This window comes from Cetorhinus maximus, chromosome 9 (genome assembly GCF_964194155.1).
Source record: "Cetorhinus maximus chromosome 9, sCetMax3.hap1.1, whole genome shotgun sequence".
In the NCBI taxonomy this organism is placed as follows: domain Eukaryota; kingdom Metazoa; phylum Chordata; class Chondrichthyes; order Lamniformes; family Cetorhinidae; genus Cetorhinus; species Cetorhinus maximus.
In genome coordinates, this window is record NC_135887.1 from 15,550,281 (window position 1) to 15,617,538 (window position 67,258).

General features: G+C 43.9%; 2 protein-coding genes across 3 annotated transcripts; one reads left to right on the top strand and one right to left on the bottom strand.

Annotated features, from left to right (window-relative positions):
* The first annotated feature begins 1,489 nt into the window (after positions 1–1,489).
* Positions 1,490–21,013, top strand: nos2b (nitric oxide synthase 2b, inducible). Its single transcript, XM_078548120.1, has 26 exons — positions 1,490–1,751; positions 2,257–2,308; positions 3,303–3,416; positions 3,782–3,930; positions 4,376–4,538; positions 4,664–4,755; positions 5,646–5,787; positions 7,010–7,149; positions 7,333–7,507; positions 7,934–8,035; positions 8,897–9,091; positions 9,702–9,784; positions 10,156–10,300; positions 11,023–11,127; positions 11,691–11,743; positions 12,710–12,884; positions 13,899–14,031; positions 14,164–14,242; positions 14,352–14,542; positions 14,906–15,063; positions 15,923–16,133; positions 16,622–16,709; positions 16,827–16,948; positions 17,560–17,708; positions 18,771–18,965; positions 19,891–21,013. Exons 1-26 carry the CDS (start codon positions 1,636–1,638, stop codon positions 19,939–19,941), a joined length of 3,378 nt encoding a protein of 1,125 aa, XP_078404246.1. The 5' UTR covers positions 1,490–1,635; the 3' UTR covers positions 19,942–21,013.
* Positions 21,014–24,447: 3,434 nt separating this feature from the next.
* Positions 24,448–55,698, bottom strand: LOC144684402 (galectin-4-like). Of its 2 annotated transcripts, XM_078548132.1 has the most exons (8): positions 55,594–55,698; positions 43,872–43,960; positions 41,191–41,398; positions 37,409–37,528; positions 34,616–34,654; positions 30,596–30,684; positions 29,996–30,164; positions 24,448–25,391 (listed from the first exon to the last, which is right to left on the bottom strand). In XM_078548132.1, exons 1-8 carry the CDS (start codon positions 55,630–55,632, stop codon positions 25,245–25,247), a joined length of 900 nt encoding a protein of 299 aa, XP_078404258.1. In that variant the 5' UTR covers positions 55,633–55,698; the 3' UTR covers positions 24,448–25,244. The 2 variants fall into 2 exon arrangements, with proteins under 2 accessions (XP_078404258.1, XP_078404259.1); XM_078548133.1 differs by lacking the exons at positions 34,616–34,654; positions 55,594–55,698 and having other exon boundaries at positions 43,872–43,955.
* Positions 55,699–67,258: the final 11,560 nt, after the last annotated feature.

Genomic DNA, 67,258 nt, shown 5'->3' on the forward strand with positions numbered 1-67,258 from the left:
GTGCGCCCCACAGGCCAGCTTGGGTCCCCTGAAGAATCTGATCTCCAGTGAGGGATAGAGGGTGACCACGACTGACCTCAAACTGGGAAGGTATAAAATCACCCTGAGTTGGTGCTGAGCTATCCCACCAGGGGATGCCTGTCTGGGCATACTCTGTGCACACTGCCCACAGCCCCACTTAAAGGATGACCAAGGCTTGTGGAACCATACTTCAGTTACTGTCTTCAGCAAAGAAGGGGAGGAAAAGGGAGAAGGGGGAGAAAATATTTTTGCTTAAACCATTGGCCAATGAATATCAAATTGATTAACACAATATTTAATTTATTTAGTGACTTATCACCGCAAGTACATAATAAAGTGCTTCATTCAAGTCAATTCCTCGTAAAAGTGCAATGATTTTCAATGAATGTGTTTGTTCTCTTACATTATTAATCGCATCTAATGACGCAAGATGTTGCATTGAATAGGCTGCTTTCTGCAATGATACAAGTAGAAATGCAGCCCATTATTAACCCACACGATGAGTCCCTGATCTCAGCCTGGCTGTCAACTGAAGGGAAGAGTTCAGATGAGATGTTTCCCCAGGGAGAGGATGAAGGGGGTTCACCCATGCTCCACTTTAAGCGTCCTTTAAATGGCTAGTTCACAGGTTACTATTGGGTATTAGTCACACACACACAGTCAATTAGGTAAGTTGAGGAAGACGTGACTCCACGTAGCATGTTATCTCATCTCTCAATGTCCCGAAGCATCTCAGTGACAACAAATTGCATTCAAGGGACATGACTGCTGTTATGCAAACATTGGGTGCACAGCAAGAGCCCACAAACAGAAATTCAATGAATGATCAGTCACTCTGCTTTAAGTGGCATGAATTGGGGGTTGAATGCTGGCCAGGAATCCGGGAGCACTCCCCTGCTCCTCCAAGTAGTTTCAGGGAAACCTTTCACCTTTAGCAGGCTCACCTGAAGGGCAAGAGCAGCGCTCCCTCAGGCCCCGCCCTGGGCTCAGACCAGGGGAGTTGACCTTGAACCCACAAGCTCTCTGGTCCAGTGTTGTCATGTGTGGCAGCAGCTTTGAATAAAGCTACTTTTCAACGTCCAAGCAAATGAGGCTGCCTGCTTTAAATTCCAAGCCAGTTGTGTCAATGGTGTCAAGGGAGTGTCAGGAATCGAGAACAATGCGACCCGGGGAACGTACCAGCTCAAGTCTGAAAACTGAAGTGGGAATGTTGCTGTGACGCCGGCAGGGCGGACGAAGACACATGTTGCAACCGGTGACGTCCTCGTTAAAGCTCCACAGCAAGGAAGATAAGAGCAAAAAAAAATGGGGCTTTCCTGAATTTCAGTAATTTGGCTTTGCCGTATTTTGCATAAAAGGTGTCACTCTCGGAAGCCTACTGTGTATAAATAAGGCGGACCGGTTGGCAATCGAAGCAGTTGAGACAGTGGCACATTCGCAACCACTTCTTTTGCTTGACTTTACCGAGTTGGAACCGGGTGCAGTTTTCTTTTATTTTAACTTTTTGTTGCAGATTTCGTTTGTTTTCTTTTTGTTCTTGATCGCTGAGAAAACAAAAGCCTCTTCTGTTCTCCGCGGGGAAAATTAAAGACAGGGAAGAGAAACCCAGGCAAGATGCTGTGTCCATGGAATTTCCTCCAGAGACCCAGGTACAAAGGCAAGTTCGAGCCTGGAGCCAGTCCAGCGACGGATCTTAACAACAATGAAAAGGACATCGGCAAAGGAGAGAGGTACAGTCAATTTCATGGGGAATTTAACCCCAGCCGCAAAGTGCATGTGGGTTGCGTTCAGATAGCGACCCTCCTTCGCCCCCACACACACACTATAGTGCAAACTGAGAACAAAAAACAAAACTACCTGGGGGAAAAAAAGCTCCCGTTTCTAAAACAAATGCTTGGAGGGATCGGGAAAGTTAACTTTAGCATTTGAATCAGAAATATTTCCGCTTGATCAATTACAGAGTTTTTTTTTAAAATTAATCATTTAATAATTGGTCGACACCCAGTGAACAAAATTGTCGGTTTAAAAAAAAAACCCCAGATATTTAGCGAATTTTTTTAAACCTTAGATAAAGCTGAACTTCTAAAAACGATTGGTTTTAAATCGCTGCTTCTGCAGGTTTGATGGGGTTATTTTTTTTTTCCCAATCTCATTCTCAAAATCCCAAAAGGGTGCTCGGAATTGGGAAGAAACAGTAGTTCGGGATAATGATTTTCCATCTGATTCTCTCTCCAGCCTCGTCAATGGACACATTCCGAACTTTAAGAGCGTTAATGCTGGCTCTGAGGTGAGTGACAACTCGTTGCTAGTCTGATGCATTTCGACCATTAAAAACAAATAGTTCGTTACTAATTAGCGCCCAGTTCGGGGCTAACTTCACATGGACTTAATTGGCATTTACACTTTTTCCATATTGGATAATTGAAATAATACTTAATAACATTGCAAAGTTCAAATGACTTGAAATAAGAATGAAGATAAGTTTGAAAAATAGACTAAATTTTTAGGTATATCTCTGTAATACTCTTACAGTTTATTGATAGGAAGAAATTCCTATCAGTGATGCTATTGCACTGTGAGTTAATGGGGAGCGAGGGGATTTAGTGTTTACACACACAAACTGGTCCATATCCCACACTATTACAGTCCGGGATTCAGGTTGATTTTCGAGGAGGGGCAAAATAATTAGGCTAGAGAAATTGCAATGCAGCCCCCGTTTTAAAAGTTAGGCATTGAGTTTTACAGCAAAAACAAAAACACCTGGAAAAACTCAGCAGGTCTGACAGCATCTGGCGGAGAGGGATACAGTTTTACAACAGTCTATTTTTGTTACAAACATGAGTGCAGGAATTTATAATGGAAAGTTGACAGCAAGTTCGTGCAGGTTCCGTTTTTCCTTCGTGTTATAGATTTGTATATTTGATTTTATACCGAAAGGAGAAATATTAAGAAGTAAACAGTTCGTTTCTAATTATTTCAACGACAAATGCCCTGTTCTGTTCATTTTTTTAAAAAAAAAATCAGATTTGTGGTCGGAAGCTGATTATTTCTACAAACTGAATGATTTTATCTATTGGAAAAGCTCAGCAGGTCTAACAGCATCTGTGGAGAGAAAGACAGAGTTAACTCCGTATGGACTCGAAACGATTTCTCTGTCTTTCTCACCACAGATGCTGTTAGACCTGCTGAGTTTTTCCAGCAATTTCTGTTTTTGTTTCAGATTTCCAGCATCCGCAGTATTTTGCTTTTATCTAATGATTTTATCTATTCTTTGCCAATAGCCACTTCCCGCAAGGGGACCCATGCGTTGTCCTTACGCCCCGAAGTTTGTTAAGTTGATCAATGTGGAAAACGGGGCTATTATGCAGGATACATTGCATCAAAAAGCAGTCAAGGTAAGATTGTTAAAACCTCCTTCACCGTACAGAGCCGAGAGACTAACTGTGATTCCTCCTTCTCAACAAATCCGACATTTGTCCTAAAGAAGTTTAGACAGCGGGGTGGGGTGGGGAGTGTGGAGGGGGGTTTTGGGGGTGCGGGGGTAACCTGGGCGGAGCCCGCCCAATTTTCACTAATTTCAATTGAATTAAAGTTGGGTGTTTATATATATATATATATATATATCTAGATCCATTCCACCTGAAAATGAAAATAGACCTCAATATCCGTAGAATAAAAATCTCAATATTTCTAAAAGGCTTTTTTTTCACCCCATTAAAATGATGGATTGATCTTACCTTTCTCTCTCACTCCCATTTAGAACATGCCATGTCAGTCTGCAGCCTGCAAGGGCTCTCTAATGACTCCAAAAGCAATGACCAGAGAAACTCGAGATCAACCTGTTCCACCAGAGGAAATTCTTACTCAGGCTATAGATTTCATCAAGCAATATTATGAATCCTTCAAAAGGTAAGGGAAACGTTATTGTGAATATACGGGGATAGCAGGTCTTTTAAGTGTTGGCAATTTCTCCTCCTATTTTCTGCGATGACCCTTGGTTGATAGGATTACCAGTTGGAGACCAGTTGCAGGTAGCAGAAATTCCTGTATTGTCACAATGGACAATATGGCACCAAGTGACAGAGGGTTAGGCTCAGTTGCCTACTCAGCTGCACTGGGGGGATAGTTATAATTACGGTATGACCAATTTACAAAGGCAACTTTCATCATATACGTGGAGGTTTTAAATTAGGTTGTTAGGTTAACAGGAAGGGCATGTGGTGTGAGATGACATAGAAATTTGCTGTAGGTTGTTAATAGGAACAAATTATTAGCATTAAATAAATGACCAGGGAGCCAGGATTGGGCCAAGCTTCTGAGTTAACCATATTGATCTTCCTCTTCCCAATCCCAGCCCCAGAACTGAGGAGCATCTGGCCCGAATTGAGGAGGTTAGCAAAAGCATCACAGACACGGGCACATATGAGCTGACCTATGAGGAGCTGGTATTCGCATCAAAGCAAGCCTGGCGCAACGCCCCTCGGTGCATTGGCCGCATCCAGTGGTCCAACCTCCATGTAGGTACCCCTTTCCCTTCTCACTGTCACTCCAAGGCTTTCAACTTTGCTTTGTTTTCTTTCCCCCTTTGGAATGGCAAATGAACCCCGTCCACCTCCCTGTAACTATGTCTGTGTCTCTGCAGGTGTTTGACGCTCGGAAATGCACCACCGCAAAGGAGATGTTCGAGCACATGTGCACCCACTTGAAGTATGCAACCAACGATGGAAACTTGAGGTAGGGGTCGGGGTGCATTCACATTAAGATTGCTTAGAACACGTAGTGTTGGCCTTGAAATGACACTGTGTAAATATTAGCGATTGAACATGACCATTATTATTTATACAGCATCATTTGAAGGCCAAAGCTTTGAACACATCTGCACGCAATTCTTGTGTCTGCTGTCTTAATGAAGGCAACAACCAACAGATTATAAATAGGTTAATTAATGCCTATGGTAAAGGAATGATTTTAAATGTTCAGCACCAATACGTGCCAAGTTTAGTACAAAGTTTTGATTTTTTTTTTTGCACCTTAGAATGGGAGGAACGAAAACGTAATATAATAATTTACCAACAGTATAAATTGAATTTAAATTCCTTACTCTATTTACAAAGCAAGAATTTTATTGCGGTATATATTTATGTGTAAGAGAGAGGAGGAGACACAGGGAGAGGCTGTTTTCATCAGTTTCCTTTCAATTAATCCTTTTAATGTTTACTGATGTGTAATGTAAACATGTCGTATCTATATGTACTTTCATGAAAATGCAGTTCAGCTTTTCTCCTGCCTACCAACCAAAAACAGTTTTCCAAATCATTTTTTTCTTCAGTACAGTGCCCCTTTAATTAAAAGGCTTCATTCAAATTGTGTTCTTTTTTAATTATATGGTTGACCGTAGCAAGCTTTTGCATTATGTCCAAAAAAAATTGAAACAGACATTACAAGATACTAACACCATTAATCACGAGAAATACTTGCATATAATTAGCACCTTTAACAATCACAGGATGCCCCAAAATGCTGTACAGGCAATGCAGGATTGTTAGAATGCAGCCATTGTTGTAATGTAGGAAAAAGTTAATTTATCTTCTGTAACTTACCCACCGGATAATTTTCCTCTGCAGATCTACCATCACTATCTTCCCTCAGAGGACTGATGGGAAACATGACTTCAGAATATGGAATAGCCAGATGATCCGTTATGCAGGGTATCAGCTGCCTGATGGCTCCATCATTGGAGATCCAGCTGGAGTTGCATTCACACAGGTAAGCCATGAGGCTCACTGCAGGTGCTGCCCTGGAGTTCAATGGATGAAGTGATCTCTATATCACTGCAACAGAGTGCTAAGGCGTTAAGAAAGAAGGCCACACCGTTTACAATCAGTTGCTTCCTAAGGAACTTAAAGTTATCTTCAACTGTTAGAAATCTGTTCTGATTAATTCCTATCTACAGCAGCAAATCACACACAGCACTAGAAATAATAATCAGTAAGAGTTAACTTAGTTCATAAGCAGAGGGAGTCAAACCAAGCATTCACTTTGGCAAATGGGGTGGGAGGGGAACACAAATTAAAAATGAGGATGTTAAAAAATAAGAAAAGAAGTAAAGCAGAGCTTTTTATACAAGAAACATTCGAGTTGTGGAATAAGTTTCCAGGAAAGCCCATTGAAATAGACACACAGACAACATGGGACAGTAAGGTACTTTTCCAGTGAGTGACCTGGGTGCAGTAGATGGTTTGAGATGGTAGAGGGAGTTGAGATCTATCAGAAAAGAAGACAGGCTTTTTTTTTTTAGGCCTTTTCCTATTCCTAAATTTCAAATATTGTTATCTACTCTCGAAGAATAAATGCTCTCCAGATCCCCCAGGCAGCTACTTTAAAGAAGGGAATTGGATAAATACTTGAAAGGGAAAATATTGCAGGGCTACAAGGAATCAGCAGGCATGTGGGACTAATCAAATGGTTCTTTCAAAGGGCTGACACAGGCACAATGACCTCCTTCTGTGCTGCATGATTCTATGATTCTTATATCAGTTTCCCAAATATTCTCATTGATAAGGATTTCCCCGCAGAATGCCCCACAATCCCTGTTTCTCCTCTAATGCAGCAAAGGTGACATGTTTAAGCACTACTGAACTGTCTGCTTTTTGTTGTTAGTTACATTGTGATCACTTTGTTCTCAGATTGATTACATAGGAACAAGAGCAGGTCATTCAGCCCTTCAATCCACTATTCAATTAGTTTGTGGTTGATCTGTAACTCAACTCATTTCATTGATCTTTGTCCTTTATTCCTTGCTAACCAAACTGTACAATTTCTCTCTCTGTCTCTACTGCCCATTTTGGTCAAGTGCCTTAAAGAAAGAATGATCACCAGTGGACCTGATATATAATGTGAATATTATGTGGCTACATCCTACTGTTCTTTGTAGCCTACTGTAAGATGTTGCATTGTGTTAACAGGGTTGTACCTGTCTTATTTTCAGGTATGCATTGACCTTGGCTGGACACCCCTCTTTGGACGCTATGATGTGCTTCCATTAATCATTCAGGCCAATGGTCAGGATCCAGAAATATTTGAATATCCACCAGAGCTTATTCTCGAAATAGAAATTGAGCATCCAAAGTAAGTTCAAACTTCAAATGTCCAATCACTTATGTGTAACATGGTCTCAAATGCACAATTCCAACCTAGCTGCCGTATACCTATCTGCCTGCAGACCAGGAGACTAAAGACCATTACAAACACTGGTTTTATATGCTGGAATGCAATGACCCACATAACTAATAGACCTGCTTGTACTTGCAGGTTTGACTGGTTCAAAGAATTAGATCTCAGATGGTATGCCCTGCCTGCTGTTGCTAACATGCTACTGGAAGTTGGAGGCCTGGAGTTTCCTGGATGCCCCTTCAATGGCTGGTACATGAGCTCTGAGATTGGTGTTCGAGACTTCTGTGATGTTCAGCGATACAATGTGCTAGAGGTACAGCCAATTTGCACTGATGCATTAGCTACATAAGAACATTCTCTGATAGTCAGCCTAAAGGGGTACTTTTTCTGGTTAAATCTCCGTAAACTACATTAATGATAAAGAAACCTGGAATGAAACAGTTAAGAAACAATTTACTATCGTTGAGTGCTTTCCCTCCATACCCCCACTATGGCCTCGCTAAAATCAAGATTGTGCATTTTAGGGAACACTACAGATTGTGAATTGAGACCCCCTAACAGTTTTCAGTACGCCAAGACAGAGTGGCACAGCTGTTAAAATAAATTAACAAATGTGATTTTTTTTCTCTCATTGGTTAAATGATCAATGTAAAAAGTAGAAGTAGAAACTTCCAGAGTTTTCCTCTAATTTTTAAGTTTGGTTGAAATTAATTTATTGTTCATTTTTTTTGCAACCCAGGAAGTGGGGAAGAAAATGGGATTAGAAACAAATAATCTGGCGTCTCTGTGGAAAGACCAAGTAGTGGTGGAGATCAACATTGCTGTATTGCACAGTTTCCAGGTGAGGGAAACAACTTGATGCTGAGCTTCAAGACATTTTTCTTTAAAAATAGCATCACACAGTCATTTTGGACACAAGCAAACTTATTACATTCAGAAGGTGATCCCAGACCATCCTCCTGTTAAATAAATGATTCAATAACCTATTAGAAGATTTAGGAGGATATTCATTACTATTTAGCAAAGCTATTAGTGTGAAGAGGATCATGAGCACCTCAAGAACAAACTTGCAATGAGATTTCTCTTTCACTTAGGCTGAACCAGAAGCAAAACTGACGCAAAAGTAGAATTCCGGTCACTTTAGTTAGGATACACTCCACTGTTTTCTCCTGATTGGAGATCCGGACTCACAAAACTTTGGAATTCTGCACTGGAATTCACCATTAGCTCTTCTGATAGAAGATAACAGAGGAGCCCATGAAAATTGGGAAAACTAATCACATAATGTCACTTGATATCATTGACATTGTGAGTGGAAGAGGAGTTCACGATACCCTGTAAAAGCATAAACTCTTCCTAGGGAAGCAACTGAATTGCCACCCTCCCCCTCACCCTGTAAACCCCAAACCCAGGACATTTAACATTTGCCCTCGGAGATGATGTTTTATGTCTTGGAAGCAGACATTTAAAGTTCAATTTCCCCAAAGCACTATTGATAAAATAACACATGGTAGCTCTTCACTGTTCTGGGAATTAGTGTACGAAATAAACCATGCTGTCTTAAAGGTAGTTCCCAGGATTTGGGATCATTACCACCAACACAGCCTGTAGGTTTGTCCACATGACATCAGATTTTCCGTCCTTTCAATAAAGTTCCCACAGCCTCAAGCTTTGATTACATGATGTAATTTTCTTGTTGCAGAAAAAGAATGTGACAATTATGGACCACCACACTGCCGCAGAGTCCTTCATGAAGCACATGGAGAATGAGTTCCGGCTGAGAGGAGGCTGCCCTGGGGACTGGGTCTGGCTTGTCCCACCAATCTCTGGAAGCATCACACGAGTGTTCCATCAGGAGATATTGAACTACATCCTCAGCCCTTTCTTTTATTACCAGGTAATTGCCTTCATGTAATAAAGTTCAAAGCTCAAGGACCCAGTTGTTAAGTGTTGGTAAATAGCTTTGTAAAATAGAGCCAAGAAGATCATGAATTTCCCAAACTCCTGACCTGAGATAACCGATCTTAGTTGTAGTGTCAGTAGGAGTGCTACCTAGTTGTTCTCAGTACCTCTAGGGTAAGGAGGAAAATAATAAGCCATGATTCCCACTCTCAGTCACCACTCCTGCCAGAAATTGGATGTCAGTGCACATTGGATCAGGGATTGGAGCACTGTTGTGCATTAATCCAATGTTGTCACACAGACTGCCAAGAATGAATCCAATCTCTACCCCAGGGGGCTGCAGATGCTGAGGTGTTGTGTATATTTAAGACTAAGATTGTTGTATTTTTGGACACAAAGGGAATTAAGGGATATAGGAGTGGAGTGCGAAAGTGCAGTTGATGTAGAAAATCAACTATGGTCCTACTGACTATTGGTGCGAGTTTGAGGGGCTCCTCCTGCTCCTTGTCCACTATCTGCAAGTTGTTCTGAAACTGAAAGGGAACATTGTTCAGCATTGAGGCAATAATGTAATGTAACCTCCTATCAATGTTCTGTGATCACAGGTTGATGCTTGGAAAACACACATCTGGCACGATGAAAGCCGGAGACCGAAGAAGAATGAGATCAAATTCAAACATTTGGCGTTGTAAGTGTGTCAAAATCATTAGTTCTTCTTAAAATTAATTTTCCTTTCCCTAGCTTTTCCTTGCTCACACTGTGTTCCAATCAAAGCACCCTGCAGAGTATTTCACTCTAACTTAGTCATTCCTAGGACCTCAAGACTTGCCTCTTTATGTTCTTCTCTCCTCTCCTTTAGCCTTTCCTTCCTCCTACAGGATACAGGCCTCTAAAATTCAATGTTGCTTCAATACCTCGTCTACTCTTTTCAGCTTTGGTATTGTCTTCACAGACTTTTTAAATGTAGAACAAATATACAAGCTTGTACCAGAGCTAAATCCGCTCATTTAGAGACTCGAACTGATTGTTAAATATTAAATAATGTTGCTTTTCTTCCAGAGCAACATTATTCAGCTCTGTTCTGATGAGGAAGACCATGGCCAAAAGAACAAAGGCAACGATTCTGTACGCCACAGAAACAGGAAAGTCAGAAACCTTTGCCAAAAAGCTGCGCACTTTGTTCAACGGTGCCTTCAATTGCAAGGTAAATCAAAGGAAGAAAAACAGGTTTACATTTTTATAGTGCATTTCACGATGTCAGGGTGTCCCAACGCGCTTTACAGCCAGTGAATTATTTTTTAAAGCAAGGTCACTTTTGTGTCGGAATGTAGGAATAGCAGTAGTCAATGTACGCACATGGTATTCCTGTAGAAACTTGGCAGTTCACCTCAGCTCCCAACACCTCTTGTTATTATATCAAAGTCCATTTTGGGAATTCCTAAAACTGAGTTTTACTTCAGGTTATCGGGGGTAGGCAGGAATGTGGGGTTGAGGTTACAATCAGATCAGCCATGATCTTATTGAATGGCCAAGTAGGCTCGAGGGGCCGAGTGGCCTACTCCTGCTCCTAGTTCATATGTTCGTAACGCGCCCATTATTCACCAGTGATTGGCAAGGCCCATAAAGATGCCTGTTGTGGGGAATGAAAATGCTCTTCTGAGACTGTGATGAGGTAGAATTGAGGGAACTTAATCCTCTCCGAGCTATACCTGACCTGCTGTTGGGCAGCAAATATAGGAAAGTATTCCATTCCCTAGTTCGCACTTTGTTGAGGCACTATTGCTCTTATATGTCTATATATATATGCTTGACCTCTTTTGATACATTTCATAATAAGGGGCTTTAAAGGACAGATTCAATTTAAAGTCATCCTTTTCATCCATCATGACCCTAATATTGTTTGGGTGTGATGTTCTTCACTAACAGATTGTCTGCATGGATGATTATGATCTGAATGACCTGAATATGGAGTCGCTGGTCTTGGTGGTGACAAGTACCTTTGGAAATGGAGATTCACCTGGAAATGGAGAGGTAAGCAGTGTGTTATTGGAAGAATAGCCCAATCTCTTCGCAATTCCCAGCATGAGAGGAGCAGGTTTAGTTAGATTGAGTCAAATTAGTTCATGGGCTTTGGAATAAACAGCGTGCATCAGAATCAAAGTCATCAGGCTAAGAGTATGGTGGTTTTGTGACAGTGCCAAAGTCAAACTGGAGACAGGGCGATTATGTGCGAAGGAGGTGGATTTAGGAGGTAAAACCTTAGTCATTAAAATATCAGGAGAATTGAGCAGACAGGTACGCCCAAGGTTGAGTGGATGGGTCGGAAATTGTGCGACAGGGATTATTTCGAGAATTCTTTGTGAATAGCATGAAGAACACAGTGAGGGAGAGGCAGGAAAGATCAGTGAAGTCTTTTGCACCACAAAACATACAACAGGGAAAGTGCCTGAAATAGGATTTCATGGCGAATTGGAAGTGAACAGTGGTAACGAAACTCCTGGGAGAATGTTATAAATTCTCTTTTTTTTAAAAAAAGATCTTTGTTAATGGTGCAGAATCTATTTTTCTATTAAAAATATCTATTTTTGTTACAGGTGTTTAAGAAATCTTTGTTTACCAAGAAGCCATTGAAACCATATAAATTCAGGTAAGCACGGTTTGTATGTTCAATTTTGCAGCTCCATTTATTACATGTATCAGCTTGGTTTGGTAACTGGCACTCTCAATGTTAACTCTGAAGATCTCATACACAATCCGGCTAATGCTTCAGTGCAGTACAGCACGAGAGTTTCTCCTGTGTCCTGGCCAACACTTATCTCTTAACCAACATTTGCTCACATATTTAATTGCTGTTCCAGGGACATTGCGGTATGGCAAATTGGATGTTGCATTTCCTACATAACAGCTGTGACCACCCATCAGACAGGAATCCATTAGCTAGTGAAACATTTACAGTTGCTGTGAGGCCCTTTGAGAGGCGCTATATAAACGCACATTCACTCTTTCAAGAAAGAGAGTGCCAGCAATTAAGAGAAAATCAGGAATCCTTTTTGGCCTTAGTGTGCCAGTTTATATTAAAGAGTAACACTAAAACATATATGACTCCACAATTCGAAGTTCTCACAGCATTAAATTACAGTTCATCTGCTCCTAATTATGCCAGAATTTGTTGTAATGCATTGTTAAAAGGAGTTCAGGATAAGCGGCCCCACAGCATTAGTCATCACAGGCTCATTAGTGTACCCGCGATCTCCCTAATTATGAGATGTAAGCATCTGCCCACGATTTCCTAGTATGGTAAGTTAGGATTGTCTGCTATATACTTGCTAGAGTCCATCAGGATGGATAAAGAAAAGAGCAGGCAAGACAGTCCTGCTATAGCATAGTCACATCAAGAGCAGCAAACAAGTGTATATAATGCATATATTTCTTGTACATAAATAAATAGACAAGAACCTGGGAGCACAGGTGATTCAGTTGGGATGTGTATCATGCCGCTAGGGGATGGCAAAGGAGGCCTACAACTTATAACATGGGCAGCTTTACATTTTAAAAAAGAACCTGCTTTTTCTAAACTAAAAGTTGATTTGGCTTATGCGATTTTGTTTTGCAGTTATGCCATCTTTGGACTTGGCTCCCGCATGTACCCACAATTCTGTGCTTTCGCCCATACGCTCGATAAGAAGCTGGAACAGCTCGGGGCAACTCGGTTGTCCGAAACAGGAGAGGGAGATGAGCTTGGTGGACAGGAAGAATCCTTTGTAGACTGGGCTATCACCACTTTCAAGGTGGGTTGCCGTTGGGTTTGGCAAAGTGACGACTCAGTGTCAAGAAAACCTCCTGGCTAACTTCAGCTAACTTGGGATGAGGTGGTGTGGGGAAGATATGTTGCACGGCAAATAGTGCAAGTACCAAGTTTCCCTGCTTCTTCATTGCGAGTGAATGTAGACAGAGGGTGGGACGGGCTAATTGATACAATTGTCTTGGAAAGGAGAAAATAATTGGAAAACATTTTAATGCATTTTAAGGCACTTGAGAGCCTCTTTCATTGAAAATTTTGATTAGGTGACCATCATTAAGTCTTCTCTCACTCTTGTTATTTGCCCCTTCTTTGAAGGAACCAATACCTTAGAAGAGGTCAAGTATGGTCTGGGGTGACTGTCAATGTGATTTGTTATTATATCCAACTTTGGGGATGTCAGCATCCCTGCAAAGCTTGGCATTTATTGTCCATCCCTAGTCACCCTGAAAAGGCGGTGGGTGATAAAACAGAGAAACTTGCTAAGCCCATTCAGAGAGCAGTCAAGAGTCAGCCACATTGGTGTGGGACTGGAATCACATACAGGCCAGACTAGATAAGGTCAGCAGTTTTCCTTCCATAGAAGGCATTACAGAATCAGTTAGATCCTTTAAGGCAATCTGACAGTTTCATGGCCACTTTTGCTGATTTTTGGAAACTGAATACAGATTGTCCAACTGCCTTGGTAGGGATTTGAACTCACATTCTCTCGAGTACAAATCCAGTAACATCGCCACTACATTTAGCATAGTTCTTCCCTCCTTTGCTTCCTGGGACGCAACCTGGCCTCCTGTTAAGTGTCACTGTAAACAGAAAGTGTGGCATAGCCATTACTACAAACTTACATTCCGCCCACTTTGTGACACGGTGCTCTTGGTGATCGCTCCTCTGCTTTGTACACAGAACTCTGATATTAGTCGTGCCTTTGAAGACCACTGGTCAAAAGTATTGCAATTTGTGCAGCTTTTAAAAATGGTTTCCTTCTATCCGCTTCTTTAAACAGAAAGCCTGCAAAGACTTCAATGTGCGAGGGAAGGTGGAGCTGGGTCAGTTCAAGACAGCGACCAAAAGTGACGTGTGGGACCCCAGCAGATACAGGTTCGCGACTGAGACCAGGCCGCTGGACTTGTGTGCAGGTACCCATTCACTTACAGACTTTGAATTGCAATCATCACCCATCCAACATCACTTTGTTTAGATTTTTCTTCGACTAAAACACGACCATTCTATGGACAAATTGATAATAATTGATTTTCTAATTTTCTCAGCTCTCGCGAAAACGCAAGGGAAGAAAATTCTGCCGATGACGTTCAAGTTGAAGAAGAATCTGCAGAGCCCGAAATCCAGGTACGCTGGCCCATTAATTTTTTTTTTGAAAAGAAGAGCGAAATGATCAATTACAACTCTTTTCACACCCTTCATGATCACATACTTACCTGGATCTCTCTGATCACAGTCGCTCCACCATCCTGGTCGAGCTGTCCTGCAGGGACTCCAAGGAACTCCAGTATCTGCCCGGGGAGCACGTTGGAGTTTTCCCTCAGAATCAGGAGGCCCTCGTCAACGCGCTGATCAAGAGGCTCAAAGGGACGCCAAGTTCTCATCACTGTGTCCAAGTGGAGGTTAACAACGGCAATAGCGTGAGAGGTAAGTAGAGCTTTGCAAGTGTTTGCATTGTCTTGCTAGTGGATTAAACAGATGCAATTAAAAGAACCCAATGCATGCCTCTGTCTTAGACATTACACAGTGTAATCCTCATCTTCGGTCACAAGGCTAGGGTTAAATTTGGACTCTGGGTCTCCTAAAGTTGTTGAGATGAGCACCAGTAACCCTCCTGCACCCCCTACCCCTGCCCCCAACCCCTCATCTACATGGCATTTGGCATTTTGGTCCCTTTGCTCTTTCAGTTATTGAAATTCTCATACAATTCTGAAATAAGAGGAGATTTCAAATCTGTTTCTGTCCCGGGTGTTTTAGGCTAATTGACAGGATGTTCTTTGCTCTCCACAGACTGGAAGGTAGATGAGCGAATACCAGCTTGCAGTCTCTCGCAGGCTTTTACTCATTTCCTGGACATCACCACCCCACCCAGTCAATACCTCCTGAAGAAGTTTGCCCACCTGGCGACGGACGAATCGGAGAAGAATCGACTGCTGGAACTAGGCCAGGTGAGCGTCCGCCCTGATGTTACCTGCCTCATACACACCAGTCAGTTTAAATTGGGCACAGGCAAACAGATTGTGGATCGGCCGCCCTGTCATACATCCCAGCTCACAAGCATTGAAATTACTTGCGAAGTGCAGTCATTGCCGGGAGACACAATAGCAAGTTTGAGCACAGCAAGATCCCACGCGCAGCAATAAGACAAATGGTCAAGTGTAGGTCAGACCGGGTAAGTTGTGGCAGGACTCCTTCTTTGAAAGACACGAGTGAACGAGTCGGGGTTTCTATGACAAGTTTGTTGTTTTTGGGAGCATTGTTAACATAACTCACACATTGAGAAACTGACAGAATTGGGTACAATGCTGGTGTTACACCCCGGCTGATTTCACTCTCCATTGTGGGTGAGGGGCAGTGGGGGGGGAGGAGGTTGTGAAACCAGCATCAATCCTACTGGATTCCTGCTTGGCAAGTCCAGTTAAAATTGACCGTTAATTGTTCCTGGTTCCGATCCACAAATTGCCGAGTTTGTTGAATTCAGTTTCACGCTTTGCCCACAGTGAGGTCTGAAACCTGTAGAATTAGAATTGTATTTGGAGGGAGTATAATTGAGGGAGAAGGCAAGGACAGATGGATGAATAGATCATGCATCGGTACAGAAGGAACAGGCTAGTTGGGCCTAATGAGCCCAAGTGAGGTAAAATTTCCTGGAACATATTTTGCCCATGGGTATACTCTACAGAGTCTGAACTTTGTGAAGGCAGCAGCTAAAGATTCATTATATACAAATAGTGCAGGTAAATATTTTATATCAGGCTATGCTTTAAACCATTTAATATTTAATCCTGCTTTGTTGTGCCTCTACAGAATTCCAAGGAGTATGAGAAGTGGAAATCTTTCCACAGCCCCACCATCCTGGAAGTCCTGGAGGAATTTCCATCCATCCAATGCCCTGCTCTGTTCCTCTACACTCAGCTGATGCTGCTGAAGCCCAGATATTACTCCATCAGTTCATCCTTAGATATGAAGCCGGGAGAAATCCACCTGACGATCGCAGTGGTGAACTACAAGACGAAAGGTAGAGAGAGTCAGATTTCACGTGGAGGGTCTGCTCCTCTTAAAAGGGGCCGGGTTATTGGGCCGGGAGGCGGGCGGAGGGGGTTCAGGATGTATCTTTACATTAGGATGGGACTACTGTTCAAACCTTAAGAGTCGAGTTTCCATCCAGGAGACCTCCTGGAGGGGCACAAATTTGATTCAGGGGAACGGCAATGTGTAGAACAATTTCCTCCTCCTCGAGGAACATGGAGAAACAGCACCACCGTTCAGGCATTTGAACTCCGCATATGAAAAAGCTCTTTCACTCATTCTAAGTGAATCGGACCTAACCTCATTTAAATGGGAGAGTAAGCCCTTGCATTGGTTATCAGGGGTCACAACATAATGTATGACACACCAAGGTTTCAAGGAGCTATGCTGCTGTATCAGCATTTCTGACTTATTTTGGTTATGGGCACACGTTGCTGAAATGTGCCAACAGGAACTGATATTTATCTTTGTATTTAGATGGCCAAGGCCCCATGCATCATGGCGTCTGCAGTACCTGGTTCAACACCATGGAAACAGGAGAACTGGTTCCCTGTTATGTGCGCAGGTAGGTCACTTGGATCCCACCCTTTCAAATTAAGCCTTGCACACTCACAAACAGCGACAAACACGCCCGCACCCGAATGGCTCAAAATTAATCACCAGTTTCACGTCTCAATTCCAGCACTGCAGGATTCCATCTTCCAAAGAACCAATCAAAACCCTGCATACTGGTCGGCCCAGGAACAGGAATTGCTCCATATAGAAGCTTCTGGCAACAGCGGCAGCATGACATTGAGAAACGAGGTATGTTCGAACTCCTGGTATTCCTTCCTCAGTTCCCTGCTTATAATGGTCTGCACCAGTCGACATGTAGTAGAGTGCTGCTGAGGTCTGACCCCACTACCCAGTCACGTTTACCAACTGCATTAACGCAGAAAGAGCAAGTGGTTGATGTTGCCTCACTCAAGACAGGTTGTGAGTTGTGTCTGGTGAACAGATAATGATGCATCATAGTCCTGTCTTAAAAATATGGAAGAATTGCATAAACGTTTGAAGAAAATAGCTATGAAAGGGAAAAGGATGGGGAAATGAGAGGAAACAACACTGCACAGGATAGTGCAATGCTGTGCTAATTCCCAGACTTCTGATAACTGTTTCATAAGTGTCTATTTACTCCCCATATTCTGTGAGGCAACCATTAAAGAATTACTGCTCAAGACCTCACTACCATCTCAGTCTGGCCCATTCACACCATTCCAACAGTAACAATAATCATGGCCAACTCTCACTCCCCTCAGTGATCTGTCAGATGTTTAAACCGCCTCCCCATGCCTCAGATTCTCAAATGTTGTCGTCAATATGCTCGAGACTGGATTTCCATTCAATTTGGGTGTTTGTTTTTGTGACATTTATAGGAGTCAAAGCCGGTCCCATGACTTTGGTGTTTGGCTGTCGGAACTCAGAAATGGATCATATTTACAAAGAAGAAACACTCGCACTTAAAGACAAAGACATTCTGAAGGGTGTTTACACAGCCTACTCCAGAGAGCCAGGCAAAAAAAAGGTAATTTAAACCACTTATCAATCAATAGCGCAACTATGTTTTACTTATTTACCGTTTAAAAATAAAGGGTCACTCATTTAAGGCAGGGATGAGGAGAATTTTTTTTCTCTCAGAGGGTCGTGAGTCTGTGGAACTCTCTTTCTCAAAAGGGGGTGGAAGCAGAGTCTTTGAATATTTTTAAGGCAGAGCTAGAAAGATTTTTGATTAACACGGAGGTGAAAGGTTATCGGGGGTAGGCAGGAATGTGGAGTTGAGGTCACAATCAGGTCAGCCATGGTATTATTGAATGGCGGAGAAGGCTTGAGGGGCCAAGTGGCCTACTCCTGCTCCTAATTCGTATGTTCATGTTTTTATACCATTGGGGGCTCCCCAGCAATTCTGTGCACAATGTGGTGCATTACTGAGCCGTACTGACCTGCTCGGACCCAATTAGCTAACCTACTTGGCTGAGGTACTGGGGGATATCTAATGCCATACCCCAGGAATGATCAGTCCCTTTGCGAGTGGGGATAAGGTTCTTTTTAACCTCAAAATATTTTAACACCGGCATTATAAAAAAGGAGAATTCTCCCGGTTTCCTAGCCCAACATTTATCCTTCAACCAGAACCTTCACAAACAAATTCATTGGTTATTCGTCTTATAGCTAAGTGTGGAATCTTGCTGTGCCCAAATTGGCTACCTCACTTGCCTACGAGACAACAATGGCTGCACATCAAAAGCAGAGTACTTAGGGACATCATGATATCTTTGGAATTCTCTACCGCAACGGGTTGTAGATGCTCAGTTGTTGCGTATATTCAAGACCGAGATCGATAGATTTTGGACACTAAAGAAATCAAACGATAGGAAGGGAAAGTGGAGTTGAAGTAAAAGATCAGCCAATGATCTTATTGAATGGCAAAGCAGGCTTGAGGAACTATGCGGCCCACTCCTGCTTCTATTTCTTATGCTCTGAAGGGGGATGAGCAAGGCACTATGTAAATACAAGGTCTTATTTTCACTGCACTTTAAAGCTAGGTTGATGTATCCTTATATTCCCATGTCTGCTTCCATCCCACCAGACTTACGTACAAGATATTCTTCGGGAACAGCTGGCGTCTGAAGTCTACAATATGTTGCATGAAGGGAATGGGCACATCTACATCTGTGGCGAAATCAAGATGGCGCAAGATGTCACTGACACCCTAAAAGGCATCATCACTAAGCAAGGTGGCATGAGTGTTGAGGATGCCGAAGAGTTCCTCACAATGCTGAAGGTAGGTCTGAGACAAGAAATCTCTCCTGAATAGATCCAGCAACTGTTCTCCTATGCATTCTCCACCCACATATTCTATACCATTACATAGGGCAGAAACTTTGGCTTGGCGGACGGGCGCCGCTTGACCCGTTCGAGCATGAAACGACATGCGATGACGCCCGCCGAGCGTGTCAACGTCAAAGCGCAGTCGCACAATAGTTCGGTCAGTGGGCACGCGCCAGAGTCAGCAGCACGCCCGCCGACAATTAAAAGGCCTGTTAGGGCTTTAATCAATTCATTAATTAGGGCCTTAATCAAACAATTAACTTACATTTTTCGCTGCCCGTGCAACCTAATGGCTGGGCGGGCAAGCAAAAAGGCCAAGCGGCCTTTGCACATTTTTGGAAACCTCATCCACGGGTGGAATGAGGTTTCCAAAAGCAAATAAAAGTTTTTAAATTTAATTAATTTAAAATCCTGCCCATACAGTAAGAGTCCAAGAAGCTTTTTCAGTTTGGTTAATCTTGTGTCTGATGGAAACCCACGACCATCTTAACCCCTGTAAATTGAGCGACTGAGAAATGCATACAGGTAGAATTTGTCTTTGCCTGACTGGGGCACACATGCCCCACTTACCAAGGTCCAGGAAGCTTATATGGACAAGAAAGCTTTGAGATCCCTCAGGAATAGGAGCAGGAATCAATAAATGAAAATAAGACCTTCTCATGGACTTCGTTGCATTTGTTACAAGGATGAACTGGGGGTTCAAATGTTTGTAAAGTACTCTTACAGAACAGGATGTGATGCAAGTCATTCACTCTCACTCCTGTTCCCTATAAATTTTTTTTTTAAATCACATTTCTTCGCAACATCATTAAATTTTATTGCCCTATATTGTCTCCTTTTTTTTTTGCATTAACTCCAATCTCTCCTTTGCTTAACAGAACCAGAAGCGATATCATGAAGACATCTTCGGAGCAACGTTTCAGAAATAACGGTGTTTCCTGATGACAGGATCAAGTGGCGCCAAAGAGACAATTGTGCCAACAGATATTAAGAATGACAGAAACATTTCATTAACAAGGCTTGAATGCTGCTCTGCTTTCACCATGTATCTGCTGGCCAACGTATGGACCAAAATGGACAAACTTTTTATCGTAACTTAAAGCATTCAATTTCATACTCGCTTTTATAGACACAAGTGGAAATCCAAAGAGTTTAAGAACAAGTTTTTCTTTGCATTTCAGTGAAGTCTGTTGCGTTAGCTTTTGTTTTTTTCCTTTTTGTGTGCAGTTATTAATTTTGGGATAAATTCGGTAAATCTATATTCTTGCAGAAGATTAATTATGACTTAATTATGTCAGAAACTGGTTTGTGCAGGGAAGCATGACATCATTGGAGCGCGTCAATCAGTAATATCGGACATTTTGAGCATCAATATTAATAATGTGCAACACCCGCAGCCCATGATGGAATCATGACAACTGGGTTCATTTTTCACTCCTCGCAATTTACCCTCGAAAGAGAGAAAAAAAAAAAATCTGCATTTCTAGCCAGAAATAAATTATTTCCTGTTCCTCTTTGGTACTTACATTGACGTTTCAAAATGGGAAATGAAGCTTCCAGTGATGGTTGCAAATGTGCTTGAGGGTGATAAGGATTGTGATTGTGATTCAGAAGCAAATATAACAAACAGATGCGTCTTCATATTGATGTCCCAATATCTGTGCCTTAACAATATCACAGCATTCCTTAACATGAGCTTTGGGCAAAGCTTAAGGGCATAAAATTAGGCTCACGAATCAATATTAAGCCAGTGGAAGGCAGGTTAGTCTGAAAATTATTTATAACGGCCAGGACATTGCAAGAAACGGCTGGTAAAGTCAAGATTCACCGTGCACTTTAATAAAAGAATACAGTCTGGTTAAGAGTGCAATAGCCAGTATCGACTGACAGATTGAGACTGGTAAAGGTTTAGAATGTGTTTGAGTGGCAGCTGGCTGCTATCTGTGTAACTAGCATATGATAAATTATGAATTTTAATAAAATTGTATGATTTGTAACTTTCGATTTGTGTTTCTGTCACCGCTTTGTTAAACCAGCCTGGTGTCCCTCACCTGCACCTATATCATCAGTTTTAAGGGCCAAGCTTTTCCTGGGAGGGAGAGGAAGGGGAAGGGGAACTCCTCCTGAGATTTTGGTCATGAGGAAATAAGTCAACGCCAAAATCAAAAATGGAGGTCATCGGGTTGAGTCAGACACGTCTCAGTGAGTGGCACTCCTCTCTCTCAAGTCAGAAGGTTGTGGGTTCAAGTCCTACCACAGAGACTCGAGCATCTAATTTGAACTGATGCGCCCAGTGCGTAGAGGGAGTGCTGCACGTTGGAGGTGCCATCTTTCAGATGAGACTTTTAAGACCTCTACCCTCATCAGGCGGATGTAAAAGACCCCATTTCATTATTTCGAAGAGGAGCAGGGGAGTTCTCCCCGGTGTCCTGGTCAACACTTGAGTCTGAACCAAAATTATCAAGATAGATGATTTGGTCAGTATCTCAGTCCTGCTTGTGGGATCTTGCTGTGCAAATCATTGACTGTCACATTTCCTACAATGCAACAGTGACCACACCTCAAAAGTACTTAACTGGCTGTAAAGTGCTTTGGGATACTCTGAGGTTGTGAAAGGTGCTGTATAAATGCGTTTTCCCTGTTACAATGTCCTATTACTACAGCAACTCATCCATGCAGTGTTTTGAGATGGGTTGTGCCACAGTGAGCTATAATCACTTGCTACTCTGTGCACCAACGTCAGCATCAAGTGCTGCTCGGGAGCAGTATGGGTTTGATGAAGAATAAAGCTCCCTCTAATTTTCCGACTGTAGGCCTTAAAACCCAGCCTCAGCACAGCACTCTCTATAGCACCACCAGGGCTTGGGTTTCACACTTGGCATGCAGGCCAAGTCAGCGGGCCCAGGAACGGACACAAAACGCACTCTCCCCCCCCTCCCCCACCCCGGCGATCGGCCCCCGAACACAATTTCATGCTGGCCGGCTGGCCAATCAACGGGCAGCGAGCGTGAAACGCGCTGAGAAAGCCTCAGCGCTGCCGAAGGGGGACGGACGCCGACCAGAGTGAGGGTGCAGGTGGGCGGGCGCTTCCAGTGAGCTCCCTGAAGGCAGGCACAGCTGCTGTGGATCTGCCTCAGGGAGCCGCAGACCTAGGCAGATTAAAAGGCAGGAAGAAAATGCACCAAACTGCGTCCGTGCAGCACATTCAAGCTCCTGACAGCGGAATTCAAAGAAACATCAGCCCCCAGATATCGTTTTTTTTATTATATTTCACCCCGGCCATTTCATCCCACTCTTGGATGAGGCTTCGTTTAAATCGGGCTGCCCGCCTGCCCATTTTGCCCGTGTGACGAGCGTGAAATCACACGGGCAACATAAAATCGTGGGCAATAGGGTTTTCTAATGGCCTCAATCGGCCCTTTAATTGTCGGCAGGTGTGGCTCTGACTCCCACGCGTGCCCGCCAACCTCAATATTGCTCGTGTGCGCAATGACGTCGGGACGCACTCCCCAACGTCACTTCGCACGCGTTCAGGTCGGGCACGCGCCCACCCGATCAGCATAAAATTCAGGCCCGGGACTTTGTGTCTCCCACCTGAACAGTCAGAGCAAACCTTCGGCTGGTGGTGGTGTTCCCACCTTAGAATCAGAGGTATTTGAACCTCAATCGACAACACAAAGACCGACTTATCTGGTCATTAAGGGCTGGATTTTGAGCTTGCCTTGCGGGCACGCTCCCGACACGCACGAGCGTGAAATAGCGCGCGATGGCATCGAACGAGCGTCCCGACGCCATCGCGCACTGGCGCGATGTTTCCATCGGTGGGCACGCATTGGCAGCCAACAATTAAGGGGGCTGTTAAGCCCATTAATAAATTAATTAAAGTGAATTTTTCCCTGCCCATCCAACCTTACGGTTGGCGGGCAGGTGAAAAGGCCAAGCGGCCTTTGGACTTTTGAGGAAACCTCAGCCACGGGTGGGGTGAGGCTTCCGATGTTAATTAAAAATAAAATTAAAAAACTTTTAATCTCATTCTTAACACGTCCCTGTTTATGTGACAGAGTCACATGGTTGGGGGGGTGGGGGGCATGTTTACCTTAATTTGAAAATCTTTATTTTTAAATGTTAGAAATCTTCAGCTCCCTGAGGCAGCTCTCTGCCTTCAGGGAGTGTTCACTGCACGCTCCCCCAACCCCCGCGCTGACTTCCGTGCTCACCCTACCCCCCCCACCCCCCAACCCACCCGGGCAGCGCTGAGTGTTTTAGCGCGTGACTCGCGCTGGCTGGCCGATTGTTGTGCGGCCGCTCCCGGGCCCACCCGCTGAGCCCACCCAGCGAGGGTAAAATCCTCCCCTGTTTGTGGGAGCTTGCTGTGTGCAGATTGGCCACCGTGTTTCCCACATTCAACAGTTCAAAGTGCTTCATTGGCTGTGAAGCACTGAGACATCTGGTTGTCATGAAAAGTGCTATCTATATAAATGCAAGAAGTTTTTCTTTTTCACTGCTGTTAATTGGATCTTGGCTGCTCCAATTCCCTTTGTTGGATCTGAAATACTTTTGAGAAATGTGATAAGGCAATAAATATGCCTTTACCTTTAATTTATCCTTAATCCCACCCTTCCCTCCATTTGTCTTTTCAAATCGACCTTCCAGAATGATCCTTCCCCATTCTTTTTCTTTGAAAGCAATTCCTATTGCTGTCGCTTCTGTCCCATTTAGACTCCACTTCAGAGAAGTAACATCTGTCATGGCATCACAAGGAGGAGGGGAAGGGGAAAGGGAAGGTGGGGAGAGGACAAGGCAGCTGTCAGCTTAGATCCATGAATGAGAGAGACACTGGCATCAAAGCAAAGAACATAAGGAACAGAGTTAAGCTGAGAGGGTCACCAGTAAGATGCAAAGAGCTCAAACTCCAATAGTTAGGAGTCGAAGGGGAATTTTAACCGAATTACCAGTCATTGATAGAGTGAAGATGATGGATAAAGTTGATGGGAACTGTTTTGTTTAGAGGCGGGCTCTAGAAAGGAATTTGCACATCAGGGGTAGGTAGGGACATGTATTCCTGTTTTCGATTGCACATCAGTATTACGACAATAGCCATTGATTTTTAGTATGGGATAGGTTTCTGGAAAGAGGAAAGATTGAATGCAATGGTGAAGAAGCTAGAAGGTGGGGATTAAGGGCAATAGAGAAAGTAGAGAGACGTCTGTTGGGTCTCAAAGCTCTTTCCAGAGTCTGAAAAAGTTAGGTTCTTACAACATCAGCTTAACATCTGAACTAAATAAAAAATAAAAATCGAACTTGTTCATTGCATTACTACCCATTACATTAGTGAAGTCTGGTGCTCTGGCCATTTTGCGGACAGATACAGCTGTTAACTATGAAAAGGTAACCAGTTAAAATACACTGAAATACAGAAAAACACAATTAACATCTGCCATTTCCCGAAAGGTTTATTGACACAGTTACAATTCAGCAGTGAATCAGACTAATCACACAGTCTGCAGCAGTCACCGGCAGTAGGTGAAATTTAAATTTTAATAACAAGATGCCCCTCTGGAACACGGAGGGAATTTGTAGCATGCTATACAGTCAAAAAAAGGGATGGCATGGCTGGAACCGAGAGTGTGAAAATCTCCGGGAAATGCAGCCAAAGACAAGGCTGGAGGGAGAGAGTGCACAGTTAAACCAGCGCCATTCAATCCCGCATCAACACAAATTGCGAAAGGAGTGAACTTAGCAATGATTTATCGCCACAAGTAATGATTTGATCACGTAACTAATGAGTATGCAATCTTGAAATATACAACTCATTAATTATTGAAATATAAGCATCGCCTTTACTCATTAAAAAAAGGAATTTCACCCCAAGGAACAGAACCTGGATTTTCCAAAATGGTACTTACGCTTCATTATTTTTTTTTAGAGGGGCATTAATTCCATAAAGATCTGGTATGAAGAAAAGCCCACCAAAAATGACTCAAACATAAGCTTCTAGTGCACGTATCACTCCGTGTGCAATCCTCTCCGAACTTTCCCATTTAGGTGGCTCTGAACCCTGAATCACTGGAGAGGCCTTGCCTGCTCCGAATCTCGCTGCGATTGCATTTCCCCCATCAAGCTCTCCCCCCTCCCCACAACCGACCCCATCAGCACCACCGCCATCCAGCACTACAACAACAAGCATGATTTGACAAACACCGAAGGCGAGTGGGTTTCGGAGGCTGGGCTTTTAAAAGCGGACAGCGGTGAGGGTCACGTCCCCTCCAATTTCCAGTTCGTTGATCAGCTGGATCGGTTGGTAGCGATGATTGAAGTCAAAGGCGTGACGTCCATTTACAGAAACCTTGAAGGAAGAGGGCTCACACAGAATGGTAAGCTGACAGAGTAAGAAGGACACACGAATGGTCAGATTGGTGACTGCCAGTCCTGCCACTACCCACCCACATCCCAGAACATAATGAGAACGACCACACAGCAAGGAAAGCAACCTTGGCCGTCTATTCCTTTCCTATACAATGGCAAATGGTGGGGTGGGGTGGGGTGAGGGGAGGGGTAGCAAGCTGTAACCACCAATTTATAATGTTGACGGATCAGGTTTTTATTAGCGGATGATGGCACCTGGGCTCCAAGGGTCAAACTGCAAAGACGATTTATCAAATTAGGGTGCATTCCCTGGGTTTTACAAGGCTAAGGGTTGATTTAATTGAGTATTCCAGATACCAAGAGGAACTGAGAAGGTCGATGGTAAATGTTTCCACTGGTTGGGGAGTCGAGGACTAGGTGCACAGCCTAAAAATTAAAACCAGGTCTTTCAAGAAGTTAGGAAAAATGTGGTACAAAATGCGGTAGGAGTTAGGAACTCTCCTCCGCAATGGCAGTTTATGCTAGGTAAGTTATTAATTTAAAACTGGGATTTGTGGATTTTTTGTTAGTTCAGGTGTTAAGGGATATGGGGCAAAGGCAGGTTTATGGAGTTAGGTCACAGATCAATCACAATCGCATTGAATGAAGGAACAGACTCAAGGGGCCGGATGACCTACTCCTGTTCTGATGTTCCAATGATGGGGGGGGAGGGGTCCACTTCACACAGGCAATGCCAAGACCTCTGGGACGGAGTTACAAAGGGTCCTTTCAACAGTTACCCAGCCAAAAGGTTAAGATGGAAAATCAAGGCTCAGCCTCATTCTTTCGGTTTTTATTCTTTTCTCGTGTCTGATAATTGGGATATTGTTTTATAACTCGCCAATAACTCTAGGACATGTTGTGTTGATGCTGATGTCCTCCTGGGAATGGATTTCAAATTCAGGGCTGGTACAGGAGGCCAACGGGGGCTGTTGTATTGGAGGTTTTTTTTGGAGTCGTTTGCACTGCGCTGTTCATCATGACATTTCACTATGCTGAAGGCATATATAAATGCAAGCTCTTTAAGCTGTTACAGAATGTTGAACACACCTACACGTCCAAAATGAGCAGTGAGAATAGATTTCAGGCGATCCTTCAATTAGGAAGCAGAAGATCCTGAGAGAGGACGACATTCCCAGTTATGGAAAACAAGCTGGGATGAGAGGATTGTTGGGTCACTTGTCACCTCTGGGAGCTTTATGCAACTGCATTGACGAGTCGGAGATGAATTTGCAAAACATTTTCCTAATTAGGCTTAATCCTTTTAATGCTCTTTCCAGGGTACTGGGGGACCAGGAGGGCAAAGCAAACGGCATTATTGATTGCGGCAGATTTGATGGGCTTTTGCCATTCTATTGGGTATTCTTGGACAACACGCTGTGGAACACTTGTTAATGTAGCTGAGTGTATGCCATCTGGTTGACAACACATTGGGATTTTTTTAGAATGGTACAGCAAAGAAAGAGGTCATTTAGCCTATCATACCTGTGTCAGCTCCTCGTAGAGTTATCCAATTATCCAACAATATCCCAAATATCAGACACTGTGACTGTGAACTAGTGATAGGTGTGCACCATGTGTACTGTGAACGAGGGATAGATGTGCACCATGTGTACTGTGAACGAGTTATAGCTGTGCACCATGTGTACTGTGAACTAGTGATAGGTGTGCACCATGTGTACTGTGAACGAGTGATAGGTGTGCACCATGTGTACTGTGAACGAGGGATAGGTGTGCACCATGTGTACTGTGAACGAGGGATAGGTGTGCACCATGTGTACTGTGAACGAGGGATAGGTGTGCACCATGTGTACTGTGAACGAAGGATAGGTGTGCACCATGTGTACTGTGAACGAGGGACAGGTGTGCACCATGTGTACTGTGAACGAGGGATAGATGTGCACCATGTGTACTGTGAACTAGTGATAGGTGTGCACCATGTGTACTGTGAACGAGTGATAAGTGTGCACTATGTGTGCCGTGAACTAGTGATAGGTGTGCACCATGTGTACTGTGAACTAGTGATAAGTGTGCACTATGTGTGCTGTGAACTAGTGATAGGTGTGCACCATGTGTACTGTGAACTAGTGACAGGTGTGCACCATGTGTACTGTGAATGAGTGATAGGTGTGCACCATGTGTACTGTGAACTAGTGATAGGTGTGCACCATGTGTACTGTGAACTAGTGATAGGTGTGCACTATGTGTGCCGTGAACTAGTGATAGGTGTGCACCATGTGTACTGTGAACTAGTGATAAGTGTTCACTATGTGTGCTGTGAACTAGTGATAGGTGTGCACCATGTGTGCTGTGAACTAGTGATAGGTGTGCACCATGTGTGCTGTGAACTAGTGATAGGTGTGCACCATGTGTACTGTGAACTAGTGACAGGTGTGCACCATGTGTACTGTGAATGAGTGATAGGTGTGCACCATGTGTACTGTGAATGAGTGATAGCTGTGCACCATGTGTACTGTGAATGAGTGATAGGTGTGCACCATGCGTACTGTGAACTAGTGATAAGTGTGCACCATGTGTACTGTGAACGAGTGATAGGTGTGCACTATGTGTACTGTGAACTAGTGATAGGTGTGCACCATGTGTACTGTGAACGAGTGATAGGTGTGCACTATGTGTGCTGTGAATGAGTGATAGGTGTGCACCATGTGTACTGTGAACGAGTGATAGGTGTGCACTATGTGTACTGTGAACTAGTGATAGGTGTGCACCATGTGTACTGTGAACAAGTGATAGGTGTGCACTATGTGTACTGTGAACTAGTGATAGGTGTGCACCATGTGCACTGTGAACGAGGGCTAGCTGTGCACCATGTGTACTGTGAACGAGTGATAGGTGTGCACCATGTGTACTGTGAACGAGGGATAGCTGTGCACCATGTGTACTGTGAACGAGTGATAGGTGTGCACCATGTGCACTGTGAACGAGTGATAGGTGTGCACCATGTGTACTGTGAACGAGTGATAGGTGTGCACCATGTGCACTGTGAACGAGTGATAGGTGTGCACCATGTGTACTGTGAACAAGTGATAGGTGTGCACCATGTGCACTGTGAACGAGGGCTAGCTGTGCACCATGTGCACTGTGAACGAGTTATAGCTGTGCACCATGCGTACTGTGAACTAGTGATAGGTGTGCACCATGTGTACTGTGAACCAGTGATAGGTGTGCACCATGTGTACTGTGAACTAGTGACAGGTGTGCACCATGTGTACTGTGAATGAGTGATAGGTGTGCACCATGTGTACTGTGAACTAGTGATAGGTGTGCACCATGTGTACTGTGAACTAGTGATAGGTGTGCACTATGTGTGCCGTGAACTAGTGATAGGTGTGCACCATGTGTACTGTGAACTAGTGATAAGTGTTCACTATGTGTGCTGTGAACTAGTGATAGGTGTGCACCATGTGTGCTGTGAACTAGTGATAGGTGTGCACCATGTGTGCTGTGAACTAGTGATAGGTGTGCACCATGTGTACTGTGAACTAGTGACAGGTGTGCACCATGTGTACTGTGAATGAGTGATAGGTGTGCACCATGTGTACTGTGAACTAGTGATAGGTGTGCACCATGTGTACTGTGAACTAGTGATAGGTGTGCACCATGTGTACTGTGAATGAGTGATAGCTGTGCACCATGTGTACTGTGAATGAGTGATAGGTGTGCACCATGCGTACTGTGAACTAGTGATAAGTGTGCACCATGTGTACTGTGAACGAGTGATAGGTGTGCACTATGTGTACTGTGAACTAGTGATAGGTGTGCACCATGTGTACTGTGAACGAGTGATAGGTGTGCACTATGTGTGCTGTGAATGAGTGATAGGTGTGCACCATGTGTACTGTGAACGAGTGATAGGTGTGCACTATGTGTACTGTGAACTAGTGATAGGTGTGCACCATGTGTACTGTGAACAAGTGATAGGTGTGCACTATGTGTACTGTGAACTAGTGATAGGTGTGCACCATGTGCACTGTGAACGAGGGCTAGCTGTGCACCATGTGTACTGTGAACGAGTGATAGGTGTGCACCATGTGTACTGTGAACGAGGGATAGCTGTGCACCATGTGTACTGTGAACGAGTGATAGGTGTGCACCATGTGCACTGTGAACGAGTGATAGGTGTGCACCATGTGTACTGTGAACGAGTGATAGGTGTGCACCATGTGCACTGTGAACGAGTGATAGGTGTGCACCATGTGTACTGTGAACAAGTGATAGGTGTGCACCATGTGCACTGTGAACGAGGGCTAGCTGTGCACCATGTGCACTGTGAACGAGTTATAGCTGTGCACCATGCGTACTGTGAACTAGTGATAGGTGTGCACCATGTGTACTGTGAACCAGTGATAGGTGTGCACCATGCGTACTATGAACGAGTGACAGCTGTGCACCATGTGTACTGTGAACTAGTGATAAGTGTGCACTATGTGTGCTGTGAACTAGTGATAGGTGTGCACCATGTGTACTGTGAACTAGTGATAGGTGTATGAGTAATGCTTCCCCTCTGCTGTGCCTTAGCTGCAAGCTGGTTCAGGGACACACTGGAATGGCACTCACCTCGAACGGCTGTCCAGGAGAAAATGGATTTTCAGGCAAACTCCTCTCCTCAGTGCCCCAGGAATTCTGCTTGCGGTCGTTGCGGATAACAAGTTTCTCGGTGGCGAATCGAGGGCTGATGTGAAAAGCGATGTCAAGCGAATTGCTTGGCTTCAGATTAATGAAAAAACTGGCAGAGAGGAAGAAAACGCAGAGTATAAGAGCAGGCAGCAATGGGGCCTTCCTATGGCGCTATGCAACAGAGGAGATTTGACATCATTATTGAATCATGAATCGGATCTAGTTTTTTCCCCTCATGGTCACCCTAACTCCACATCCCCCTCCCCCTGCCCCCAAACTGAAGCAACAAGGAAAATGTTTGACCTCCTACAACATTCCGGGTCCAGTCCAGTCTGGTAATGGATCCTGCATGGAGCAACACAGGGCCGGACAATGCTGGGGACTAACTCCAAAAGGGTCCTCCGTTAAAACCACCAAGTTCAAGGATCCAAAGGTGCTCTCTGGGAAAATCCAGGTCGTGGAATCACCCTCAACATTCCCACACTGAATGCTGGTCTGACCCCTGCCCAATTAAACGGAGAATGTCAGGAGGTCACCTACTTGTCACAATTTGGTTTGACAATCCCCTGAATGAAAATAGTTCGCAAGACAGCGAGTCCTCCGGGGATCAGAGCCTGGTACGGAACTTGCTGCAAGGAAACATATTTTTGAGAATTAAGAAATCAACTATTCATATCGTCACCACAATCCTTCCCAGACTGGGCAGCTGAAACGTGAAGAAGCGTTACAAAGGCACACAACAGCAGGAGGTTGCACGGGAAGGGTTGATCAGAAGCACTGCCGCATGTCAAACAATGACGTTAGGGCAAAGGGACACAAGTTTAAACGAGTAGAAGGCAAATGTTAGAACTGATGTCAGGGAAGGTGTCCTTCCACACCTTGGACTGGGCTGCTGGGCATTCACTAAGGCAAGGTGAAAGGCCCTGGGGGCTCATCTCCCATGAGGGAGAACTGAAGGTTGTGACAGAGAAGGGGGCAGGGACTTGAAACCTTCTGAAAAGGGATGGAGAAGGGATGAGCAAAGATGAGCCATCCTCACCCACTATTAACCTGTGAGAGGGGCAGCACAGCAATGCAAGGCTGGCACTGCCATCTGCATAGCCAATGGATTAGAAACTGGATTGAAATGTTGATTATTTGAGCTACTGTGCAGCCTGGCATCACTTAAAACTAGTCCCCTCCAAAAATTCAGAGCCAATTCTGTCCAGTCTCCCCCATGCCTCCAGCCAACGCCACCACACCCTTGGGTAGGGAAAATGGCAAAGCCATTCTCCTCAGCAGCTCCTGGTTCCACTTTCAAATGCTCATTATCAGAGAGATTGTTATAACTAGGTGTCCCTTGTATTTTCTTCCCAGGTTTCCAGAACACGGCCCACGTGTCTCTCATGCTAGGTGGGCGAGGGAGGTACGGGCAAGGACCCTCTCAAGGCTCAGAGTCCCAAATGAGGCAGCCTGTTGAAGGTCCCGCGTTGTCTCCCCGATTCGGGTTTGACAAACATGAAGCAATCTAGTATAAAGCTAACCGAGAGGTCACCCCAATAAAATTAATGGTTCTTTTTCCTTTACAGAACGTGTGCTATGCATTCCAGCATATTTCTTTTTAATTCCAGATCTCTAACATTTGCTGCTTTCACTTTTTATGGAATAAGAACAAATAAGTCTTGATTTATTTGATTTCTCTCGCTATCCTGAATGTATTAGGACTTGACCCCAGCACAGCCCTGACGCAGTCCATGAAGCAGTGTGTGAGGCTGAGCCTTCACCCTATCTAGAAAATGATGCAAAGGTCTGAGAGAGTAGACAGAGAGACGTTCCCACTTACGGGGATAATCCCAAACTGGGGGCTATAAATGTAAGATGGTCACTAATAAATCGATTAAGAAATTCAGGAGAAACGTCTTTACCCTCAGAGGGGAAATCGCGACCAGAAGTGGCTTAGGCAGACTGTAGAGCTGCCTTTAAGGGGGAACTAGATAAACACGAGGAATAGAAGTATATGCTGATAGGGTGAGATGAAGTAGAGCAGGAGGAGGCTCATGTGGATCAAAACTCCCGATGTGTCCAAATGACCTGTTTCTCTGCTGCCTGTATATTCCATATAATCCTACATTAATTGTTTGAACTCTCAGGCCCTTGCCCTCTTTCTCCAGTAGAGGGCGGCAGCAGCCAGTTAGCTGTCTGGTCTTTTTCGGAGGAACCTCTATTCCACAGTGACTTATCAGGATGTCTCTGCAGGGCTCGGTGACTGCTGAACGTCACTGGAGGGAGAATTTATTTACACCTAAACAGCAATGGAACAAAAGAGGATCCCTAGTGACACTTAGTAAATGACTCTGCATGCTGTGAGGAAGGGGAAAGTAGCTCTATCCCGGGTGTGCCAGGCTATTAGATTTCACCAGGCACTGTGACGGAAGGAGTGAGATCAGCTGGTCTCCCAGTCCTGACTGCTATCCTGACTGGTTACAAGTGCAGTTGGAGGAAACTGATGGACTAGCTGGTGATGCACCTGTAGTCGAATAGCCTGACACCGTTCTGTTTTTTTGTGTGGGAGCATTGCCACTTGGGTCAAGTACCAAAGGGCTGCCTGCCCCAAAAGGGGTCAGCACCTTCAGAAGATATGGGCTGAAAATGATGGGGAGAAACAGAGAGGGGGAAAGAGGGAGAGAGAGGAAAATAACAGTGTGAGGAGTGCTGTGTCCAAAATAAAAATGTTATGAAAGATTCAAAAAGTCCCTCATCGGAGGCTTCAATAAGTAAAGATTCATAGTTAACAAAACATTGATTTGATACATAGTGGAGTGATCATTCTCAAGAAAAATGCTGGAATGGAGAATAGAGACCTTGGCTGCAATTAGAGAAGCCTTAGCAGCCTCCAGAGGGGGTGGGGGGGGGGAATAGGATCTGAGTTCCTGATGATTGGAATCGCTAACAATTTGGCCATTAGTTTAAACTCAGTTCTGGTGCTTGATCCTGCACTCCAACAGCCACATTGATACACCTCAGGGACCAGTGACTGCCGCAATGGAGATAAAAACAATTCCAAGAAATTTTAACAAAGTGCAATGTTTCAACACAAGGAATTCAATCTTTTATTTCTAGTGAGGTAACCAATTGGTCCAAGGCATCAACTTTATTAAGTCAACTCATTAACTCATTTCCATGTGACTCTCGGGCTTAAACCAAGCGAAATTCTAAAAAGGGAATGTGCATTCTACTGAAAGAACAAATAAGCTGTTAAAAAAAATTATAGCATTTGTTTTGCAATTTCTATATCCTCAGTTGGTTGAAAGCATTGCCTAGCCAGTGAATTAATTTTTAAGTGTGGGGACTGTTATCGCACAGGTGAATGTGGGGGACAACTTGCCAATTTGCAACAGAGCAAGATCCCACAAGCAGGGTTGGGTACCACCTTGGAGCTCTCCTCAGCACAAACAGCCTGGCAACAATTATAGGTCTAGCTCACAAGTGGCCTCTTGGGCATTGGTGGTGAGGCTACACAAGGAATTGCTCCCCACTCTGAATCATTAAAAGTGGGAGAAGATGGGAGAGAACATATGCAATAGAAGAGTTATAACAACAACTTACATTTATATAGTGCCTTTAATGTAATAAAATGTCCCACGCCTCTTTGCAGAAGCATTATCAGTCAAAATTTGACACCGAGCCACATGTTAGGACGGATGACCAAAAGCTCGGTCTGAATGGTAAGTTTTAAGGAGCATCTTAGAGGAAGAGAGAGAGAGGTGGGAAGGTGAAAAGTTTTAAGGAGAGAATTTCAGAGCTTAGGGCCTAGGTAGTTGAAGGCATGGCTGCCAATGGCAGAGCGATTAAAATAGAGGATGTGCAAGAGGCCAGATTTGGAGGATTGTAGAGATCTTAGAAAGTTGTAGGGCTGGAGAAGGTTTCTGAAGGTAGGGAGGGAGAAGGCCATGGTCAGATTTGAAAACAAAGATGGGAGTTTTACAATTGAGACATTGTTGGACCAGGAGCCAATATAGATCAGAGAACACATGGGGGATGGATGAATGGGTCTTGGGTGCAATTTAGGATATGAGCAGCTGCGACAGAGCTTTGATTGAGCTCACGTTTATGGAGGGTGGAAGATAGGAGACTGGCCAGGAGAGCATTGCAACAGTCGTAGCTTGAGGTAGCAAAAGCATGGACAAGGGTGCCAGCAGCAGATGAACTGAACAGGAGCAAAGACAGGCGAAATTATGGAGGCATAGAGGATATGGGGTTAGAAGCTCATCCGATGGCCAAATGGGACCCAGGAGGTTGGGATGGGGTGAAATCAATGGGATGTGGTGAAATCAATGGGATGTGGTGAAATCAATGGGATGTGGTGAAATCAATGGGATGCGGTGAAATCAATGGCCAGAGAACGGAATTTGCAACAGGGGCTTCTTTATTCCCAATACTTAACTGAAGGAAATTGTTGCTCATCCAATGCTGGATGACAGACAAGCAGTGTGACAAATTAGAGACCGTGGAGGGGTCAGGAAAGGTGACGTTAATTGATTGGACTGGTCTATAATCCACTAGCAATAAGTTGAAACTTACCAAATTGGTAAAGGCAGTTTGGGCAAACACGGAACCAGCCTAGAATTAAACAGAGAGAGATTGTCACAATCATGAAAATGGCTAAATAATTAAAAATTCCAACGTTTGATTTGTGTATTCACTGACTAGAGGTTGAAACTTCGTCTCATCCAACGCCTCAACAAGAAACTTTGTCTAATCACCACCTTCAACACCTCTTTGTCCTTTTGTCTATGACATCTTTTGGTTATCTCCACCTATCACTGGCCCTCTATCCAGCTCTACTTGTCCCACCCTCTCCCTTAAACCAGCTTATATTTCATCTCTTTTCTATTTTTACTTAGTTCTGCTGAAGGGTCATTCGGACTCAAAACGTTAACTGTGCTCCTCTCCGTAGATGCTGCCGGACCTGCTGAGTTTTTCCAGGTATTTTTGTTTTTGCAAGGTTTATGTTACTGGTTTAAAAATCCAGGGGACACAAGTTCAAAGTGCACTGTGCAAGCTGGAGCAGGGGAACTCAGTTCAAAATGAAAGCTGGAAATTAGAAAAGGCTGTGATCAGTAACAGTGGTCATGAAGGTTTTGGATTGCTTCATAAACACAACTGGTTTGCCCACATGCTTCAGGGAAGGAAATCTGCCATGTTTACTCAGTGTTAACAGGACTAACAACGGAGAGAGAATAATCTCTGAGTAGGGGGCGGGTTGGAAGGCAAATTGTTTGTAAATCTCCCTGAATATCATTTTTCCCTTCTGGAAGGATCATGGAGAAGTGGGATCTTTTGGAAACCACCAGGTTGGCCACTGCCCCAGATGACATAAGTATAGGTACTGAATTGGCATCAGAGCATAATCCAATCCTGTGCACACCTCTCATCCTTTCCTGCAGGTGTCAACAATAGTATCAGGAGCACGAAGTCGGAGTGATCTTCTCCCCCTCCCCTGCTCCCACCCCCACGGTCCTTGCCTCAACTAAAGCAAACTGACTGTGACTGGTCAACTCAGCAAAAAGGCCCACATGGAGTTCCGTCGAACTCTATGCTTTCCCCACTAACACCCGAATTGCCACATCCAATAAAAATGCCAGTTGGAAAGAACAAACTTTATATGTGATCACTTGTCTTAGATAACATAGAATTACATGGAGCATGCAGCACAGAAACAGGCCATTTGGCCCGATTAGCCTGTTCTGGTTTTTAAACTTCAGGTGAGTTTCTTCCCATTTCACCTATCGCATCTCAGCCTTTCAGCATACCTCTTCTCTCATGTGCCCGTCCAGTTTCGTTTTGAAAGCCTCCATTTGTCTCAACCACTTTCAGTAGTAGCAAGTTCCACACTCTAACCACTCGCTGAATAAAGAAATTACTCCTTATTTCCATAGAGGATTTTTTAGTAACTATCTCCGATCTGTGCCCCCCACCCCACCACCCCCAGTTTTGGAATCTCCCACATTTTTTTCTCCTTCATCCACCCTGGCCAACCCATTCATAATTTTAAAACCTCTACATCTTCCATTTTCTAAAAAAAAAGACCCAATCTGATTAATCTTTCCCAATAGCTGTAATTTCTCAATTTTTGTCGATCTTTTTTGCACTTTCTCCAGTGTTAATATATCCTTTTTATGGAGGCCAGACCTGTGAACAGCACTGTAAATGCAGCCTGACCAGGGTCTTGGAAAAGGTTATCCCAATTTCACAACTTTTGAATTCTATGCCTTAGAAATAAATCCTAGCGCTTCATTATTACTTTGAACTGCTTTGCTGACCTGCAAAGTTTCATTTATTGTTGATTTGTTAACCTGTATCCCAGGATCCCTTTGCTCTGCTTCCTACTCAGTTTTTTAAAAGATGTTCCATGGCCCTCATAGGTGTTAACAGCACAGAAGGAGCTCATTCGGCCCATCGTGTCTGCACCAGATGTTTCTGTTTTTCCTGCCATAGTGCATCAGCTCACATTTATCTGTGTTAAGGCTTGTTTGCCGGCTAACTTTCCAGTTTGCAAGTTTTCTAATAGCGTCTTGTATTATGCTGCATTCTTCCTCAGTGTTAGCCAAGCCCCCAATTTGGTGTCATCTGCAAATTACGTACCAAAGCAACTCACGTGCAATGAGCTTCTTTTAAACGTGACTGTTGTTGTGTAGGAAAACCCATCGGCCAGTTTTGTGCCTGGGATGGTCCCGCAAACCGTTGCGAGATGGATAATAAGTTAATTTATTCTTGATGATAATAGTTGAGGACGAATACTGGTCAGGACATGGTTCCTTTTTTCAAATAGTGCCAGGGATCTTTACTGAACCAGTGGAACAGGGCAAGTGACTCTCAGCAGAAGAGTGTGGCACTTCTTCAATACTAGATAAACCCTAGAGTGGGACTGGTACTCACAACCTCATAGCTCAAGAGGATACAGTCTTAACAACTGAGCCAAAAGCACCATATAGAAAAGGCTATTCTTTCTCTCTCTGACCCAGGATCGCACGGGCGTAGATATTGAGGGTCATTTTTACCACCGCAGGGACTTCCCTGCTCACATTGTTGTTTGTTTACTCTGCCTTGTGTCCATCATTTCAGATGCAACCAAGTTGGGCAGACTTACAGTGACTTTAGGCAAGAGGACCATTTTACAAAATGTCCACTCCACTCAAGGCTGCCTGACTAGACACATTTATGGGAAATTTTCAAATCATATTTTGGGAAGAACAGGGGAGATTTATACAGAGCTCACAGGAGGTACCTTGTAGACTGCCACTTACTAAAGGTGCTTAACCTCTGAATGGAACATTCCCCGCAACAAATTAGGATGTATGGTGTGCTACTTACATTGTTGTTTATGAAGCTGAGGGAGGTGATCTCGACTTGACCATCGATAGCAATGGTGTCCACTCTGGAGATTGGGATCCGGTGTTTGAATTCCAGGAAGTGTTTATCATTCACTGTCACCTTGACAACAACACAGCACACTTAAAGATAACTGGCAACACCTGAGGCTCATGATATAGAAAGTCTCTGATAAATCATAGGACACCAGATTCAATCCTGGACTGGACTGTTCCAACTTTTTAAACAGCACGATAAGCATTTGACTTCTGTTTGTTTCAAATTTCTCCTCTTCCTCTCTTGATGGCACTGATCTTTGCAGGGGCACAGTCCCATGGGTGCTGCCATCTGGTATCTCACCCAGCGTCCATCCGCAACCTGAATAGGGAGTGGCCACAAGCTCCTTAACCAATGGAATGGCAGGAGGTAACTGAGCCCCACCTCAGTCTTCTCCGGCAGTCAAGCCTCTGTATCTCTTAGCAATGGTCCATGAATGGCAACCAGGAACTGGAATTCTGCCCTTCTCACGCTGGGTACTGCTAATGACAATGGTGGTGACCCAAGCCAAGATCAGCATGGAGTAGGGATCAAACCTGGGATCTACCCTGTCTCTGCTACTATGAATCCCTCAGGGGGCAGTTACTCAAAGAGGGGGCCAGCTACTGACCAATCTCAGTGGCATCACACAAATGTACCAGCAAACGCAGCTGCCACATTGGAACATGGGGATCCTTAGTCAAGTACACAAATTCTGCCTTAGGGAAATAAACATAGCACAGATAAGACAACAGCTACTCCAGGAACCAAACCCAAGAACCAACAAGATATTAGATTTATCCCATTCCCCCAAATGCCATTTTTAACCAACAACTTTTTTTGATTTGTACATGGAATACACACATCCCTGGCAAAGCCAGCATTTATTGCCCATCCCTGGAAGCCCTTGACTAGGGTCAACAGACGAATGAAAACAACTTAAACACAACACCATCTTAAGGAGCTGTGGCATGCTCATTGCTTATTTGTAAATTCCTTATTTTACGACAGTAGGGCAATTTCTGACTTAAAGTTCACATTGGATGAGCAGCATTCAGAGCATCGCAAGGCCTCTCCCACCCCTCCCCATCTGAAACATTCTACAGGAAGTGGGGGCTGCAAATGCCCCACCGCATTGAGTCAAAACCTTATGAGCTGTGAAAACACAACTGGTGATGCTTCAGCCACAGAGTGTAGAGTCACTGCAGGTGAAAGGGCAGGCCCTTGGTGCTGGTTTTAGTGTATTGGAACAGCACGATTAGTAGCAATGAGACCCTTAGCTAGTGGTAACACATCACTTTATGGAAAATAGTCATTGGTGACTGACCAGATAATCCACAACTCTCAAAAGTTATGAATCAAGAGTATTTCCCAGACTTGGAGTTTCAACACTGACACACACACACACACACAAAACACCCACACCCCATTCCCATTCGTCATGGTTCCCTATAGCTGAACTACAAGCAGTAATTCCATCATCTCTACTACCAGCTATATCAATTCACTCAGAACTGACCAGAGATTAGGAAGTGGGAGCAGGAGTAGGCTATTGTGCCTCCCATTACCTGCAAGTTTCCCAAGTCACACACCACCCTGACTTGGAAATACACAGGTATCGCCATTCCTTCATTTTCACTGGGTTACAGTCCTGGAACCTCCCTCCCTAACAGCACAGTGGGAGTACCTACACCACAAGAAGGTGGCTCACCACCGCCTTCTCAAGAGCAACTACGATGGGTAATAAATGCTGGCATTATCAATTATGCTCACATCCCATGAATAAATAATAATAAACAATTCGATCATGACTGATCTGTACCTCAACTTCATTTACACCATAGCTTCATATCCCTGGATCCCCAAAATAATTTCGGTCTTGAAAATTTCAACTGACACAATCCCCTCACCACCACCGTCCCTCCCCCACCCCCACCCTGCAACCCCATCTCTAGCATCTAGAGCCTTTTGGAGGACAGCAATTAGGATTTCAATGATTAAAAACAAAAAACTACTGCGGATGCTGGAAATCCAAAACAAAAACAGAATTACCTGGAAAAACTCAGCAGGTCTGGCAGCATCGGCGGAGAAGAAAAGAGTTGACGTTTCGAGTCCTCATGACCCTTCAGCAGATTCTGCTGAAGGGTCATGAGTACTCGAAACGTCAACTCTTTTCTTCTCCGCCGATGCTGCCAGACCTGCTGAGTTTTTCCAGGTAATTCTGTTTTTGTTTTGGATTTCCATGATCCTTGGTGAGAAAAAGTGCTTCCCGGAGATGTTCTTCTCTGGCCAGGCTTAGAATCTAATGGCTGTCAAAGGATCTGGAAGCTCATTGTTCTACCAGTTCAGACAAAAGGCTTGCTTCCAAAAGGCTGTGGATGCTGGGATAATTGGACCTTTCAAAACTGAGACAGGTATAAAATAAAAGTATAATAATTTTCAGAATATTTTTCTGGTTTATTGCGAAGTAGGCTTATGGGGGTAAGTATAATTGGTTCAATGTGTGATGTACTTACATTTGGAGTCAAGTAGACTGCAAGTTTGAAATCATCAAAAGAAGCTAGGTGCTTGACACGCTAATGAGTAAACATGGATGCTGGCTTAGCATGTAAGGAATGAAGGGAATTTGCATTTTAAATGAAGAGATTTAGATTTCAAAGAGATCTTAGTCTGTTTACAATTAGCCAGATAAGCAAGGCTAAGGAATATGTTAATTTCTCCCCCCAAGGTTACAGACAATATATAGGCAACATGAAAGCTTTTATATTATGAGGAAGATATAGTTTCAAGGACATATGGAACAATAGAATTTACATATTAAAAAGAGAGAAACATATGTAAAAGGAGAATGGACGGCTATGTGGCAGAAGGCCATGTAAGATCTAACAGGAGTGTGTGAAATAGCCTTAATGAAGCCTCCAGCATTTGTGCATAAGTCTGCTATATAACGAAACTGAAGTTCGGGAAAAGCCATTTGGAACTCCACTGTCATGTGGGTAATTTGCTGGTTCTGTTTTAAATCTAAAATCTATTTTGGACCGTTACCTTAAAGGGAGTGTGTAACTGGGAGACAGGTTAATTAGGAATTTTAGGAGTCATTGTAGTAGCAAGTAATTGTAGTCTTATGTATGTGCTTGAGATCTTTTATATATTGTTGATAAATATTTTAATTTAACTTTTAAAATCTCTAAAGGTCTTGGTGGACTCATTACTTCTGAATTCAGTGCACACATCTCACAATAAATACAAATTGCAAAACCGTTGTGATATCGCGACCACGTTTCCCTCATGGATTTGGTCTGCCTGGCACACTTCACCTGCCATGTCATAACAGATATATTTTTTTAGGTAAAGGTATCAGAGGATATGGTGCTTAGGCAGATAAATGGACCTGAGGTGCAGATCAGCCATGATTTAACTAAATGGCAGTGAAACAAGGTTGAGGCGCCGATTGTCCTACTCCTGTTCCTATGTTTCTAGGCCTGCTGGCCTCTCTCCTGATTGATAGCATTAGCTCAACAATGGGAACGTCTCTTATGAAGGACGGACTCCACAAAAGAGATGGGAATGGATTGGGAAGACTCAACCTCCATACCTTTCCAGTGTTTCATAGCAACATAGTCACAAAGCCACAGTTCCCCAAAGACAGGCCTCCCAACCCTGTATCGCTCCCAAACTGCAACAAGTGACAACATGTGAACTTATAGGTTTTTGTACTTTTTAACAACTCTTAAAATTGTGCAAATTACCTTGTAGCAATCTGCCTGGACAAGTATGAGAAGTTGGAAAGTTTCTCCTTTCTGGATTGGCATTTCAGATTTCTTCTCCTCAGAGGCCCAGCCATGATTCTCAAAGGTGTTGCAAACAACATAACCTGAATCCTCAAAGCGTGGGTTGAAGTGAAAGGCAACATCGCAATGCTGTGTCGCTGAGCCACACTGAAGATTCACGTGAAATCTGAAGGAAAAGATCAGAAGGGGAACAAAGCCAGATGAATACTCAACGACCAAAATAAAAACATCCTAGGAAAAAAATTGTCCCCTTCAGAGCGTGGAATATAGACAGTTCCATTCAGCCTCTAACATAGTTTATAAGAGCTATGCAAAAAGGCACTTATTCATCCAAGTTCAAGCAATGAAAATCAAGGCAGCTGGCTCAGGGGTGTTAGTGTGTCCAACAAAGTTGGAGGGAACCAGATTAATGCATAGGTTGAAATGAAACCATCACCCAAGCACTCTGGTTTAACAGCAATATCGCTATCAATTGATGCTGTCTTACTAGTTCAGCAGCAGTACCCAATGAGGTATCACAAGGTTGTGGGTTCCTGGTCTACATGAGAACTCAAGTGTCTGGCCTAAGCTTCCACACCAGTGCAGTAAATAGGTAGCGTTGCAATGTAACATGTCCCATCCTATGGATGGGATCTGAGTCCGAAGCCTTCCCCTAGCTGTTCAGTTGGATATTTTAGAATTATGCACAAGATGGTGAGGTAGATGCAAGAAGCTGAGTTATTCTATGCCAGAAAGCCAGTTAATGAAGGATAGAACTGGAGCTGATCTTTATACATTTTTATATGTATTTACAAAGTTACACATTACAGGCATACATCTCCTATCTCAACAATCGCCGTTCTGGTCTGCTCCTACTGATAGAAGCTCAAGTGAAGGTAGGGTAATAGTGGGGCTTGGATTAGTTTGTATATATATGTGTGTGTGTGTGTGTCTGTGTTTTAATTGAATTGGAAGACAGCTGGTCTGGAGGTTTTGAGTTATCAACAAGAAGCTAGGTTTGAAATGCTAAATACGTAAACATGGCTGAAGTTTTAGAATGTGAGGTGTAAGGGACGTTTGCATTTTTAGATAAATTAGGTTAGTTTGAATTTCAAAGATATGGTAAGATGTTACACCTAGCCAGAAGAAGCCAATCCAAACAGTGTGTTTATTTTTCCCAAATGTTAATGATAAAATTAGCACTATGAAAAGATTTATATTATGAGAAAGGTAAAGCTCCAAAGACATATAGGAACAATGGAATTTGCATTAAAAAGGGAGAAACATGTATAAAAGAGATGAGGTTATGTGTAAGAGGAGAAGGCATTCTAAGACCTAACACAAGTGTGAAAAGCCTCCAGCCTCTGTGCATCAAGTTGCTGTCTACAGGAACTGAAGCTGAGAAAACTCACTTTGAATATCACTGTCCACAGTATTGTGTTGCTTTGCCTGGGTCTGTTTAAATCTATTTGTTTTTACTGTCAACTTAACGAAGGTGTAACTGGGAACCAGATTAATTAGGGGATTTAGGCGTTATTATAGTAGTAATTTGTAGACCTATGTACGTGCTTAAAATCTTTTCTTTTGTTAATAAATGTTTAATTTCATTTTCTAAAAACCTCTGAAGTTGTGGTAGTCTCATTACTTCTGAATTCAAGACACGCAACACAGCTGTGGCCGCACGATCAAATTTCCCTTGTGGATTTGATCCACCTGGCACACATCGTCTACCACATCGTAACACAGGACAGGAAAAAAATTACAATCTAATTTAATCCTGATTCCCCAGGCGGAAAATACACGATCATATGGAATGCCAGATTTACACTTCACCCAATATTATGGTTGACTTCATAGAAACATATAAAATAGAAGCAGGAGTAGGCCATTCAGCCCTTCGAGCCTGCTCCGTCATTCATCCTGATCATGGCTGATCATCCAACTCAATAGCCTGCTCCCACTTTCTCCCCATACCCTTTGATCCCTTTCGCCCCAAGAGCTATATCTAACTCCTTCTTGAAAACATACAATGTTTTGGCCTCAACTACTTTCTGTGGGAGTGAATTCCACAGGCTCACCACTCTCTGGGTGAAGCAGTTTTGGCTCATCTTAGTCCTAAATGATCTACCCCGTATCTTCAGACTGTGACCCCTGATTCTGGATTCCCCCACCATCAGGAACATCCTTCCTGCATCTACCCTGTTTAGTCCTGTTAGGATTTTGTAGGTTTCTATGAGATCCGCCTTCATTCTTCTGAACTCCAGCAAATATAATCCTAACCGACCTAATCTCTCCTCATATGTCAGTCCCGCTAACCCAGGAATCAGTCTGGTAAACCTTCGCCACACTCCCTCTATAACAAGAGCAACCTTCCTCAGATAAGGAGACCAAAACTGCACACAATAATCCAGGTGTGGTCTCACCAAGGCCCTGTATAATTGCAGCAAGGCATCCCTGCTTCAACGAAGAGTGCCTTGAAGAGGTGTTGGTTGAAATTGGTCCCATTATATAATGGCAAGTAACTGAAAGAATATTGGGGAATTGGTGCTGGCATAGCTTCCTCTTTACTGGAAGCATTAAGATTTTTATTCAAAGTTTTCAAAGCTGGATAGTTAATACTACCGCACTCATGCTGTTAAGACACATCCTCTATGGATTACCTTTTACCATGAGGAAGCACTCGTCCTTTAATTATGATCATCTTATCAACGTGTAAGCCTCCGGGAATGGGCCCAGTGTAAGGAATCACCTGAAACACAAAACAGGATCATCATCAGGCAGCACAGGGATATTGGGAGACTTTCAGTGATCAGCATTTAGTTAAAGTCTCAGTAACTCAAGTGTGGAGAATCCAGTCCTGGACTTGAGTGAGATTTATCTGAACAGAGCGTTTGAGAAGGAGGTACTCATTCTCCCCTTCCTCATGATGGTTCAATTCACAAATCTTAGCGGATTTGACAGGGTCAGCGCCGAGAGATTCTATCCTTTTGCTGGATTGTCTAGAATGAGGGGTCACAGTCTCAGGATAAGGGGTTGGCCATTTAGGGCTGAGATGAGGAGAAATATCTTCACACAGAGGACATGTGAATCTTTGGAATTCTATAACCCAGAAAGCTGTGAACGTTCAGCTGTAACATACTGTGAAGGCTGAGATTGATACACTTTGGACACTGGGGAGCCAAGGCACGGGGGGATACAGCAAAGTGGAGTTGAGGAAGATCCACCACCATCTTATTGAGCGGCAGAGCAGGCTCAAAGGTCCATGTGGCCCACGCCTGCTTTTATTTCTTATGAGGAAGGTGATTCAACCTGTACTGATTGAGCAGCGCTGTTGGTGCAGTTTGTCTCAGTGCTATGAGCTGGGATGGTTGTTGGCGGGGGGGTGGTGGGGAAAACTAGCATTCCTGCTTCTGATTATTTTGCACTCTGCTGGCAAGTCACACAAATGCATACCTCAGGATTGGGCTTGGCTGTGAAGTTCCTCAGAGCTGAATAGCCAGCCAATGCTCACTGGGCTCCAGCAAAAAAGACTGGTCACCTGGATGAGGGATTGGGTGCAGAAAGGCTGGTGGCTGGAGCTGCACTGCAACATGGACACACAAGAGGCAAGAGCAGGGAGAAATCCTGGCTGTTAACTCTCAGTGTCAGCAAAACAGAAAGAGGACACTAAAATCCATATTGCCTTTCAATAAAGAAGCTGGCTGTAGTTGAAAATTTAGATATGTGCTTAGATTTAGATATATTTTACAGAGAGGTTATATTGGAAATGAGTTTCAATTCTTTGTTTGTTTTTTAAGAATGCTTTAAGATCCATTGAAGCTTTAGATTCTTACCACGTATCCGGAGGGAGTTGGTGGTTAGTATTCAGTCACCAAGACCTAGTTGTGTTGAACACAGCTGGTTAATCACATTTCTATGAGTTTTGATGCCAGCTCACATTAGTTAACACCATATTAATTGAGTGGGGTATTTTAGGTCGTGCTGTACAGGCTGTTCCCAGGGATGCACAACAAGACAAACTTCTGCTTCAAGGCCATCAACTCAGTACAAGATGCTCTTCGATTTGCCTGAACCTTGTGGGTCTTTCAGTGCAAGGAGCTCTCCACGACAGTGCCGCAGACTGCACATTCCAAGGTCCAGGTCTATAAGCTGATATATGCACTAAAGCTTGGGGCACTTGCCGCAAAGGCTCAGTGGGGAAAGTCCATTGATGAAGGACCCCCTGCCATAGTATATTAAGGGATTGAAAGCCATATAAAGCCTCTTGAGCTGTACACACCAGAGAATATTTGATATAAAATGTAAATGCACATTGTATACATAACCAATAGTTTTTAAATGCAGTGAGGCACCTCAGAGTGCCATGTGCTGTACAGAAAGAAATGGAGTTATCTTGTACTTTTGTGTAATGTTAAATTAGAACTGTTATGTAATGTATGTTATGTTATGTATCCAGCATCCGCAGTATTTTGCTTTCGTGTTATGTAATGTACTTTCGCAAATTTTATGAATACGGTACATTTTTTGAAAAAATCTTAGCTAGCACACACAACCTTACTTGAAATGACAACAGGCATTTTCAGAGGGAACCAAGGTCCTAGCAGGATTGGAGGGTAAGAAAAGTGAAAGAGGAGAAAGGGAGTTTGCAGCTGTCACCGAGACGATTTTGTTTTTATTCATTGATGGGACGTGGAGGTCATATTTATTGCCCGTCATTGATTGCCCTCGAGGTGGTGGTGGTGGTGGTGAGGCACTTTCTTGAACCACTGCAGGAAGTGTTCGTGCTTGTATGTTATTCCAAGGGAGAAAGATAGGGCAGTCAAATCATAGAACTATAGAATGATACAGCACAGAAGGCAGCCATCCAGCCCATCATGCCTGTGTCCATTCTTTGGTAGGACTATCCAATTAGTCCCATTTCCCTGCTCTTTACCCATAGCCCCGTAAATTCCCCCTGTGTTAATATTTTGGGTGGGGTGGGGGGCGGGTTAAGGAAAAAGAGATGGTAAGTCAGGATATGACTTAGCTCCTGGTGAAGAGAAACATCTGAAATGTCACCGTCGATGACTGTTTAATTCACTTCCCCTTCAGACAATGACTCATGTGCTGTGGATCTCCACCATTTTCCACATCATACTATTTTCCCTTTTTATATCTACATTTCTTTCTAAAATCACAGAAAAGAGAGTGAAATTAGGATCACTGGTGTTTGAATGCGGAACACAGAACCATGGCTGCTGCAGTAAATGAACTGCTGAGATATATGCAGCAGGGAGATGTGGGCAGATTTCACCCAGCTGAGGGCATTCAGTGTGCAATCAAAGGAACTTCCTTTTATACAGCACTTCCCACAATCTTAGGACGTCCCAAAGCGCTTTACAGTCAATTAAGTTCTTTCAAAATGCAGTAACTGTTAGAATTTAGGAAACCTGGCAACTACTGTTTGTTATACATGATGCGACTCTTCCAAGCACACTGCTTCTGTTAAATAATTTTACCTAAGTTTCATTCTGTAACTATAGTTTATTCCCCAGCAATTGAAAAAAAAATTGCATTTATATAGTGCCTATCATGACTACCAGACCTCTCAAAGTACACTACAGTCAATGAAGTACTTTTGAAATATAGTCACTGTTGCCATGTACGAAATGCAAGAGCCAAATTGCACACAGCAAGATCCCACAATCAGCAATGCGATAATCAGCAGATCGCCTGTTTGAGTGGCGTTGGGTTTTTGTTCTTTCACGGGATGTGGGCGTCACTGGCTAGGCCAGCATTTTTATTGCCCATCTCTAATTGCCCATGAGGAGGTGGTGCTGAGCCACCTTCTTGAACTGTTGCAGTCCATGTGGTGTGGGTACACCCACAGTGCTGTTAGGGAGACAGCTTCAGCAACAGTGAAGGAACGGTGATATATTTCCAAGTCAGGATGGCGAGTGGCTTGGAAGGGAAGTTGCAGGTGATGGTGTTCCCATGCATCTGCTGCCCCTGTCTTTCCAGATGGTAGCAGTCATGGGTTTGGAAGGTGCTGTCTAAGAAGGCTTAGTGAGTTTCTGCAGTGCATCTTGTAAATGGTACACACTGCTGCTACTGTGCATCGGTGGTAGAGAGAGTGAATGTTTTAGGGTGTGGAAGGGGTGCCAATCAAGTGGGCTGCTTTGTCTTGGATGATATCGAGCATCTTCAGTGTTGTTGGAGCTGCACTCATCCAGGCAAGTGGAGCGCATTCCAAAAGACTTCTGTGGGCAGGCTTTGGGGAGTCAAGAGGAGAGTTACTCTCTTCAGAATTCCCAGCCTCTGACCTGCTCTTGCAGCTGCAGTATTTATATGGCTGATCCAGTTGAGTTTCTGGTCAATGGTAACCCCCACCCCTTGCCCCCAGGATGTTGATAACGGGCGCTTCAGCAACAGTTGAGAGATAAATACCAGGCAGGACACCGGAGCGAACTCCCTTGCTCTTCTTCAAAACAGTGCCATAGGATCTCCAGCCTCCACCTGAGAGGGTACATGGGGCCTCGGTTTAATGGCCCAGGTCTTGTGATCAGGATCAAAAACCCTATTTGCAACCCTGATCAGACAAAAAAAAAAATGCACACTTACCTTTCTCCAATTTTTCTGAGTGATTTTCTGATGGAGAATCTTTCTGAAGCGCCAGAGGGCAGCAAACCTCATAGGGAGCAGCACCAAGAACCCATGTAGAAGCCACACACCCTTTTTAAGGCACTAGTTGCTGTATTCTGGTAATTAAAGAGTTTAAATGTCCAAAGCCGCTGTGAAAACAGCTGCAGAAAGAAGGTAAGGGCGTAGGGTGGCAGGTGGGTAGGTTGGGAGGGGTCGTCAGTTCAGGTTGGGCAAGTCGGGAGGTCAGGGAAGTAATCGGGAGAGGGGTCAGTGTGAGTGATTGGGTGTCAGTTGTATAGTTATCCAGGAGTTAGGCTAGGATTTTTCTGTCTAACATTTTGTGGGTAACTATCCAGGTATGTAAGTCGGAACCATTCTAAGTCTCCAACTCTAACTCAGAGTCGGAGACTTCTCAAAGGGTCCCAGGGAGCAGGAGAATTACCCATCGGTAGTTCAAACCTCCCAGGCAATTCCCACAGTGCCCTTGCGTTGGTACCTCCGAAGAATCCCATAGCACATCTTCCAGCATACACCTGGTCTCCGACTTTCCAGAGACCAGAAGATCTGGGCTACAGTCTCATCCAAAAGGCACCACCTCCAGCAGTGCAGCACTCTCTCTGGAGTGTCAAGCCTCTGGTCTGGCACTTGAAGCTTGAGTGGGTAGTGAGGCCGCAAAGCACTGTGCCATGACGGACATTTAATAGCCTTCAGCAAGTTAGCATGAAACAAAACAGAAAGTATCAGCCAAACTTCCTAATCACATTAGTAACTGTACTCCAGAATGACCTCACAGCACAGACAATATGAATTTAGTTTGTAATTGAAGGCTGGGTTTTAACTTGCAACTTTTTGAATTTATAGGATGGCAGGGTAGCTTAAGAATTAATGTCAACAATGAAATTAACAATTTAGAAATACTTAGTAATCAAAGTTTTCATCTACAGAAGGTGTAGGGTACTTTAAACAAAACTAAAAATATAACAAAAGGGTTTAAAACGTATAATGCAGTGGTTGTCTTCATGGTTGAGATCTCCTAAGCAACAGAATGATTTCCTTCACTCCACCTGCAACGATCTCAAAATAAGCTGTGAAAACGGATCTGTAATAAAAAGAGGAAGTGGTTGCTGGCTGAATGGGCCTACACCTGGCTTTAAAGTTAGCGCTGTTAGTTTAAGGTTCAACTATGTGGGGAGAGTTGGGGAGATGTAATAATGTAATGACGGAGAGGGCAGGTTTCAACAAGAAACAGCTAAACTTTGTTACAGAGAGCTTTTCAGGTGCTACATGCTTGATCAGGACTCTGGTCAGGAAGCCCCACTCCCCCCGATTTGCCTGCGCTTAGAGCTCACTAGTCAGAGCCTTAACAGAGCATGTGACCCCTGATAGACAGCAGGAAGGGCTATACCCTCAAATAACCACAATTCCTCCCCCTTTAGTTTTTTTACAATTTCTATTAACAGGGGAACATTTGAACACCCAACAACATTTGCATATTTACAATTTCGGGTGATTAAAGATCAAGTCTCTGAGATGCTTTCCTTATACGGCTAGGGCAGTGTAGCTGTGCCTCTTGAGGTTCCTCAACAGGATCGATAGGGTCTGGAACTGCAGTATAAGACACATCATTTATCTGTGGCAGTTCAGGGTTTGGCAACTCTGCAGAGACATCAGGCATATCTATTCTAGGTCGATAAGTCACCTCAGGAATTGACGGTTCAATGTTAATCACAGGCAGAATAGTTGGTTGTTGGAATGTCTCTCTGGCACAAATATGATCTCATCTAGACATACAATTATTCTTTGCAAAAGGCTCTCCATTGTTCTCTGGAAGATAGCACACGCCGACGAGACTCCAAAGGGTAGACAGATGTACTGATAGAGACCTTTGTGTGTGTTAATGGTTACACACTTCCTCGATGTGTTATCGAGCTCTAGCTGCTGGTAAGTGTGGCTTATATCCAATTTCATATAGGACTAGCCTCCAACCAGATAGGCATCTATCTTCGGGAAAGGGTACTTGTCTAGTTGGCTGCCTTGTTTACGGTCAATTTATCGTCTCCACAGATGCGTATGGTGCAGTCAGGCTTAACCACTGGAACTATGGTTGCAGCCCGTTCCGAGAATTGAATAGGTTGGATAATGCCCAGGTTTTCTAGCTGGCACAGCTCCTCGTCAACCTTTTCTCTCAATGTATAAGGCACAAGTCTTGCCTTAAAGAAATGAGGTATTGCCTGTGGCTCCACATGTATCTTGGCCTGCATGCCTTTTAACCCTGGTCCACTCCTCCATCACCCCCTACTCCTCAACCCCCACCTATGGCACCTCCCCATGCCCACGCAGAAGATGCAACACCTGCCCCTTCACTTCCTCTCTCCTCGCCGTCCAAGGGCCCAAACACTCCTTTCAAGTGAAGCAGCATTTCACTTGCATTTCCCCTAACTTAGTCTACTGCATTCGTTGCTCCCAATGCGGTCTCCTCTACATTGGAGAGACCAAACGCAAACTGGGTGACCGCTTTGCAGAACACCTGCGGTCTGTCCGCAAGAAAGACCCAAACCTCCCTGTTGCTTGCCATTTTAACACTCCACCCTGCTCTCTTGCCCACATGTCAGTCCTTGGCTTGCTGCATTGTTCCAGTGAAGCCCAACGCAAACTGGAGGAACAGCACCTCATCTTCCGACTAGGCACTTTACAGCCTTCCGGGCTGAATATTGAATTCAACAACTTTAGATCTTAAACTCCCTCCCCCCCATCCCCACCCCGTTTCTTCCCCCTCCCTTTTGTTTTTTTCAATAATTTATATAGATTTTTCTTTTCCCACCTATTTCCATTATTTTAAAAACTACAACTAATACCTTGTCAGTCTTTCCACCCCACCCCCACTAGAGCTGTACCTTGAGTGTCCTGCCATCCATTCTTAATTAGCACTTTTCTTAGATAATATCACCACCTTCAACACCTCTTTGATCCTTTTGTCTGTGACATCTTTTGATTATCTGCTCCTATCACTGCTTGCTTGTCCCTACAACCACTCCCCCCTCAACTTCTCTCCCCCCGCCCCCCACCTTAAACCAGCTTATATTTCTCTCCTGGTGTTTGACAAGGTGTTTACTAAAACCCGCTTTCAACCTATCACTGGCCCTCTATCCAGCTCTTCTTGTCCACCCCCCCCCCCCCCCCCCCAACCCCGCCTCAGACCAGCTTATATTTCACCTCTCTTCTATTTTTACTCAGTTCTGTTGAAGGGTCATTCGGACTCGGAACGTTGACTCTTTTCTTCTCCACCGATGCTGCCAGACCTGCTGAGTTTTTCCAGGTAATTCTGTTTTTGTTTTGCCTTTTAACTTCCCTGGTTCATCCCAAAAAACCATGTTGTATTTTCTTAGAAGCTCTGGAACTCCATCAGGTTTGAGGTGAAATATTTCAGACCAGACGAGCTGGATCTTCTGTAGCCAGCCTCAGACTGAAAGACTGGGTCCCTCTCCTTTCACAGTTATCACAGACGGCTGGGCTGCCTGTTGCTTGTAAGAAACTGGTATTGTGGCGATGCCCTGTGCCTGAATGGATTCTCCTGTGTTTGTCCTTATTTTAGCAGCTGTTTGCTCCAGGTTTATTGGCTGTCTATACTCATTAAGGTACCTGAAAATGTGCTCTCCCACCACCGTAGTTGAGGCGCCTGTATCCACCTCCATTATTAGTGGCTTCTCATTAACTTGCACTGTCACAGTGATAGGTTCGGTTTTTACAGTGGTTATGTTATATACAGGGAATAAACGTCGGTGTCGGCAGCTTCAGGCTCTGCTGTATTCTTTAATTCGAACCCTTGGGTTCGCTGTTATGCAGCTGCGTCAGCTTTGCCCAACACTGCCTTACCACATGACCTTTCTTATGGCAGTAATGGCATTCTGCCTCCTTGAATTTACAGGTGTCCATTCCGTGGTCACCCCCACATCTATAACAACTTCATCTTGGAGTCACTGCTGAAGCGTTTCTCCTTGGCCTTTTCATGTTTCTAACAGTGGACCCTGCCTCTCGCTTCGATGCTGTGGGTCTGGTTTTCGCGCCACGCTCGGCCGTAGGTTCCCGCCCCACATGAAGAACGGCGCCATGTGGTACGTGTTGCAGAGCCTGTGAGTCTCTCGCAGCGCTTCCCATGGCGAGGGAGATTTCTAGGGCGCGCTTAAAGTCGATGTTGACCTCAGCGAGTAAACAGCGCCGAATGGCGTCATCCTGAACTCTGCAAACTAATCAGCCCCGCAGCAAATCATTTAATGTGCCCCTGAAGTCACAGTGGTTCTGTCAACCACTTCATAGGTCGCGATGGACTCTCCTAACTATGGGATTAAATTTAAAACGCTGCGTTATTATGGATGGCTTTGGCTGGAAATGCGTTTTCACGAGGTCCACCCATTCACTACAGGATTTAGAATTGGGCGCACTCAGGGCCTTCAGGCTGCGAATGAGGTTCTATGTTTTACTGCCGCATAAACTCAAAAGGACGGCTTTCTGCTTTTCCTCCGCGGTAATTTCGTTCGCTACGAAATAAAATCTGAGGAGCTTTACACACTGGCTCCAGTCTTCCATAGTCGCATCATATGGATCAATTCTGCCAAAGAGTGGCATGGCTGGCGAGGAGTCTTTTTAAAAAAAGTTCGATGTACTCACAGTAACAGGGCGATGCGTAGAGTCAAAGCTAATTTCACCCTCATCGTCAAATGTAATGACTTGATGGACCGGACAGATTTCAACAAGAAACAAATAAACTTTATTACAGGGAGCTTTTCAGGTGCTACACCCTCAATCGGGACTCTCATCAGGAAGACCCACCCTCCGGATGTCCGCGCTTAGGACTCACTCACCGGAGCCTCAACACCTCATGATCCCTGACAGGCAGCAGGGGGGGGCTATACCCTCAGTTACCACAGGAGATAAGGGTAAATTTCAGGATTTCAGAGCAAGTGGAGAGACATAAACTATGGTAAGTCAAAGCAGGGTGAAGAGATTCTCCTCAGGATCAGTGGCAGCAGCTGACAAACACATGGCACTGGTCTTAGGAGTCCAGAGCATCGAAATGACTGGTACATCATAAGCTGCCCTGCACAGGTTCATATACCACAATAAATTCCAGAGAAAGGGGAGTTCATCAGCCTGGATAAAGGTGACTGAGAGATGATTTTGTAAAGAAAGAACAAATATATATTTAAATAGCATGACCTCAGAGCGTCCCAACGCAATAGACAAGACAAGATGGAAAATGTAAATTTGGAATATTACTTTAAATTAAATTGCTCGAATAGGACAAAGGGACATAGGTTTAAACTGATAAAGTTAGGATCTAGATCAGGAAATTCTTTGCCTAGTCAGCATCATATGATTAGGTATTGATGGCAAAAATTTATAAATTATTTAGTAATTGAATCCTGCACAGGCAAGGGTAGAGAGACACCACCACCTTCAAATCACCTCCCATCCTGACTTGAAACTGTTCCACCATACCTTCATCGCCGCTGGGTCAAAGCTTTTTAACTCCTACCTAGAAGCACTGTTGGGAGTATCTTCACCCCATGGACTGCAGCGGTTTGAGAAGGCGGCTTACCACCACCATTTTAAGATCAGCTAGGGATGGGCATAAATACTGGCCTTGTCAGCGACACCCACCCACATCCCATGAATGAATAAATAAAAAGGCCTAGCATCTCTCTAAAACAACAAATTTAGATGGACCAAATGGCCTGCCTCAAGTAATTATCTTGAGACAGGCAAGATGTAGGTTAATGTGAACTTGTCCATTTTGGCAGGAAGAATAGAAAAGCAGTGTACCATTTAAATGGAGAGATTGCAGAGCTCGGTGGTACCGAGGGATCTGGGTGTCCTGGCACATGAATCACAAAAGTTAGTATGCAGGTGCAGCAAGTGATTAGGAAGGCACATGGAATGTTGGCATTTACTGCAAGAGGAATGGAATAGAAAAGTGGGGATGTTTTACTGCAGCTGTACAGGGCCTTGGTGAGACCACATCTGGAATACTGTGTACAGCTTCGGTCTCCTTATTTGAAAAAAGGTATAATTGTGTTAGAAGCAGTTCAGAGAAGGCTCACTTGACTCATTCCTGAGATGAAGGGCTTATCTTATGAAGAAAGATTGAGCCTATACGCATTGAAGTTTGGAAGAATGGGAGGTTGAAACATATAAGATCCTGAGGGGATTTGATAGGGTGGATACCAGGAGGATGTTTCCACTTGTGGGAGAGACTAGAACTAGGGACACAGTTTAAGAATAAAAGGTCTCCTCCCCTTTAAGACAGAGATGAGGAAATTTTTGTCTCTCAGAGGTTCACTAGTCTGTGGAATTCTAGTCCCCAGAAAGCAATAGAGGCTGAGTTATTGAATTTAATCAAGGCTGGGTTAGATAAATTTTTGATAGACAAGGGAGCCAAGGGTTATGGGGGGGCAGGCAGGAAAGTGGAGTTGAGACCACAACCAGATCAGCCATGATCTTATTGGATAGCAGAAAAGGCTAGAAGGGCCGAATGGTCTACTCCTGCTCCTAAGTTCTACGTTCCTAAAGAGGAAATCCTGTTGGCTGAAGAAGAGAAGCGGATCCACCCAGTACTGCAGTCAGTGTGGATCAGCTGGTAGCACGAGGATCTGAGTTCAAATCCCCATCTGGGACTTGAGCACATGAAAAAAAATCAAACAAAGCGCTCCAGTGGAGTACAGAGGAAGTAATGCACTATCTGAAGCACCGTCTTTCAGATGAGGCATTAAACCGAGGTCTCATCTGCCTGCTCGGGTTGACGTAGAAGATCCCATGGTACCATATCAAAGAAGAACAGGGGAGTTATCCCCAGTGTTCTGGCCAATATTTATCCCTCAATCATCATCACAAAGAAAAAGATTGTCTGGCCACTCTTCAATTGCTGTTTGTGGGAGCTTGCTGTGTGCAAATTGGCTGCTGCATTTCCTACACTACAACAGTGACTACATTTCAAAATGACTGCATTGGCTGTAAAGCGCTCTGGTGGGTTGCAAAAGGCGCTATATAAATGCTCTCTCTTTAATCAGTATCTATCTTTCCCCTCACCAACCCTGGCTGCCCACAGACGGACTGGGTGCCTGTTCCTAACCAACCTACCATCACTCCAGCAAACAAACCTAGAAACTTCCAAGCAAGATTTCAGAAGGATATTGCATTTTGAACAAAATACAGAGAGAACAGAGACAAAAACAAAAATATCTGGAAAAACTCAGGTCTAACAGCATCTGCGGAGAGGAACACAGTTAACGTTTCGAGTCCGGGTGACTCTTCACCAGAACAGTGAGAACAGCATTGGGGTAGAGCTAAGGGGTGCACAGGACGCACCCCCACTTTTCTAACCCCAGATAAACACACAAACTGGAGATAGTGACAGTCCTGTGAAAAACAGGATTCCCCGTCGCCATTTCAAAGTAAGGCTGCCACATCTTCAGACAGTTAAAATCCCTCGCTGGCATAAAGTCAAAACTTAGCCCTGAAGCTTATCCTCCCCATTCTGCGGGCCCTTGGGGTAACTCTATTCTGCCCTTTTGTCTCCTGAATGTCTGAAACTTGAGGATAAAGAGGGGTACCCAAAAATGACAGTAACTAAGGACTAAATTTAATCTAACTGTGCGCTAAAGTCAACGCCTATCTCAAAGATTCTGCCTTTCAGCACAGCCGCAATGCTGCAGATACATTGTGCTTGATGAGCTAGTAGGAGCGGGGCAATGCCAAATACCTTACCGGGTTGTGGACGGGCTGTGGCGGTAGGTAGAAATCCATCTTCTGCGCTGATCCGGTCTAACTCCACTTCCAAACCCAAACCGTTACTGATATAGAGAGCAGAACGGGGGCAAAGTACAAATGTCGTAATTTCCTTTTGGGACTGGACTTGAGGTGTGGAGAGGGGAGGTATTTTGAAGTTTGTATTTCTTAATTCAAAAAAAATGTACTTCAATTTTAAAAAGTTGCAGCCGCTTATGGAAGAGATTTAATTTTGTTTTTAATAAAGTCAAAGCTTTATTTCATTGGAGAATTTTTTTCAACAGAGCTGAATCGAAACATAGGAAGTTGTTAGTTTCTAAACAACTTCATTGCCTGAACAGAAACAAGAGCCTTAACCGTCTACCCCTCTTTGTCCTTTTGTCTGTGACATCTTTTGGCTATCTCCACCGATCACTGGCCCTCTATCCAGCTCTACCTGTCCCACCTCTCCCCTTAAACCAGCTTATATTTCATCTCTTTTCCATTTTTCCTTTGTTCTGATGAAGAGTCATTTGGACTGGAAACATTCCCTCTCCGCAGATGCTGTCAGACCTGCTGAGTTTTTCCAGGTATTTTTGTTTTTCCCCTTAATGGTAGAACAAGGCTCAGCGCTCTGGTTCTGCTATTAACATATTTTGCTATCTTACCTTCATGCCACTATCAGCACCTTCATTAGTCTTTAACACTACCGTTAGCACTCCCTTTATCCTGTGTCCATGACATTTTTGTCAAATCTCTCCTGAGCTCCCACCTATCCTTCCCTGACCTTCTATTGTGCTCCACCTGCTTCACTCCCTAGTTATAAAATCTATCACATTTCTACCTCTCTTCAGCTCTGAAGAAGCCATACGGACTCAAAATGTTACGTCTGTCTCCACAGATGCTGCCAGACCTGCTGAGTTTTTCCACCATTTTTTGTTTATATTTGAGATTTCTAGCATCCGCAGAATTTTGCCTTTAGATTTATGTATACTGAGCGCTAATGAATTAAGAAAACTTTAGGGTTGCAGACTTATTAATGCAGGGGGTGGTGGAGTGTGATAGAATGATTAAATAGATAATAAGAGCCCACACCCAAAGGATGAAAAAAATGATGTTTCAGAAGGTTCTTTGCTTTTTTTAAATCTTTGTTTCCTAATTTCTTCACGCACTTCTGTTTTTTAATGGAGGCAGTATTCAATTCTTGGAGGAATTTTTAATGATTATGAGGAAAGAGTCAGAAAGGAAAAGTAACAAAAATAAAAAATGTAAACTGTGACATTTTTAAGATCGTTATCCATAATTCACCACTTGCAGGAATGAGGTGGAACAGCATAAATTGTTTTCTTTCTAGGGAAGAGAGGTTGATTGGAACTTAAGCATTATGCAGTTAAATGCCAGCAGTAATTTTCTGCAGTGAGTTTAACAGGTTATTAATGTGCAAATCCAGTAAGTTCTTAAATAATGGGGAAGCTGAAGGCAAGTTGATGGTTATGCATTGTAAATGGTAATGTTCTTAATCAGGCAACAAGCTGTGGAGATTCACAACTCAAGATGCATCTCTTCATCCCAACAACATCAATGTATGTTTATAGAACATCTTCAACATAATAAAATTTCCCAAGGCGCTTCATAGGAGCATTATAAAACAAAATATGACACTGACCCACGTAAGGAGATGCTAGGTCAGCCGATCAAAGGTTGAAGAAATAGGTTTTAGAGGGGGAGAGAGAGGGGGAGAAGTGCAGGAACAGTATTCCAGAGGTTGGGGCCTAGGCAACTGAAAACACAGCCATCTATGGTGGAGCAATTAAAATTGGGCCAAGAGGCCAGAATTACCACAGAGAAATGCAGATATCGCAGAGGTTTGTGGGGTTGGAGGGGATTACAGAAATAGGAAGGGGCGAGGCCATGAGGGGTTTGTAAACGAGGATGAGAATTTTAAAATCAAGACATTGTTTGACCGGGAGCCAATGTCAGTCAGGGAGCACAGAGACAATAGGTGATTGGGACTTAATGTGAGTTAAGAAACGAGCAGTAGAGTTTTGGACTACCTGAAGTTTATGGAGGGTGGAATATGGCAGATCAGCCAGGGATGTGCTGGAATAGTCAGGTCTAGAGATAACAAAAGCATGAATGAGGGTTTCAGCAGCAGATGAGCTGAGACAGAATCACAGATTCATTACAGCACAGGGGGAGGCCATTCTGCCATGTGTGTTTGTACCAGCTCTCCAAATGAGCAATTTACTTAGTGCCATTCCCCTGCCTTCTCTCAGTAACATTGCACATTCTTCCTTTTCAGATAACAGTCTAATTCCTTTTGAAAGCCTCAATTGAACCCGTCTCCACCACACTCTCAGGCATCGCAGTCCAGACCTTAACCACTTGCTGTATGAACATTTTTTTCTCATATCGCTTTTGCTTCTTTTGCCAATTACTTTAAATCTGAGCCCTCTCATTCTCGATCTTTTCACAAGTGGGAAAAGTTTCTCCCTATCTACTCTGCCCACACCCCTCATGATTTTGAATATCTCTATCAAATCTCCTCTCAGCCTTCTTTTCTCCAAGGAAACCAGTCCCAACATCTCCAAACTATCTTCATTACAAGTTCCTCATCCCTAGAACCATTCTCGCAAATCTTTTCTGCATCGTCTCTAACGCCTTCACATCTTTCTTAAAGTGCACAGCCTAGAAGTAGACACAATACTCCAGCTGAGCCCAAACTAGTGTCTTATATGAGTTTAACATAACTTCCTCACTCTTGTACTCTATGCCCCTATGATTAAAGTCTAGGATACTGTATGCTTTATTAGCCCCTCTCTCAACCTGTCCAGCCAGCTTCAATGACTTATGCACATATACACCCAGGTCCCTCTGCTCCTGCATCCCCTTTAGAATTGTACCTTTTATTTTATATTGTCCCTCTCTCTACCAAAATGAATCACTTCACATTTTCTGCATTGACCTTCATCTGCCACTTGTCTGCCCATTCCACCAACTTGTCTAAGTCCTTTAGAAGTTCCAAACTATCCTCCTCACAGTTCATGATGTTTCCAAGTTTCGTATCATCTGAAAATTTTCAAATTGTACCCTGTACACCAAGGTCTAGGTTATTAATATATATCAGGAAGAACAAGTTTCCCAACACTGACCTCTGGGGAACTCCACTTCAAACCTTCCTCCAGCATGAGAAACATTCATTAACCACTACTGCCTGTTTCCTGCCACTCAGCTAATTCTGTATCCATGTTGCTACTGTCCCTTTTATTCCACGAGCTATAACTTTACTCAAGTCTGTTGTGCGGCATTGTATTAAATGCCTTTTGGAAGTCCACACACACATCAACAGCTTTGCTCTCATTAACCCTCTCTGTTACCTCTTCAAAAAGCTCCAGCAGGTTAGTTAAACACAATATTCCCTTAACAGATCAGTGCTGTGGCAAAGTCGGGCAATATTATGGAGGTGGAAGTATGTGGTCTTACTGATGGCATGAATATGAATCCGATGGGAAAATTCCCCAAATTTATTATCCCCTTTATTAATATGCAAATTGGCCAGAAAATAATGTGTGTGTTAACATAATGTTATTTTTCCAGCAAAGTTCAGTCCAGTAGTTCTGTAGACAACAGTGTGTTTTGATCTCTTTACAACCATTTTTCCTTTGTAAAGTTGCTTACAATGAAACTATATCAAACACTGTATGCTTCTCTTTCCACATCTGAGTGTGTCCTCTGGTTGGGTGAACGTTGGCAGTTGAAGAGGCATCAACTTCAGGTGAAAAAACTTGGCAAAATACGTTCCCACCAGCCGCAGAAAAAATGGAAGGAGATAGCATGTTTCTGACACAGGCACAATGGGCTGAATTGCCTCAATATGTGGTGTAACATTGTGATTCGCTGTCACTCTAACCAAAAAAAGCGGATCGCACTCCTTTAAGAATCCTCTCCCCTTCCCAACCAAGAAAGGATATTTGGTTTCACAAACAGTTGTAACTTTTTTTTTGGAGAGGGACAGTTAAGGAACTGCTGAATTTCTCAATCAAACATCTGACTCTAAATGTCAGGCTTATCAGCTGTGTAACATGTGATGAATGATACATATGGGTAGAAGGTTTAATCCCTGTTTAAAAATACTTCATTGTTCTTTCAAACAGCAAAAATAAAAAGTGTGGTTCCTTCACCTTATTGCCCCCCAAATGCCCCCCGTAGGTACAATTTGCTGCTGTGTTGTGGCTCAAAACCAAGAGCAAGTCACTTTAATCGTGACACTGGCCAGCTTAGGTTGACGTTGGAGGGGGAAAATATCACCAGGTTTCTGTTTGTTGAAGAACAAGTGACTAGATGCAGGCGTAGGAAGCATCTTTCCCCTGGCTGGGGTCGGGGAGGGGGTGGGTCTCGAACCAGGGGACACAGTCTCAGAATAAGAAGTAGGCCACTTAGGACTGAGATGAGGAGGAACTTCTTCACTCAGAGTGTGGTGACTCTTTGGACTTCTTTACCCCAGAGGATTGTGAAGGCTCAGACATCGATTATGTTCAAGACAGAGGTCGATAGATTTCTAGACATTAAAGATATCACGGGATATGGGGATAGCGCAGGAAAATCGTGTTGAGGTAGATCAACCATGATATAGTTGAATGGCAGAGCAGGCTCGATGGGCCAATGACCTACTCCTGCTCCTATTCCTTTCATTCCTACAGAAAACTCAATTATATTTAATCAGCAGAGCAGTACATGTCACCAACTGGGCTTGATTTGAGGATATATAATAGAAGGAATTGAATCATTGCAAGGATAATTGGAAAAGGACTGAAATCACAGGACAATTTTCAATGTCTCAAGCATTCAAGTGTGTAATATAAGCTTGCAAATTAAGCTATGTTAACGAACCCACAACACTGAAGGAATTGTAACAAGAACAGGCAATGCTTGGATCACACACAAAGTCTGGTAGCATATGTGAATAGGTAAACATGTTCAAAGCTTCCATTTTACAGAACTGCAAACTAAAAAAGTGAAGCTGAAGGACCCAACCACAAACATCAACTTTGTTCTCTTCACAGGTACCAATTAACTGGCTGCGTTTTCAGCACTTCTATTTTTGTTTTGAATTCCCAGAATTTGTAGTTTCTTCCATTACTTCCTATTTTACTTGGCGTATTATGTCCCGGTTTTCATTCCACAAAAGACATGCAAAAAATGACAATACTTAGTCTGAGTGGAAAAAGAAACAACCGTGAGTGAGGAAAGAATATATAGTTGTGATTGGGTGCCCACTTTCGAAAACATCCAATAAGAGATTAAAATTGATTATTCTGCCAAAGGGGGATTGGAAGAAAAAAAATACTTGCATTTATCTCTTGTAGAGTTAAAACAATAAACTAAATTAACACAATAAGGGATAAATCAGGCACAGCCCCTAAGTCAGGTCAGCTGTAAAACCAAGGACAAAGTTTAAAGGAACCTTACAAACAGTAAACCAAAATGTGATTAAAGGGGTCAACAAAACACCCCAGTCCCCGCAGTGCCCACCGGGCACGGGAGGCCTCGATGGTGCCGGCAGACACCGCGTGCTCCCTCTCCAGGGCCACCCGGCCGCGAACGTAGCCGCGGAAGAGGGACAAACAATCGGGCGGGACACCCCCCTCGATTGCCCGCTGCCTGGACTTGTTAATGGCCAACCTGGCCAAGCCCAGGAGCAGGTTCACGAGGAGGTCCTCCTCCTTCCCGACCCCCTTCCGCACTGGGTGTCTGTAGATCAGGAGCGTGGGACTGAAGTGCAAACAAAATAGTAACAAAAGGTTTTTTAAATAACTAAAAAGGGAGTGCAGCCTAAGACACCCTATATAAACGTGGTCCACGGACTCCACAAGACCGCAAAAAGAGCAGGTGTCTTGGGAGTCCGTGAACCTACACATTCTACGATTATAGGGGACTGCTGCATGCAACACCCTCCAACCCAGGTCCCCGATAGAAAGAGGGAGAACACCTCCGTAGAGGGCCTCCCATCGGGGGCCTCCACTGCCGGACGGCAACCAGGCACGCCAGGGCGTGTCCGGGCAGCGGACCAGGGTGGGAAAATGGAAGGTGTGCAGCAGTCCGTACAGAAAACCCCTCTGCACTGTGCCAAATGGCACGGAGGGCATGTCCTTGAGGCGGCTCATATTATTGCGGGGCACCGGCACCCGAGGGAGGGTTCGGGGCATGGGGCCAATGTGGAATTCCGTCCGAACAGGGGAACGTTCAGCCGGAAGATCACTGCGCACCTGGGCCACCTCGAGACCTAAAATGACATCGGGTCCGAGCACGACCGTTCTTAGGTCTTGGATGGCATCGGCTGCGACCTGGACACTCACTGACGCGCGGCGCGCCAACTCCTGCGGGAGCATCCAGCCCAGTCCTCCGCCACCCAGCACGTCCCCGATCCTGGTCACCCCGGCAGCCACAGCCCTCCTCTCCGCCAGCCACTGAAAGGGACGGAGGGGCGGATTCCTGAGCAGCGGCTCTCTGACGATAGCCGCTACTCCTGACGGGGGAGAGCTGCGTCGCGAGGTGACCACGTTCCAGACTTTGATCAGGTCCTGGTAAAAGACGGGCAACGCCTGTAAGGAGCCACCGAGGCCCCTCTGCTCTATAAACAGGAGCTGCACGTCATAATTCAGGCCGTGCACCTGGCGGAAGAAATACGTCGCCAGGGCACACCATCTCGGAGGAGGCTCGACGTAAAGGTATCGCTACAGGGTCTGAAGACGGAAAGTCGCCACCTGCGTGCGTAGGCACACTAGCGCCTGACCGCCCTCCCTAAGCGGGAGACTCAGAACCTCAGCAGCGACCCAGTGCAATCTTTTTTCCCAGAAGAAGTCGACTAACATTCTCTGGATTTTTGCGACAAAGTCCGGGGGAGGGGTCAAAGTGACCAGCCGATACCACAACATGGCGGCGATCAGCTGGTTTATGACCAGAACTCGACCCCGGTAAGACAGCACTTGGAGCAGTCCTGTCCAGCGCCGCAGGCGAGCGGTGACTTTCGTCTCCAGTTCCTGCCAGTTCGCCGGCCAGGATTCCTCGGCAGGGCAGAGATGGACCCCCAGGTAGAGGATGCTGGTCCTGCTCCAGGTGAAAGGCCTGAGCTCCTCGGGTAGGGGATCCATCTGCCACGGGCCGACCAGAAGTCCAGAACATTTATCCCAGTTGATCCTGGCAGAAGAAGCCGCAGAGTAGACCTCCTGGCACTCGCGCATCCTCCGCAGGTCAGCCGGGTCACTAAACATTAGGAGCACGTCATCGGCGTATGCCGAGAGGACCACCCCGATGCCCGGCCCGCGCAGAACCAATCCCGACAACCTCCTCCGCAAGAGGCGCAGGAAAGGCTCCATGCAATTGCATTTATGGGGCACCTTTCACAGCCTCAGGACAGCCCAAAGTGCTTTACAGTCAGTGCTTTGAAGTGACTGTTGTAATGTAGGAAATGTGGCAGCCAATTTATGCATAGCAAGCTCCCATGAACAGCAATGTGATAATGACCAGATAAACTGTTTTAATGATATTGGTTGAGGAATAAATATTGGCTAGGAGTTCACAATAGTACTATAGGATCTTTTACCAGAGAGGGCAGATGTGTCCTTGGTTTAATGTCTCATCAAGAAACAGTGCAGCACTCCCTCAGTACTGCAAAGTTTTGATCTGATCTATTGGTTATGAGATTCTTTAGGTCTGTCTATAGGAAGCTGCTTCCACTGTGTAGCATGCATGTTGTAGATTCACCAGGTAAGCACCTAATTTTTAGGCATGCCTCGTGCTGCTCCTGGTATGCTACCTGCACTTCCCATTTAACCAGGGTTGACCTCCCGGATTGACAGTACTGGTAGAGTAGAGGATATGTCGGCTGGTTTAGACTTTCTTCACAGACTTGGACATTAAGAAACATGCAGGAGTTAACATCTAAATTGAGTGGTTCAGAATCTGGTCTGAAAAGCAGAAACCCTGATGGTGATTTAATATCTGACTTTTAAAAAACACAAAAGGAAATTACTGGCATTCACAAACAGCTATATGTCTCTATACCTCTTCATGGTGCTCAAGTCTTCTCAATTTCTGGAACTTCTCAGGAATCTTTAGACTGAAATCTTCCCTTCAGAGGTCTTGTCCACTGTCTACTGCAATAAACTCTCCCAAAGTCTCTTATTTTATATCATTTTTCAAGGGTGGGTGCCCAGACAAATTATTAATCAGATCTTTTGGTCCTGTAAACACTTCATACCCTATTGGGTGTCAAGTTCCTACCCACCATTGGCTGTATTTGGTCATTCTTCCTAATTTCATCATCACCTCTCGAGTTGTCTTTCCCCAAATAGTTCCATCCTGCTACTACATTCCACTATTAGTTAGACCATCTGTGGGACATTCTAACAAGTCTTCACAAGGGCATTCAATACAGCTATTCTTACCTCTTATAGGGGTGGGGAACTGGGTTATTCACTGCAGTCAGGTCTAATGTTCCCATGTACTACTAGATATATGTACTTCGGCAAGCATCTGAAGTTAAATGAAAAGTCCAGCAGCTTCTTACCATTTGTTATCTCAACCAACAATGGCTTTTTGTTCAAACTAGCCAATCTTATCTAAGAATAATGATTTCTCTAGCCTGTTTTCCATGTCAGTGAAATCTTAAGCAATTTCCAGTAAAAATTAATTAAAAATAAAATCCACTCATTTACCTATTTCAAGCTCATTTTATATATGTGTATTCAATCCCTACTCCAAATTTCTAACTCTCTCTAATTTCTAACACTAGTCCAGAGAGCTGTGGACACTCAGTTGTTGCATATATTCAAACTGAGATCAATAGATTTTTGGAATCGAGGGATTATGGGAATAGGGTGCAAAAGTAGAGTCGAGGTAAAAGGTCAGTCATGATCTTATTGAATGGTGGAGTAGACTTAATAGGTTAAATGGCCCACACCTGCTTCTATTTCTTATGTTGTGTCCATACAAAATAAATCTCCAACCTTCATCCCCCTTCAGCAGTTTCTAAACCTACTCCTGTAAACCTAAACCTACTTGTCTAGTTGAAGGTACTCAAGGGACAGATACCAGAGGTATACAAGATAGAGGAAGTAAAGAATTTACATTTATATGGTTTTCTTATGATGTTCTAAAACACTTTACTGCCGATGGAATAAATGTTTAAACATTTTCACTGTTGTAATGTATGGAAATGCAATACCCAATTTGTGCAGAGCAAAGATCCCATGCCAATGACATAAATGGCCTTTATTTGTGATGTTGTTTGAGGAATAAATGTTAGCCAGGTCACAGGGAGAACACTGCTGAGCTGCTTCAGTTTTTTTATGTGCATGTGCAAGGCCTTGCTTAAATGTCTCATCTGGCATAGGCACCTCTGACTATGCAGCATTCCCTCAGTACTCCACTGCACTATCAACTATAGGATAAACACCAATTATTTTAAGATGCACAGGAGCTGTGGGGTATTTAGAATGCAATTAAAACCACAATGGGAGGAGAGTTCATATGCTAGAGGAACGAATTACAGTGGGTTGAATCAGTTTTTCTTTAAGGCCCTACAAATGCTTCAGTGCTCATCAAAACATCAAATAGCATGGGCATCAGCTTTAACCATTTGTAGTGCATCAGCTCTGCAGGAATTAAACCTGAGACTGGCCTACTCCACATTTAAGGCCAACATAATTGACCCACTTCACCATCATGGTCTTCAAATTCAATTTGTAAAAACTGTGCCCAATTAAAATATGAAAGTTTGGTTATGTACATCTATTTATTCCAGAGGTAAATCAATGTTTTTTTTTCTACTAATTATTGGGGAGAGGGTGTGGAAAGGCCAGCGGATCAAACGTTTGGTTAGAAAATAATCCAGAGTCAGTTTCCATTCATGTTCGGCCTTTGTGTGTCTATTTGGAGGACAGTTGGAGTCAGAATACCAGAGTCCAAAGAGATTTTATATTTTTGTTCTGTCCAGATGTATTATAAGAATGCTTATTTGCACTTAGACCTCAATTATTGATGACATCCTATATTGTAAAGGTTTGAAGTGGTTACAGAAGCCAAGAATAAGGGAGCTAAATCTATTAGCCACGTTGAGTGCAGGCTAAGGGAGAGGTCCTTCCACTTTGATAAATAATGAATGTTCCACTGGAGTGCTGAAAGGTACAGTCACAACACATTGCTCATCATCACTGACCTGAAAACTTCACTTCTCCATTGAAAGTCCATACGAATTTGAGATCACTGTTCAAAAGCACAGGTTTAAACCACTTTTATAGTCCATTCAGTACCTTTTCTATTTTTTTTTTAAAAAGCTAAAAATAGTTGTAACCTACAATAATTTTGTACATATTGGGTGGATGTTAATTGCATCAGTGAGTGGACTGGCAGTCTATGGAAACTTCTTGATCAGCAACCAATCTGCCAATAGGAGATTTCCCAATTACTTTTGGGCCTGGTATTGTCAGAGCACTCTGCTGCAAGAGAAGACTTGAAATGGTGGGCTTCCACAGGCTGAAAAGATCAAGTATACCTTCTGCCAGGAAGTGTTCTAGTACTCTCATTAAGGAATGGGAGGATAAATACTTAATAATGACAGAACTCCCTTCCGTACGATCTATCTTTAGAAAGTATAGGGTCAAGGATGAAAAAAGCACTTTTCGATCTGAAGTATGCCTACCATAAAATTCGAAAAGGCTTTCAGTATTTAATTTGCATCACCATGAAGAAGACTTCCAAGTTTGGAAGGCCACACAGCTGCCTGCCACATCAGACATCTTAGCCATAGGCCATATGTTCCAGTGATGTATGCAACAAGCAGTTGAATTTCATTGTGGATTGGGAAGTCAACATACTGGTCTTAGAAGCTGCAATTCCATGTTAAAATAATCAGTACCAATTGGAACTCAGGTTGAAGTTTTTTTCCCATTGTAACAAAAATAATCACCCCATCCCCAGGTTCCTCAACTGAAATTCTGGGTTCTACAAGTCAATCACTGACTCTGCAAGTTCAACTTCGAGTGTGTCTCCTTCATGTCCCATTTACATTGTAGCACCACTGCTAAAATAATGTACATTGCAGTGGTTTCCCCACTGTTAAATGAATCAGTGCTATATATTATATCCTTGGTCTCTTTGTTCAGTTTAAAAGAAACGACTGCATAATATGGCATCTTTCATGACCACAGGACATCCCAAAGTGTTTTACAGCCAATGAAGTAATTTGTACTGTAGGAAACACGGCAGCTAATTTGCACATTGCAGGCTCCTACAAACAGCACTAGGATAATGACCAGATAATGTTTTTTGGATGTTATTTGAGGGATACTGTCCAGGACGCCATGGATAACTCCTCTGCTCTTCAAAGTAGTGCCATGTGATCTTATATGTCCACCTGACAGGGCCAGTGGAGCCTTGGTTTAACGTTTCATCAAAAAGCTGGCACCTCAAATAGTAATGCTTGGCTTATAAGTCAACACCTCTTTGCTAAGGAATGCTGTACTCGCATTAGGGGTCGGTCTCAATTTTTCACCCCGAAATGCGCGTTTTACTCACTTTATAAGTCAGTGCATGGGATCAAGCAGGCAATACAAGCCACGTTGCCAAGAAGATGCACAGGAGTTTGAAGCACACTCACAAAGAG

What these genes read in the sequence shown, in the direction of transcription:
- nos2b (XM_078548120.1), top strand. Translation starts at nt 1,636, where the DNA reads ATGCTGTGTCCATGGAATTTCCTCCAGAGACCCAGGTACAAAGGCAAG. An exon ending in GACATCGGCAAAGGAGAGAG is followed by an intron (nt 1,752 to 2,256) that starts GTACAGTCAATT and finishes TTCTCTCTCCAG; the next exon opens with CCTCGTCAATGGACACATTC. An exon ending in AAATTCAAACATTTGGCGTT is followed by an intron (nt 9,785 to 10,155) that starts GTAAGTGTGTCA and finishes CTTTTCTTCCAG; the next exon opens with AGCAACATTATTCAGCTCTG.
- LOC144684402 (XM_078548132.1), bottom strand. Translation starts at nt 55,632, where the DNA reads ATGGATTTCTACCTACCGCCACAGCCCGTCCACAACCCG. An exon ending in GTCAAACCAAATTGTGACAA is followed by an intron (nt 30,165 to 30,595) that starts GTAGGTGACCTC and finishes CCTCTCTGCCAG; the next exon opens with TTTTTTCATTAATCTGAAGC. An exon ending in CTCCTGGACAGCCGTTCGAG is followed by an intron (nt 25,392 to 29,995) that starts GTGAGTGCCATT and finishes TTACTCTGTCAG; the next exon opens with CTTACCATTCTGTGTGAGCC.